Below are 62,124 nucleotides of genomic sequence, written 5' to 3' on the forward strand. Positions count from 1 at the left end.
ATTAATGAAAATGTCATTCTTAGGCAAAAGGATTTATTGACTGTGCCCTTTCTCTTGTATTTTCGATAGCTGTATAATTTTAGTTTTAAATATCGGTGTAAAAATTTGTTTTAAAATATTTTTGGAAAATCGTGTTGGAAATTCCTGGATTTATTCTAATGCGTGACTATATACATAGTAGCTATAAATTCTTCGATTTAACTTCATTAAATATTCCAATAGAAATTAAAAAAAAAAGAATGTTAAAACTGGAGTTACAACAACGTTATGTCGAAAACACTTTTACAAATCCTCATAAGTCAGATGCTTACGACAATTTGTTATTAATATTCAAATTCCTTTTTCTTTTAGGAGTACCATTCCCACAAGACATACAGTTCAAAGTGATAAAATGGACTGAAAAATTGCTTTACTTCTTCTTTAATATTCTAACAGTTTATAATATTGTTTCAACCGTATATAACACCTATACTAAGGGCTTTAAAGGAGCAGCTGGTTTAACAGTTTTTCCTTGCATGTTGTTTGCATCGCTCATGCGGATACATTTCATTCTCAAAGGAAAAGCAATAACTAAAGAATTTCGTTTGATTACGCGAGACTGGAACTTAAAGAGGCCTCTACCACCAGCAGCATGGAAAGGAGGTATAATCATATTATCCTTTATAATTATAGGATATACAATATGTGCTACGACATGTGTTACAATATTGTTATTGCACCATGAAAATGTCGTTGTTCATCAAAAAAGATACATCTTATATGGGTGCTGCTTTAAGCGCTATGACGGTTTTTTGTTTCTTTCTATTTTATTACTATTATGTAATAATTGTATTTTATATATCATTCCTGGATTAAGTGTCATATTATGTTGTTTTATCTATTACAATCTAGGTTGCAGAATGTTAGATTTCGAAGCAAACGTTTCGAAGTTCTGCAAGCAGATGAAAGCAACCACGAAAGAAATGCAAGTATTTGCCTCAGAGCTCAGTAAAATATTTCATTGTATATCTAATGTAGACAAAGTGCTGTCACCTTTGGCTTTATATTTGGTATTTTCATCCACAGCTTACATACTACTTTTGACGAATCTGATTCTTTCAAGGATACCGAGCACACCTATGGACTTCTGTATAGTTATACTCTTTGGATATGTTTTGGTATCCGTCATAGCAGTAGTTATTATCGCATCTCGAATACCTGAATGTTTCCAGAAAATTACAACAATCATTGCATCTAAGGTGGGAGCCCAAGAAAGTATATACTCCTTCGAATCCGATAGATTAAGTTATACAGCTCTTTGCAATATGATGAATTTACTAAAGCGAGATTCCTACATGACAGCAATGGGAATGTTTAAATTTGAGAAAGGCCTAATTATCACCGCAATATGCGGTTTCGTCACCTATGGCACTCTTTTTCTACAGTTCAGTAGCTAATTACAAACGTGAAAAGTGTAGAAAGTCAAGTATAAAGTTAAGTATCGAAATTTTCTTAAGAGATACAAATTCAGATGCAAATTTAATGGATTTCAAATTATTGCTAAACGTTTCATACTTTTTTTTCGAATTGATAGCTCATTGGTTGATTAAATAATTATACCAAATCATGAGACTACTTCCTGCCTAAGATGAGAGGGGTCTTCTTGGAAAAAGTTCTTAAAAAAACTTACTTACGTTTACGCTACATGTGTAATAGGAAAAGCAACAAAACCCTGCGGGATCATTCAGTTTCAATCAGAGGAAATACAAATGGAAAGAACTATCAGGTTTCCTGAATAGATACTACTTCACAAACGGTAAACATTTGGTCAGACGAAGAAATTTTCTCCCAATTTTACACTAACAAAATCTTATTTAAGACTACCTTTTTATTTTCCTATGTTTCAAACATCAGTATACATTTTTAACATTGACTAAGCATGCAGTTTTATTCTTATACTAACAATGATTTTGAAGAAATACTTAAAATTTTTTAATTTTGAAAAAGTTTTTAATTAAAATAGACTTGCCTTAGGTTTTAGAAAAGAAAACGATTTAGATTTAGTAACATTCTTCGAAATACACAGGATTTCACATTAGCACAAACTTAAAGTGGAGCAATTCGCATTTTACTTTCGGACTAGGACACAGAATTTCGAGCTCTTTCTTATTTTATGTTTCACACTACTGTAAAACACAAAATCATTGGCTTAGTTAGCATAACTGTACGACCAATGTTGAAGTCCTGAAGTCCCATCATCTTGTACAATTACCTTTTACATCTATGACTATCGCATCATTTTGTAAGACAATATCTGCAGTACTAATGTACCAAAGGCTTCACATCAAGCGATTATACACCCTAATACCAAATGTCTGTGTTCCATCTGCCCGCCCAACTCAGAGGTGTAAAATTAAACTAGTATCGTCAATATCTCAATTGAACTTTCTCAAACTAGCTCAACGCCCTGCTCGCGGGCAAGTCCATATTCAGAGGGTAAGCGGAATCAGATGAGAAGTGTATAAGGGTCTTGAGAAAACGAGGCACGCAGAATCGGGCCTAGAACATCATGGAACATCGGGATTTAGAGGTGGTAGCATCGTGGTGTGGGCTAGAAATAACGCCCTCAGCTGCATATCTTTAAAGATGGCTGCGCGGTACTGGGAGAAGTCCTACACCCCCACTGTGATATTCTGCGCTGCAGCTGTTAGTTTTGAGTTCCTTCTTATGGTTAAAAATGCCCATTTTCATGAAACCAACATCGTTAACACTTCCTCCAGCTAGTCAAAAAGTTGGAAACTGCCCTGATGGAGGAATGATCATCGCTAGCAACTTCAATAGTTAATCGCCCCATTGAAAATACAGGCAGTCGTTATAAAGTTTGCGTGGAGGTACAGGAGGATTGCAAATTTTATTAACGTAAGTTTTGCTTCTTTGTGTTCATTCTGAATACATTTGCGAAAATTAAATTTTGGTGTTCAGCTTTGTACATGATGCTTATTTTCTTTCTGGAGTAAGTACATCTGCTACCTTCATGTGCAATTTGATGCTAATCAAAGCTTTACTTTCCAATTTTTGTTAATTTTACCGCCACAGGCTTAACTTCTGGAAGTCAATGTATTTATGTTTTACTTTGGTTTACAATTACAGGAATTAAGAATGATGACAGCTACAATCCAAATGTTGCTACCAGTGACTAACTTTAAAATAAGACAGTAAGGAAAGCATCAAAATTAAATTCTAATTGATAAAGTGATTGATAATAATTAAATTCTAAGTGATAAAGTGACATCTCTCAGTCAGGAGTTGAATGGAAACTTCATTTACCGATACAAATATTCGTCGATCTGTACTTTTATTCACATTTTTTATCATAACTGGCAGAAATGCGAAGGCAAACATATTTTCACTGACTATAAACTATTTCCTGTGGATAAAAGAAAAACGCTATATTATTCATGCGATACTTCTTTTTTATAAAAATAGTTGCATTTGCATATTTCTGGATGGAATAAACTTTGAATTGATGCCATATGAGGCAGGGCATTATAAAAACGAAACTGTTAGTTCATACTCAAACTAAAAGCGCTTGGCGGTGAAATGAAGGAAATGTGCAAACAAACAAATGTCCAGAGCTCTGCTGAGCAATTGTCATTTAAAAGCTGCTCAGAATAATTATCAGTGTAACTAAACATTCAAATTATATTAATCTAGATTAATAATCATCACTTTTTATTACTTTTTATAAATATATAAACATGTACCCTAATCATCACTTTTTATTAAATATGTAAAATAAAGCGTGTTTCCTTGTACATAATTTCTAAGCTAACAGTTATCGACAACTGATGTATCACCTTATGAGCAATTGCAAACACTGTTATGATTGCATTGATAATGAAATAAACTTTTGAATACATACTATTAAGTAAAAACAGTGCTTGGTCTGAGAAAGTAGATTTTGTTTGTTTCACATCATTGAAGACTGTCGAATGATTGATTTCATACAACCAGAAAAGTTTCGTATCAGGATAAATAAAATAAAACAACCTTTACACAAAAGAAAACACATTTAGTATACAGATGGAGGGAAATAAAACTTGACTAAAAAATCCGATAGGTATTTTTCAAATGCTAAAATAATTTATGGAAAAGGATGGCTTCCGTGTTTATTACGCACAAAACTTCAAAGAAAATTGCATCAGATGCATTATCGTATATATATTAAAGACCGTATCGTATATATATCCGTATCGTATAAAATCCGTATCGTATAAAATCGTATCGTATAAAATCGTATCGTATATATATTAAAGACATAAAGTAAGAAATTTAGAACTAAATTTTCACAAAGATCAAAAATTGAAATTCATAATTAATACATTTCAAATAATTTTATAAACGCAACAAAGAATTTAATAAATGTTAAAACCAAAACTTTTCAAACAAGCAAAACCCCATTTCAAAACATTAATGAAATTTAAAGAAAAATGAATATAACAGAAGAGGAACTGCAATCAACGTCAATGCCACTGCGTCAGGGAAAAGGAACATTGAAATTTCTCTTCTACAAAAAAAATTGCTTTTCTGTATCCAGAATTAGCCGATGAACCATTTCAATGTATTTTAATTACGAGTATTGTATAATAGTTCTGCCCTTCCCCAAAGCAAGGAAAAAACAATGTAAATTCTAATTAGAATCTGATACCTTTAATAAAGAGAATTCTATTTTATTTATAAAGAATTGTAAAAGAAAGTGAAGTAATAAAATACTTCAGTGAATTTTTTTAAAGAAAATTTCAACGAAGTATTTTATAACAGTAACTTGTTTTACGATACAACTAAGTGTAGGAATGTCTGTTTTTCCCCAAACCATTTCCAGACGCCTTGCTAATGCGAATCTATAATCGAAGCTCTCTTTCCGTATATTGCTTTTAACACCGAAACATCGTCTACAATGATGCCAAGCAAAGAGCTACGTGGAATGCCGGAGACTGGCAAAACTGGGGTCATAGCCTATGATAGCCGGCCCATTGAAATTGTCGTACGGGGAACATTAATGGACCAGCGTTGTGTTGATGACAATCTTCAAATCCACGTTAAACCTTTTCTAAATAGTCTTTGGAAGGAATTTTCCAGCAAGATAATGCTCGTTCACGTACAATTCCAGTTTCTCAAGACTTCTTACCTCACATTCAGACTCTTCGTGACGGGCCCGCTTTCCGGACTTGCCCACTTTAGAGAATATGCGGAACCAGCTTAAGCGCCAGGTGTCGCCGTGTCACTCTGTATATGATTTGGAAAGGGCTATTCAAGATTTGTAGGCCCATCTGTGTCAGAACAACATCAGAAAACGTCTACTCAATTCAAAGATGGACCCTGCTGCAGCATATACTGCAGGAGGAAACGGTACTATGCGCTATTGAAGCTGCACTGTATTTATCCAATTCTGCATACTGTATTCGATTAATTGCCTTTATTTTTAGATCAAATTAATCTCTAATCTGCATCATTATGTATATTAAATATCATTTCAATCCTATTCTCCTTTCTTGATGAGCTATTTTCAATGTTCTTGAGTGTATGAAGAAATAAAGTTTAAATATTATATTTTTGAATCTAAATACATTTAGGATTAAGAAATATATATAAACAAAAGATTTTATAGGAACTTTTTCTCACTTTAATAGCTAATAAGTCTTGAGCACACAACTGACTGATATCTGAAACTGAGAAAATGACTGAGGTCGGATGAATGAAAAAAATACGTCAATGAAGAAATTAAGGGAAACCAAATGGTATAATTAACTAAATGAAACTAAAATATGTATTATATAACAAGACTCCATCATTTCCTTCATAGAAAAAATCTCATGTGTACACCACATGAATTCTTTGTACGGAATATTAAATTATACGCATTTTTGCCCTGCATTTCATTTAAATATATTTCCTAGAATTTCATTATAGATATATTTATTGCGGCAATTATATCAGAAGGTTGTAAATTATTGCGTGTCTTTAAATAAAATAGCATATACTCCAATTTTTGTAAAATCTATTAATATACGCGCTCAAAACATTTCAAGACTTACCCTTTTGATTTTCTTGATGCTGGATGGCTGCTAGGAAAAAAAAAATGTCTTCTTTAACAAATCATTCATAGCGCAGAATAATCCTCAGACATGACTTAACTTTTTTTTTTTTTTTTAGTTTTATATGGACACGATGTTATTTACATTTTTAGTTTAAAAATGATAATCATTTAATCAACAATATTCTATTACAGCCTGTAGTATTGTGTGGCGCCAACTTGTCAGTAACCGTGGTAGTGACTGCTATGAACTGTAAATTTACACAAACACGTAAGAAGGGCTTAAAGCCCTTTTTATTCCACTTTAGAAATAACAGCTGCGTTCACTTGACGCTCACAAACTACGCCGACCCGGCGGTTTAACAAAAACAGAAATGTGAAACTAAAAATTAATGACAGGATGAATAAACAACTAGATCACTACCTACGAGGCTCTGAAATAGTAACTAATCTAACCGCATTCTAAAATACAGCTGAGATTCAGCGAGCTTACTGGTTAAGCAGTTGAAAGATTCAGCGAACTGCCGAGATAGGCACACAGGCCGAAACGCGCGGTTCTTAAATTTCTACCTGGCAACCTTCACGTTAGCGATTCAAGAAGGACAGTTACAAACTCGTTTCCCTTCTATTTAAACTCAACTTACTTCTGCTAAAATTTGAATATACTGCGCGTTCTACTACAATTTACATACTCTGGCATTGGCAATTCTAGGGGAAAGTAAAGGCTTGACAGGAAAGATAGCTTAAACTTAAAATAAATGTTAGTTAAAATAAATATAAACCCTACAAGCCGATTTAAAAAGTTCCCAAAAATCGACTTAAGTTCAAATTCTGAAGAATAATGCTAGTTCTATAGTTCCCATCTGGTTTCTCTCTGTTGCCAAAGCGCACGAATTAATAACTATTTTTTCTTCTCTTCGTTTTCTTTTTCTTTTACCGTAGCAGTTGCCAACATATTTCGCATTCAATTAATTCGTGACAAGGCAAAAGTACATAAAACCTCAAAATATTTTTATTAAAAATTGAAAAGTATAGAAAGTATAAAACAAAAATACAGTTAAAACAATTTAAAGAACAACTTTTACAATTAAAACTAGAGTTTTTAAGCAAAAACAAGCAAGTCGGCCAGATAGCAATAAGGCAGATTTTTCGGTGCACAAAACTAAAAGTTTATGTTTGGTCTCACTCGGCAAAAAGACACTGAAAACCTAGAAACTAACTTAATTTGTTGTGGGTGGTATGCTGAGTCAATATATGGGGTAAATTAATGACCAAAATGGATTAATCATGATTTAATACGCAATAATAAAATAAGACTAAGTTTGTTGTTGTGAATTTTAATTTCTCTAGGTTGGCAACAAACCCACTATTCTGCTAAGTTTCAAATGTAAATAAATATGGCTGTTATAGTAAACAAAACTTAGGCTTAGCTGCACTTAAACAACTTCTAAATTGTTGATAATTCTATAGTTACTGCATGCAGGCTAACTAAATGCATAAAAGCCTTAACCGGAAAATAAGAACAACATAATTCAATCATTTTAAAGCGAAAAACGCGCAATTTACCAACATATAAGAATAAAATAAACTCACCACAGAGTGGGTACACACACACACACACACACACACACCTATGTATATATATATATACTTTTGGTGCAATCGATTGAATCCAAAAGGAGAGGTGCACAACTATATTATATCAGTCTTATATACAAAATTTCAACGTTCTGAGGCTACTCGTTTTTGAGTTATGCAAGATACATACCTACGTACGTACGTACAGACGCCACGGAAAAATCTCTTCCGAATCCATTTTAAATCAGTTTTAGAATTCGTTTGGGGAAAATTAATCTTCTATTCTGTCCTTACGTACAAGTGTGAAGCAAAAACATCGTTAATCGTTCGATAGCGATAAAAATGGATATTTTCGTTGAAATATGGTACCCGGAAATTTTCGTGATTACAATAATTTCTTTCTTTCGTACAAGAAAGTAAAAATGGAATCTTTGGAAAAAAGGGTAGCGAGTGAACAGCTGAAAATGTCAATGATGCTAGTGAAAGAGAATTTTCCAACCAAGTGTCAGCTTGAAGGTAGATTCAGAGTAAAATAATTATACAAAGCAGATGTAATTTTTAATAAGCAGCTGAAAATTAAAAAATATCCCCCTAAAGCCTTTGGAATTTCTGGATAGGAGGTTGCACCAAAAGAAAAGTGACGAAACTTGGATTGCTCCTCAAGAACTTATAGCACCTGTTATAGCTGCTGTTAGGACAGATCAGCAATTCGACAGGTTAAAAGTCTCATCGGTTCCAAGCCTGGCTAAGGGACAGTTAATCTCTATGCAATGCCATAAAAAGCTTCTTTACAAACGGAGTTCAATATAATTTTTTTTGGGGGGGGAGGGGTTTATACTTTATTTTTTATATTTATATATTTTCAATTAGAAATTCATAAGGGAAGCAAAATAACTGTTAACTAAGACAATCTATACAGAAGGAAAGACTATCAGTTTAAATATGAATTGGAGACGAGTTAAAACTTTAGTTCGTACCTCTGGTAAGAAACAAATTATCAATATTTATGATGAAATAAACGTAAACTGAAAATTTGACGCAATGTAGTCAAACTTGCTCAAGGACAGGAAATTTGATCAAATTAAGACTTGCCAGAAGATATCAATGCTTTAAAGAAATAAACAACTTTTCACGCTGGTAACTACACTCTAAATTTAACTTTATTGATGTCTGTAAGTTTAAGGCCGATAATGGAAACTTCTTTCTCAGTAAAGCAGATTATTTCTCTAGGGACATCGACTTAAATAAGAACCTGAATATGATGTCGAATTTGCTCCTGTAACTAAACCTATTATTTTGAATATGCTTCTAATTGTTGTAAGGAAGCCAAAAATACTGTTGCATGCGTACGGACTCGTAATAGATTGAATGCACACAGGTCCGATGATGGGTTAGTAAAATTTATTACTATAAAGTAAAACACTTCAAATTTCTAGAATTTTACACAGAAGTACTCGTACACGTATTCACAGTAACACAGAGTACAATCAGTGTTTACACTTCAAACTACTAAGAAAGTTAGCACAATGCATTGTAAAGCGCAGTAAGAGAAAGATAACCCGGAGATATCTCGGTTCATGCTGAAAAACTCGCAACAACAATAACTGAGAGTCGACGCTCTCTCCGGCCTTATATAGTTTTCAGCCTGCCGCCGAAATATTTCTAAGACTTTCTGCATCTCTAAATTACTGGAAAGCAATATGAGGGTCAAATTACGGTTGCAGCTGATATAGTGATCAATTATATTTATTTAGTTACAATACCTATTACAGTGATACATGGAACAGAAAAAATGTCGTCAAATGGTCGGTTTCATACAGTGCCTCATTACTTTTCAGTAGTTCAATTCCTACAAATAAATAGGAACCTTACAAACTTCGATCAACATTTCCTTGCAATTTTGGTCAAATTCAAGGCACTGTATGAAAGAATGCTGCATTAAATAGCAATAGAAAATTAAATAGCAATAGAAATGCATGTATTATTTTCCAAAAGTACAGGAAATTGTTTTTGTATATTTGATTAAGAAACTAATCACATTTTATAGTGTAAAAATTTAGTAGTTTCGGTGCTTATTAGCCATATCTATTGAGAATGGTAATGGCAGAATATTCTGCAAGGCATGTAAGGATCTTAAGTTTTACTAACGTTTATTTTATTTTAAATCTTTACTATCACTTCTTATTTTCTACTTCCGGCCAGAATTATAAGCGTTAAGGTTTTTATGCAAAGTTTGTCTGGCGAACGCCAAGTATTTAAGTTGTGGCCTTTTGCCAAGCGAGAGAGAGGAAGCAGTGAGTCAAAGCAGGCCGCTTACCTTAGAAGTTACGCAGTTGCTGTTTGCCTTCCAGGCCAGAAGTTTTAATCCTCTTGATAAATTTAAACGTATTGTAGTGTTCACAGTCTCTGTACTACATACGCTTCCTGTTATTATAAGGCCAATCTTCCACGTTCATTATTCTAAAGTTAAATTAGAGTTTAGTTTTATTTTTATACTTTTACGTTAGACCCCAAGTAGCGGGTCAGTGTATTCCGAAGTACGGAAGTTATTGTATATAGAGAAAAATAAAGGGTTTTGTATACCCTTCGTCTGTATCCTGTCTACTTACCACAATTAGTGAACATAGCTTTAGTAAGCTCTCTGTTCCGAGTCAGGTCCTTGTATGTTCCCGAAGAAGGTAAGAAGGAACATTGATCCTGATAGGCAAATCAATATATGCAAATTGAAAACACTCAGGCACGTTACTTAAATGAAAGCATGGCGTCAAATAATTTCTTGATGTTGGGCTTTATACAAAAAGGAGAGTCTAAAACTTCTGTATTACAACTTAAGAGGTATTATTTTTTAAATATAATTAAGCAGCATTTTAAATTAAACTTCTGTTAGTCTAATTAGCTTCACGGCTTGTTATTTTAACCTATACATCTTTAATTAAAGGTTATCACCTATTATTTTCAATTAGCTATAAAAATAACTATAATTCAAATTTAATGAGCTTCAACTTGTGTCACAAACTAAATGAAATCACAATCACAAATCAAATATTTCTGACTTGTTAAATTATAACAATTGAATGTAACTATTTCTCAAAGTCTACTTTAATCTAATATAACACCCAGATCATACAAGTTTCAACTATCACAATAAAGGTCTAAGCTTCAAACCTTTCAATAATTAGAAATATGGCAACGCGAAAATTAAAATGTGTGATGAATTTCGCTGTGGCTGAAGCCAGTAGGAAGCACTTCACTCATAATTTGCAGTTAAGCATGACTTAGTTAAACCTGTTTTTAGAGTATTCGGTTACACTGTTACTTTAAGCTAACTCTTCAAGAGAAATTGTAACTGACAATCAGTCAAGTTTTCGTTCTAGCTGTCTTCAAACTAAACGCAACTTCAACGTTTAAAATAAACCTGCTTATTAACACGCCGATCTGCAAGTTACACAAAGTGAAAGGTTAGCAAGAACTAAATTCCACCAGCTTATGGGTAACCAAAACGCATATTCAAGTTAAGCAAAATACAAAATTAACACGTCTAATCTAAGCCTTGGCTCATCCCTGACTAAATGCTCACGAAGCAGTTGCGGCCATCCGAAACTTAAGGCGGCAAGTTAAATTGCAACAGCAAAAACAACTAACACAAAGTCATGGCTAGCCTGCTCTGTCAAATGCTCTCTCTGTTTCAAAAACCTAGGAATCTGAAGCTTATTTATATTCTTAATTTATATTTTGTATTTTGATGGAAGTTGACAAAAATATAATTTATAATGAAGCCACAATAATCAGACAACTGCTTTAATTAAAATGAAACTTTACAGAAGTACCTAACTTATTATATCACTTTATAACAGTGTTTTTCCTTTCTTGGGTCATTTTTTTCTCGCATTGCGAACATTGTATTGTAGAGACATTAGGTATTTTTTCGAAGCAGAAGAAGTGAGAAATTAGCAACGCCTTCGCCGGGAATCGAACCGCGAACCTCTGGAATACGAGACCAGCGTGCAGACCACCACACCACGAAGGCACGCCAAGAAGATGGGAGAAATACCTTATAGTAAATAATAATTTGTTTATAATGTTCACCCTCTTCAGAGTTCTATTGCCCGGCACTTGCAAATCAGTAAGTTCATCTATCCTGATATAGTCTCTTATCTTCATCGTAACAAAACTATCAATATAACATTGTTATATGCGTTCTTGTTGATTCAGCGTACCTTTTCTCACCAAAGGAACTGGCGTGTGGAATTGGATCGCAGCTTGAATCTCCTTTCATTAGAGAACAACAATATCGGTTCTTTTTTTCCACAGTCCAGTTTCACCGGATCTCTGAGACCACTGGAAATGACTTTAGGTTCTATGAATAACACCATACAAACTGTTTTCATGCGAATAGTTCTGCTTAATTCACACGTTAACCTACAATTTGTCACGCAATCCTTATTTCTGTGATGTAACAGAAGAGACTTTCTGATTGATTGGCCGTGTAGCATCGAATGCTTTTAGCCATAATCGTTAAATATCGTGCTTCCTGTACAAGTATAGAGGGTGAGTGATCTCCTGATGTGCCTATGAAACACAACATATAAGATAGAAAGATAGGAAGAAATTTCACGTTTGTGGATTTATCCTTTAGGTTCACTTACACAAAGTAAAATGTTTGAATTACTGACAAAAGCAGCTCATTTAGCAATGCTAATTATCTTTCCATATATTTTTGAGTTACCAAGCAATTCGTTAACGAAGGAATTGGATACCTGCGTATTCGCTGGCTTTCTACTTCACATAAGCTCTTTCCAAATCGTAAAAAGTAGATTTTTCAGATTCCGATATGATTTTAAAACTTCACAAAATATTGTTCATCCTTATCCATTGTTCATCCATTGTGTATACATACAACATTATTTCATGAATATCGTATAATTAATTTTAATTAACATTAGCCAGTTATTCAAATGTAATAACATAATTGCGTTTAATAAATAAACATTCGCAATTAATTCTATATAAGAGATCGTTTTATTTAACATTAAATATGATAATGAGAATGGCGTTCGCGAAATAGAGCGAAAAACAATGTTATTTTGTATGTAATATGCTGAACTAGTTAGATAAGCTATATCAAATATGTTCTTATAATAATATCATACATTATTGCCTTATTATTTTTTTTATCATGATACCTAAATCTCTTTTCCGCTTTTCTGATATATAGCTCTGCTTGTACATTTAAACCCTCCTAAGAAGATCATAAATTAAACTTTGGGAAACTTTCGTCTCAATTGAGAGTAAAATCGGACAATAGAAACAATACGGAAATAATATAGAGTAAATTATAAAAATAACTTCAAGTTATAATGATCACTGAAATTGTGACTTCATAAAGGAGGCGATATAGTAATTGATTTTATAAAAGTTGGCGAAACCTGTAGTTATTTGCTTGGTTATTTGAATACGGCAAAGCACACGAGTGCCTATCTGCCTAAAGAAAGGGATGCTTTCGAGGAAGACTATCTAAAGGAAACTGGCTTGTATCTAGGTTACACACGGGGCAAACCACGACAGTCATGCAACCGGCACGTTGGCCTAGGCTCGAATCCCGGAAGAACTATTAATATTCAACAGTCTTTAAACGCTCAGCCATTGGTGAAACTTGTCTAAATAGAAAGATTTAAATCAAAATAAATTCCAGATAGTAGGGTGAGAGGATTATTTTTAAATACTAAAGATCAGGCGTTTATTAACTAAGAACGTGTTGAGAATTGCAGAATGCATTTGTCATTTTTGCCACTTGATCGGAGAAAGCATTGGCCAAGAACAGACATTGATATTAAGTGCCCTGTACGGAGACAAATAACATCATACAAAGTGCTAAGCTCACGGGTTTTGACCAGTCAGACTCTGCTAACCACCAAAAGGATAAGGGCTGCCAGAAAATTCTAAAACGTTGAATGCCAGAAACAGCAAATCTCAAATTCGTGGTTTTTCGTGTGTCATTACTCCCGTCATTTGTATGGATCACAAATCGAAAACATTAGCTATTCTTGAACATCATAAAGAATGCATGGAATGCATTTAAGTAATCAAGTGGTTGTATATGTACTTTGCACTTCAAGGCATGTTTAAAACCATATTAGAAGTTAGCTTTCCTTTTAATTGTAGGTATTTCTATCGCAAATGTCCATATTATTTATTACTTTAAAACAAACTATAAATCACAAGATACTGGGAAATCTCTTGTACGGAAAAAACATGTTATTTAAATAAAAGTAAGGGACAATAATCATATACCGAAACACACAACTCATTGGTAAAAAATTAGAAAAATAGTCCTATGAATGTATACATTTTCCTACAAGAAATGCAAGCAAATATTTCATGACCTATATTTTGTACGCGAAACGTAAACTTCTTCCTAAAATATTATAAGTATTTTACATCAGGGCCATCTTAAAGGATGGGTCCGCTGAGCACTTGCCTGGGGACTTCACGAACGCATAAGCTCCATGCTAATCGGTTTATATTACATGTTAATTCATTTCTATCAGTGGCTGCTATAGGAACACAACACACTGATTTGTCTGTGGGCTTATAATACTGTCAGAGACAGCATTGGCTTACATAACAAACTACTGACAAACATTTGTGTATATGCTGTTGCTATTAATATTTTCTTCACAAACATACTTCAAGATTACTGACAAAATCTCATGTACGAGTATTTACATGGTAAGATTTTACTTCAACTGATACTTGAATCTGAGTCCTAAAACCCTACTAGACATCTAGGGAGTTATTGCTATGTCAGAAAATAGTATGACAGATACTTGCAAAGGTTTATTTGTCTGAAAATAGCATAACAGACGTTTTTATTAATCTGAAATTTTAACATAAAAGGCCCGACTTCTGCTACAAATAAATCATTATTTGTGGCAAAGAAAAATTAACCAATAACAAGTACTTAAACGCTGATAATATTAGTCTAAAAATACACAAAATATAAATGAAAATGAAAATAGCTCATCTACCTTTACAGACAAGTAAATTTAAAACGGTCGCCGAAATAATATATTTTAGATGGAGCTGGCAGAAGTCTAACAGAGCTACGCAAGTGAGAGAAACTCTCTCTCATAAATTAAATACTCTTGAAGCTTAAATACACATCCAAAACCTTCAGCTTAAATACACTTGGAGTTAATTTGCACTGTGGTGGAATACGAAAAAGAAATTTAAGCTCAAAATCACAATAACCGGTTAAATGAATATAAATCATATTACGTTTTCCCCACCAGAATTTAAATAATAGCAACAAAAGTCTTTAACAAAACCTACTAAACCGAATTCATATGTTTTTAATATAGACACACTGAACCTCAAAGAAACTTCAAAAATATGTTTTTCGCTTATCAGTCAAATTATCCAAATTTGAAATAAATAGCGTACCAAACTGCGCAAATAAACTGCAGGCTCGTGATATGGGATAATAATTCGAGCATTTAAAATGAAACATTAAAATATCGGAATGCTTGAAGTGAATCTAAAATTGCCACTTTTAAGCTCTATATTCTTTGTTCGGTATATTTTGTTTGCGATTTATAGATAAAAGTTTCATCAAATACTATTAGTAACAGTGCAAAACGTTTAAAAGCCTTATGGAAAGATACATGTATGTACGACCTGACACTATGGAAACGTTATTGTTAAATGGTGAGACGAAATTCAACAATTCAATTAGTGTTCAAATAATTTAATTTAGACCGTTTGGATTTTATTACCGCTATGATGTCTCAGTTTTGATGTCCCAAAATCGTTTTGATGTCCCAAATTCAAAGTGATCTCAAGTTTTGAAACTGTTTCTTTTTCACAAAACGACAAAAACACGAAAGAAGAGAAATTTTTCTATTTCTAAAACTTTTTATGTTCAGCGTTCAGTTTGTTTAGTTTATTTGGATACGATAATGAGCTCGAGGGCTATATCTGCCTAAGAAAATAGATGTCTTCATAGAAACTGACTAGTATTCACGTTACACGTGGGAAAAGCCAACCATGCAGCCAATCTGATCCTCCGGAATTGAACCCGTATAAAACTATCAGTATTTAACGGTTTTAATCATTTAGCCACTGATTTATGTTCAAACAACGGTGATTGTTTATCAAATAAATTAATAAATTCTTTGTGTGTAATAAAGCAATATTTTAATAGAGAATGTAATTATAAAGGAAATACTTTATTTTTGTTCAGTATAATTGAACGATTAAATATAGAACATATATAAATAATATATAAATATAAAAAACAAACCTTAAAGGTTTCATATTTTAAATTACGTCCAAAGTGGCTTTTTTTAATGTTTTGTGTGTTACCTTTATTTATTAAATATCATGTTCTTTGCCCTTAAACCATAAAATTCAATTCAACAGCAATGTCACAAAATAATTTCATAATGAGCATATCTTTAGAATTTCCGATACACAGTTCCGAGAGCTGGAGATAAAAAGATTTTTTCCCTGTAGAGTGTTGCCATTGCTCGCTTATAAACCTTTGAGTTTGTTAATAAAAAATTCGTTAAAGTTTTACAAAATACGAAATCGGTAATAAAACAAATTCCAAATTTCAAATTTGGGCTTTCAGATGCCCATACTCGCAGTAGAATTACGTCATTCAAAATTGGATCGCTCTAGGTACGGTTGTTTTATCACAATGCGAGAAACATACACACATTTATGCAGATTCTTCATTATTTAATTTCTTCAAATATAGTACAGAGCGATAGTATTTGGTGGCAACGATTTGAAAAGTGATACAGCCTATTAAACTTTACAAAACTATTAAACTTTACTCTTCAGGGACAAAGCCCCTTTCGACTAATAATATAACATAATTTTTTGGTTTTTTTATTTCCTGCCTTTATTAAAACACTGGTCACCAACATTGAGTGACTTTTTAAACTATATTATTTTCGAAAATGACCAAAGTTATCAAAACAGACAACAACTCTGACGTGTACAACGTAGAACATAAAGGAAACTATCTTATTGATAGGAAATCTAATAGCTATATTATATTAACTTTAACAATTATATTAACATTTCATTTTATATGAAAAAAGCCAAATGATATTAAAATATGAAACCATTAAAATATTACGGAGAAGCACAATGGCTTTAAGGGAAGTATCTCTTGTTTCTTCCTAAATATACATTAAAGAAATGATAGGCAGCTTATTTTACTTCCAAAGTGAATTTTAATATTGCTAAAAGTCTTTTATAATAAAATTAAGTAATGAGGTTAGTATAACAAATGTTTGAACGAATAACACAGCTATACAGAAACAATGCTATGAAACAGAATGTATACTATTTTAGATACCATAGTAACATATAATCCATCAATCAAGTAACTTTCTCTCGTTTATCAAAGAAAGAAAATGGTCGAGGTTACGTATTAGTAATTGTAGCTCAGAATTCAATGTCATATGCCGTTTTTTAATAATTCATTATTTTGTTTATTACTTTTAACTACTTTATTAATAGCAGAAGTGCTCTAAGGGAACTAGTAATCGCATCAATGACATAAGTTATGCATTAGATAATAACGATTGACTAATGGTTGGTATAAAACTCTGGAAACTTAACTAAAATATCTTCCCAGTTATCAAAAAGGATAATTCCGTTATACAGTAAATATATCTCCAATAGCTATTTTTCAAGCTTACCAATCAAGTAATTTCAGAAGTGAATCTTTAATTATATGCATTAGGATTTTCATAACTATCAGCAACCAAACCTTTTTTCGAAAAATGTTACGCTTGGAATTACAAAGAAATTTTCTTCGAACATCTTACAGATCAAAGGTTTTCAACATTTTATTGCTAATATTTAAGTTCTTATTTCTCCTAGGAGTACCTTTTCCGGAAAACATAAAATTCAAAACTGTGAAATGTTTTGAGAAGTTAACCTATTTCTTATTTAATATTTTCACTTTCTGTTTTATAGTTTTCAGTGGCTACAGTCTTTGCATTACAGGTTTGAAAGACAGAAGAAAAATAAGAACTTTCATAAACGTAGTTTTAGTTTCACTTATACGTTTGTATCTGATTCGTAAAAGTAAAGTAATAACCAAAACATTGCAATCCATCATACACAATTTCATTCACCCTCCCTCATACAGTATGTTTCTGTGGAGAGGCGGTATAATCATGGTCTTCTTTTACCTTACGGGATTATCTGTCTTTGTTTCTATACGTTCAATGGATCAGCCTGATGAACAAATTAACCAGACCATCCACATATTATTTCATTGTTGCTTTCAACTTGAAAAGAAATTTTTGGCCTTTGCCATCATGTTCAGTTACTTTTGCTTAGGAGTAGTAGTTCCAGGCTTAACTGTGGTGCTATGCTGTTTTATGTACTACAATCTTGGATATATTGTACAAGACATTGAGCAACAAGTTCTTTTGCTTTGCACCCATGTGAAAGTAACCGCAAAGGAAATACAACGATGTGCGGAACAGCTTGGTAATGTATTTTCTTTAATAACTGTTACTGATCGAGTATTATCACCGCTGATGTTTTATACGATTTCATACTTCATTTGTTGTATTTTAATTACGTCTGTGCATTTGCGAAGCGACAGTGTAATCATGAATATGTGGGGATGGTTTCTCATCATGTTCCTTCTCGTCTCCTTTGTAGCAATGGTTATGCTGGCTTGCAGAATACCAGAAAGTTTTCAAAGGATTCGAACAATCATAGCTTCTAAGTTTGGAACACAGAAAAATATGTACTTTGTGGCATCTGATAGATTAAGCTATCTGATTCTTTCTGATATGATGAGTTCTCTTACAAAATATTCATACATGACAGCTATGGGAATGATTAAATTTGAAAGAGGCCTTATTATTACGGCGCTGTTTTCTTTGATCACTTACAGTATTTACATTACGGAATTTGAATGAAAACTTACCAAGAATGTTTGAAACAGTTACACGCAAATGAAAGAATGATTCATATCTATGGTTATTATTTGGTTCAAAATACTCCAAATAAACTAATAATTAGATCAATAATGTTTTCGATATGCAAGTATTTTAATGATTGTTAAATATTTCTTGATTTTGAATTCGAATATAAAAATCAGAATCCAAAGTATTTTGCAGCAGAATGTTCTATTGGTGCTATTGCTGTAAGCAAAAGGCCCGTTTGGTTGTTTTTTCAGCATCAAAAATACACATTCTCCATTAAGTCTGTCTTAAGAGATCTTGCTTGAGATCTTGATTTATCGGAAAGTAAGACTGAGATTTTATTTCTAAATTAGCACTTTGAGAGTATAATTTAGAGTGATTCAAAGAGTAATTTCCGGGTACAGTTTAAGTTTTTAGGTATTGTTTAAGAGCTCATTCAAACCAAGTCTAGAAGTTGTTCTGACTCGTAATAGAATCAAATTGAAATCAGCACGAAAAACGCAATAAAGTTCAGTAATGAAGCTCTGTGATGAAAAATATGCTAAATTTTGCTGCTCTGTGTTTTAAGTTTAGTTAATACTTTAGTTTACAAAAGCGCTGCTAGTTAATCTGCAAAATTATAATTGTGTCTAGATGTGTGTTACAAGTTGTACTAGTTGACAAAAAGACTAAATTTTACGTGCAGTGAGAAAATAAATGAGAATACTACGCAAGTAATCTAGCAGTATTAAATTTTGCTCCCAAAAGAAACTCGAAACAGTTGACAGATAATACAACTTCAGACATCGATGTTTTATTAATAAGAGCATGCGCCGCCCATGGCGTTTTTTATCAGTAGTCATAATGCATTTTATTGTGAAGCAAGGCTGGTGGAACACATATGCAAGAGAATTTCGAAATCCCTGTGTTAGTTACCGTTAATAATTTATTTTTATTCTTTTCGTTGAAGAAAGAGTGTGAAAGAAAACTGGAATAGTTAAAAGGCCATAAAATGAGTTAAAGAGCTATAAAATTAAGCATAGACGAGTGGCAACCGAAAGAATGAAAAAAAAATTCTGAGAATATATAGATAATGTTTTCTGTTGTTGAAGTGATCAGTGTATGTGAATGTATCAACTTCCACTACACTTCAGAAATTTTTTATTATTAGAATTATATTAGAATTATATTAGAATTTTTGCCTTGCCTCAAAATACATGGGGCAAGTTCTGACGGGTTTCCTTGCTTATTAAAAACTTTGACATAGAAATTATACTTCAGAATCAATATTTTTCCTTTAATCGATACTTTTATTGGAAAATCATGCAGATTTGGTAATTGTATTAATATAATCGGTCGGCAACAGAGAATTTAGCAAGTATAACAAATTATACATTTGTTGGATTAGTGAATAAAGGGAAAAAATATAAATAGTGAAACAAAGAGCACTCTGGTTCCTGCTAAGAGCTTCCTGCTTACGGGGCTGAAAGATATCACATGATTGTATCTTTTAAAAAAGGATTTGACCCTTTTGAAATGGGACCCACCAGCTGTACACTGGCAGTTCGATTCTTTACATACCACTGACTGGGAGTTTTCAAGAATTTTTTCTATCCCATATCAAATGTGAATACGAGCCAATTGCTCTTAAGGGGACGATGGACTTTAAAAATTAGTTCCTTAAGTTTTCGTGTTTTCAACAAGAAATTTTACACATATACATATTATAACATCAGTTTATAAAATATATGTTCAAAATTTCAATTTATTTTAAATTAAAAATTTTTAAATAAATAATTAATTATTTTAATTAAAGATTTAAGAATAATGCCAGAAAACAGCACGCCATCAGTTCTTCGAATAGTTCTTCAGCTCACGCATACTTTTTGTGATCTGAGTACCTCACACAGAGGTCACATGCAAATAGCCTTTATGTGGTGTTCTCACATCACAAAAAGTACACGTTTGCAGAAAGCAGAATCAATGCACACAAGCTGTGGCCTCTGTGTGTTATGAGGCACCAGCAGTGTATTTGACTGTACACGAAGATTAAATTGTATCAGTACAATGTTCCAGACTGAACTTGCAGCACTTGTTAATTACAGCAACGAAAAAGTAGACGAAATAAAGTTCTAAATTGGTAGCCACTGACGAATTTACGCGGATAATGTACATGTCATACCCGAAGTCGACCACTTGGTTTTTAAATGGAACAGTTGCAAAGTTCCCAACGCTGACACTAACAGGAGATTATACAATTGCCTTTCCAAAAACAGAGATAAATTACGTAATGGTACTTCTGAGCAGATGTAATTCATGACGGAGTACGACTCATACATAAACCACTGATTTCATTTCAGCTTTTGGAACAGTGCGCAGTTCCGTCATTGACCAGAAACAAATTATTGTCATCTCCACATTCCGTCATCTGAAAGCAAAAATGTATGGGCAAATAACATCTCCTGCAGTATATAGACACTCAGACGTATCCAGAACTTCAGTGAAATAGCTCTTGGGATCTGCAATCGATTACATAAATAGACAGCATCCTGCAACAGGTAAGCGCGGCAGCAATATAGAACCGCCAATATAAATGAACCAGCTACTACATTAATTAAAAATTAAAATTAAGAAAATTAAAGAAGAAAAGCCATGCTCTTGAAATGTATACAATGTGCACATTTTTCAAGACAGTGTATATTAGCATATTAGACGTTTTTTCGAGTTCTGTTCGAACAGGTATCTCCATTGTAAATTCATTATAGAACTAATATATATGAACAGCAGATTGGTAAAGTGCATCAGTAACGAATTGATACACTGCATAGATTTATTTTGCTTATATATGTGTAACAGCTTACAGCCAAATATCTATTTTGTCGATTATTTATGAGTACATCAATACGTTTGTAACAGTATCGTATTTCGAAAACTCCAAAAAAGACAGCTTTGTTTTTAAACTAAATGAGCAGCCTTAAGCACTGCAACTCGTAGTTTTTCAATAAGTTTTACTTTTAAAATTATTGCGCACGGTTGAAAAATATCTACGCAATTTAAAGCACTCTATATTCCAAAGAGAAATACGCAAGCCCGCGTTTTGTTAGTTTCATTTGATGATCCAATGAACGTTTAATCTTTCACATTAACAGTTGTTTGCATTATCATGTTTTAACTTAGTTCAGATTATAAAATTTTCATTCTGTAGAGACGTATCTTAATTCAGGGGTTAAAGATAATATTTTGCATCCGTTATTTTAATATATACATATTTATTAATACTTTTGTATCTATTATTTTAACTTGATTAGAAAATATATTAGTTATACAATATATACACATTAGTAACAAGTGGTTAGATCAGTGTGGTGCTTTACTGATGGCTGAATTGTGGAGGGCCAGTCACAAATTTTCTTCCCTAACGGACCAGAGGAAGGAAGCTGGTAGCGCCATCTTTTCTAGCTGGTCGCTATTTAAGAGTTCTCCACGGTATCTATAAGTATAGTATAAGAATACGGTTATATAGTTTTCTTTCTTAAAAGCTTTAAATCTTTGATGTGAAAAGACATTTGATTACTATATATATAAATAGTAACTTGCATTTAAAATAAATTTCTAGGTTAAAAGATACATCTGGCATTTTATGATATATTATTCTTAAAACGCTGCACAGAGGTTCATCCTTTTTGTGTTGCTTTAATTTGAGAGGCAATCATATTGCAAAACGTTTCTTTTAATGCGTGTAATATATCATTTTTGAAAAAATGCAATCAGCTGTATACACTGGTGTGCAAAAATTAAGGACGAGACGGTTTTTTCAATATAACTTTGTACAAAAGCTTTCCAAATCAACACATTTAATACCGTAAGATCCCCAATACGTAGGGACATGAGTAATGTAAGCAACACTTACTAAAAGAGAAATCAGAGGGATAAAAAGAAGCTTTATTGAAAAAGTAGCATGGAGCGCAATGCGACTGAAGGCCGAAACATCCCTGTGATGGGTGTCCAGCAAGAAACATCCGGTCTGTAATAGGGGGTATGATCTCCTCTGACTGCTAGGCAGGTTTCACAGCGTCTGCCCATGCTGAGAATGAGGGTGTCAATGAGTTGTTGAGGCATTGCTGCCCATTCGTCTTGCAGCGCCAATCGAAGCTCCGGAATTGTTACTGGTGAGGTACGAGCTGCCAAGCGTCTGCCTAGAAAATCCCATACATGCTCGATGGGATTGAGATCCGGAGATCGTGTCGGCCAATCCATACGTTCAATATCCTCACTCTCTAAGAGCTGTTCGGCAGCTACTGTGCGATGACATGGTGCATTGTCGTCCATGAAAAGGAACTGCGGACCCATAGCGCCTCTAAAAAGACGCACATATGGGAAGAAGAATCTCGTTACAATAACGGGTCTCGTTGACTGAACCTGCGTCGAAGATCTGTACTGAAGGTCTGTACTGAAGGTCTGTACGACTACCAAGCATGATGCCTCCCCAAACGAGAACACCGCCACCTCCATAGTCCCTTTCAATGATGTTCGAGAGATGATTGCGGCTTCCCCGCTCTCTCCAGATGAGTATGCGATGAGAATCGCTACTCAGACTGAATCTGCTCTCATCTGTAAAGAGTTCTCGTCCTCATTCATTGTCTCTCCAATTCCGGTGTTCCCGGCACCACAGAGAACGCCTTTTCCGATGGGCAAGCGTTAGAGGTACACACCGTACAAGGCGTCGTGCAAACAGACCACCACCCACCACCGTGCAGTCTTCTGGCCATGGTAAAACGCGATATCGGTCGTCTAGTCGCCTGTGTCGTGTGTCTAGCGATTTCTCTCGCTGTCTGCCGCCTGTTTCTTCTGGCCTGTAAGGCAATATACCGGTCATCTGGGGGTGTGGTTCCTCGTGGACGACCATTACTAAACCCCCGGATAGTTGTTCCTGTAGTTTGAAATTGTCTCCAAAGTCGTGAAACGATACTGTGAGCAATTCCGAACTCTGCAGCCACACTGCGGCCTTCCTCCAACTTCCCAATGAATCGACCTCGGGTAAAAGCATCCATATGTCGTCTAACAGACTGATTATTCGCCATTTCTCGCTGAGGCAGCAACTCGGTGTGATTTTAACTGTTATACGGCGTGCTAGAAATACTGATCTTACACCGACAATACTAATCTTACACCGACAAGAAATACTGATCTTACACCGACATGCTTTATACTACTCAGACACTCCCCCCATTACGTCTACCGGCATATCTGCGCATTTGCTATCGTACATCACCTTACTTAATCACCTGATTGGTCTTTCTGTTCGCTCTGCCTCTTCGTTCAGCTGATATGCTAATTTTTCGACATCGTCCTTAATTTTTGCACACCAGTGTATTTGTACAATACTATCGAGAATAGATTGCAAACACTCAAATCGAATTACGAATGAAAAACTGATATATATACACTAATGAAAACAGCATCTCTTTAATCTAACATTTGAAAACAGAATATTTTAGAACATAACTAATATTTAAAATTATTAGAATATCCAACTCTGCTACGAACTTAAAAATTTATTTCCTAGTAATTTCGTTTTCTACTTTATCATATATTTGAAAATATTTGTTACAAAACGCAAAGGTATGGTAATTAAAATATGTTTTAAAATTTAGCCCCACCCACATATAGCCACACCCACACAAAACAAAACAATCAAAACACACACAAAAACCTTTAAAGATGATAATTTAATGATCTTTGAAAACACCCAAGCCGTTATATATGCTATTCAACAAGATGCAGATTTATTTGTCATTCAAAGAGCCATACTGAAAAGATTATACTAACCACTAACTGCAAGATATTCTCTCTCTTAAAGAATTATACTAACCACTAACACCAGAAACGAGCAAGCTCCTCGGGCAGTCATTTCAGCCTCTTTCTGTGATGATGTCAACAGGGAACCCAGATTGGTTCACTGTTAACATCATTATAAAAAGAGATCGTACTACCATCCTTTTGGAATTCAGCACCTTTACGGCAATGATTACTTCCATTTATTCATCACCTACAGACACCATTGCCGATGCCATTAAAGTCCTCAACTCTCTTAACGCAAAGAGATTCTCCTTACCTCATATTATAATAGGCAATTTTAATATGTTGAATCAAAATTCTGATCAGTCATCGTTTTATTCGTCATCCGTACTTGGGGACGCTTTTTTGATTACTTACAGGGTAAAGAAATGATTATTGAATGGTGAAAGAAAGAATCAAAACTGATTTTTGCCGGCAGCTAAATTTATTCCATTCACTAAACTGAATTATGCTTTTCTCTGGTATAAATTTTTCTTTCTTCCTAAACAACCAATGCTTGTAAAATATTATTAGTAGCATCTATATTTATTATCACTGCATTTATTAGCATTCAAATCAGAATCTGACGATATAATTATATTCATAATTATCTTTCTGCAAAGTCTCGGCTATTCCTCACAGCTTTTATTTGAATTTTTATAACTCGTAACAGGTTTCTTTTACACTACTATGTGATTCACTTAACAGAAAACTCTTCCATTTTTCTTTTAGAAATTGAAACACTAAAACAATTTTAACATACAGAAATATAAATATTAATAATTTTTCACCACAGAAAAAATATTTGGAAAAGCACAAATAATTTTCGAATCTCACATGCTTTCTTAGATACTCCGTTATTGAGGTAACTGTAACTGTGGTCTATACCGCCTCCCGTGAAATTAATCACATTCGGGGTCTGGTATCAAACCAGAGACAGCCACTCAAGATGACTTTAAACACACCTGCTGGGCCCAGGGTCCCACATCCCCGAGACACCAACCATTTTTGGCTCCAACCGCTGAACGCTCAACGAACAGCAAACCCGCCACTAAACACGGACCAGTCAAGACCACCGTCCCGGCTGGACCGAGACCACGGTGGGGTGGGCGATGACAACTTGGAGCGATGACTGGCCGTTAATTTGGCTACCTGCCAGCACTACACGGGATGCCCCTCTCCTTAGGCTTTTACATGGAATACCAAGGACAGCAGGGACCAGACTCTCAATGGCCTAGTTTGCTATTTGGCTACCAATACCCTGGTGGAAGGGACTTACACCACCCGGCCCATGAAGAGCAAGTATAAACCTACCCCATGGACCATCGGGAACCGCCAAGTTCATAAATTTCATACCCCCGTGGCCGAGACTGCCTAGGTACAGATCCTAGCCAGTAGCTGCGCAGAGTTCTCTACGTCGATCCCCGGGGGGAATTATTGAGGTAAGATTTTCAACTGAATGAATGTCTCAAAATGCGTTTTTCTAGACGTTCTAAACACTTACTATCAGAAACAATTGGCCCATAGTATAGCAGCGCTCGTGACCTGACGGAGACTTTCTCTCAACCTAGTGTAGCAGTCAATATATATATAATACTAGTAAAATAAATGCGTATAATACTAGTAAAATATGTTGATATGTTTTCACTAAAACAAAGGAACAGAATGTCGCAGACTACATTGCCTGTCGCAACTAAGCAACAACTTTATCAGTCCATTACAAAATGGTTTTTAATTAAAACTCTCCACTCCAAAAGTTCTGGGAGAGATAAGCCGCCACATCAAATTCAACAAGCTCCACACAGTCTTCCTTTTAACGGATTTCAAAAGCGCCTTCGATACGCTCTTGTTGCCTGTCAACAAGCAAATCCTCAAAACAGCTCAATGTCCAAAAGACGTTATTCGTCAATTACTTTAAGGACCGACTTTAAACACAGCCGGCAAACTAGGTATAACGACCAAAGTAATAACAACGAGGCTGCCGCTAGAGCATGCATGCGAAGCCTATACTTTGAAACATCACTTTTAATTATATTTTAACAACCAGCAAGCCAAACAACGTACACCTAATTGCATATGCAGACAACGCGACGTTCATCGTCAAAGGGCGCACTAAGGATGAATTGGAACTAAGGAACACCAATTTCTGTAGTCACTTTACAGCACTGTTTCATAACCTGCAGAGAAATCAATGGCCCTGATAATCCCTAAACCGCATACTAATACACAAAACATCCCATACAAAAGCCGTGCATGAAGCTTGAGGAGAAGAACATCAAGATCGTCCTAGAATTAAAATGCCTGAGTTTTATATCAAACAAAAGACTGGACATGTGTCCTTGACTTATACTACTTGAATAAAATTGAAACCATAGCACGGAAGACTCGTCGATTACAGGACGTGCAAAATCACACATTCTCTGAATTCTCTACACCACTATTACTGAGATCGCCCTTCATGCAGCTGCCATCTGGGCTCCGTCAATGACGGGTCAAAACAAAAACAACTGCTTGTAGTCCAACTCGCATTTACCCTAAACCTGTGCAAGGTATACAGGGCAACAATCACAAACGTCGCTATAGTCCTCGCAGCACTGATTCCACTATATATTCGAGCGGAACAGGAGGTCACCTACAGCTAAGACCATACAGCTAAGACAGGATGCCAGTTTCTATAATGTAATATTCAGCCCAATACTGTATGAATACCCTATTAACCCAATGCTCGCGTATGCAGGGTTTATGGGATTGAGCACCCCTGCCGAGATTCAAAAGCAATCGGCACCATCAACATACACAAGGAGCAGACCTTACCATCTTCCCAGCTGGATCCAAGATCTTCGATGGAGTAGGCGGTGCCTATGTACGGTTAGTTGAAGGGATTTTATTTCGAATTTATTTTCACGCTTAAACAAAAATGTGATTTAACAAATCTGTTAACATTTAACTAAATTATTGATTAAGAAAACGTAGAAGTATATGTCTGTCTGAATTAGACATCATAGTGAAAACAGCAATAAATACAATTTGATAGATGATAGTTCTTTCATAAGAAATGAGCCACAGGAAATTCAAAAATGTTTTAGAAAAATTTAACAATAATTATAGCAATATTTATTTGATTGCTTCTGTGAAGTGATTAAGCAGAGGAAAAGTTCTAGATGGATATTTTTCCTTACGAAAAAAAAAATTATTTTTACAAAGTAATGGTATAGTTTATACCAAAATTAAATGTGTGACAAAGTCTTTTAGCCCTTTTTATGACACAGGAAAACTTAACAATATCAGTCGTAGCTTACCAGAAGAAAATAAAATTATTTCGCAGATGGCATGCAAATTATTTGTTTTTGAAGAGAAACTAAGTATTTATTAGGAGGAAATGCAAAAGCAAATACTGCATAATTTTCTAACCATTACACAAGCTAAACAAACCTTTTGTCTATTTAAACATGTCCAAACAAGCTGTACGACAAGTTCAAATTATTTAAGCTGCCTTAGCCAAAGGATTTGAAAGCAGAATCTGAAAACTTAGAAATTTAAGAATTATCTGTTATTGATAGAAATTCTCCGGCATGCTGAAAGAGCAATTATTACAAATGGAATTAAACAACACTATTTCTTGAATTCCTCAAACTCAAAAACCATATAAATTAAGGAAATAAGTGTGAAGAAGTGTAGTATGTTAAATTTTATTTATTATGTAAAAAATTCATTACTGACAAAAGTGTGAACAAAGGTTTCTCATGTTTTTTGCACTCTGTGAATCAGACTGTTCTAAAATAAAATGTGCTTATATAGTAGTCGTCTTACTGATTCTTACCTTGATGACATGTTAAGCAATTTTAAATTAAGAATTAAAATTACTAGTAATTAATGAAAATTATTATTAAGCAATTATAAATTTGATTTATCTAATACAGTAACATATTTATCCTAATGTCGAAAATCCGCCTAATTTGTAAATAATCGTGCGGTTACCTTAAGCTTTATTTTTAATTTTATAGTTCTAAATTAAAAGGCATTTTGTATTATGTTTAGGGCCTTATAAATAGCAAACATATGTGCTTCAGTATGAAAAAATGTTAAGCACGGAGAATTCAGACGAAAAAGACATAAGCTGAAATCACCATTTGGAAGGATAAAACAAAAGATTAAAGCTCTTTAATTTACAAATTTGCTTTAAATAAACTTAAAAAAACTTTAAAAATAACATGTGATTACTTTTTCAAACGATATTTAAAAAATGATCACTTATTATTCTTTGATGACATTAATATGCCTGCTTTACGGAAACGCAGCAAGAAGCAAACTCAGAGATAGCAAACATAAAATCCCCATCCTATTCGAAAAATTCCCCTTTCAGTGTCAGCACAATATTAAAAATGCACATTCTGCTTTATATACGATAATCCCAAAAAAATAATGAATTATATATAGGGGGTTCTTTATTATATCCTTACACTTTTGATACTGTGATGAATCACTAATTAATCTGAAAGTGTTTGTATCTGATTTTCAGTTTTAATTAAACAAAAAATACAATTAAAAGAATCTAAAGACTTTCAGATTTCATATTACGTCCAAGGGGACATTATTTAACATTTTGTGTATTACCTTTATCATATTTTTCGCACTTAAACCATGAAATTTAATTTAACAACAATGTCACAAAATATTTAAAAAAAGCATATCTTTAGAACTCACAGTCTCGCGCACTGAAGATGAAAATGTTTTTCTCTTCGCCAGTTTTACAAAATATGAAAAGAAGAGTCTGTGTGTGTGTGTGTGAGTGTGCCTTTCGTTTGTGCTGCGCATAAGCCATGAAATTTGGTATATAGGGTTCATCTAGACAAGAGTCAGTGCACCTCCAAGCAATTGTTTCAAAATTCCAATCATATTTTTTCATTTTAAGTTTTTTGATGAAATTGCATCAAATCGATAATTATCTCTCAATATATCAGCAACAATAGCCCGTAGCCATTGTTGCTGATATATCACTGTTGCCATTGTTACTGATATCAGCACTGTTGGCACTCAGAAGAATGAGGGCGATAATTCTGTGCAGTTTTTAAATGTAATGTTTCTCTTGGAAACTGGACCTTTGTCGATAGAAGGCAACGGGAAGTTGATTAATTTATTTATTGGGATAATTAATATTTGTATTAAGAATTATTGCTTACTTCATAGTAATTTATATATGTAATACATTTTTATTGGAATTTGTGCTTTTTTGTTTTTTATTTATTTATCCCTGAAGGACTATTGTTTTCGTTTGAGCCATCCAATTTTGAATGGCGTAATACTACTGCTAATATGGGCATCTGAAAGCCCAAATTTGAAATTTGGAATTTGTTTTATGGACGATTTCTTATTTTTTAAAACTTTAACGAATTTTTGATTAACAATCTCAGCGATTTAAACGCGAGCAATGGTAACACTCTACGGGGAAAAATGTTTTATCTCCAGCGCGTCGAACTGTGTATCGGAAATTCTAAAGATATGCTCATTATGAAATTATTTTGTGACATTGCTGTTGAATTGAATTTTATGGTTTAAGTGCAAAGAACATGATATTTAATAAATAAAGGTAACACACAAAACATTAAAAAAAGCCACTTTGGACGTAATTTAAAATATGAAACCTTTCAGATTTGTTTTTTATATTTATATATTATTTATATATGTTCTATATTTAATCGTTCAATTATACTGAACAAAAATAAAGTATTTCCTTTATAATTACATTCTCTATTAAAATATTGCTTTATTACACACAAAGAATTTATTAATTTATTTGATAAACAATCACCGTTGTTTGAACATAAATCAGTGGCTAAGTGATTAAAACCGTTAAATACTGATAGTTTTATACGGGTTCAATTCCGGAGGATCAGATTGGCTGCATGGTTGGCTTTTCCCACGTGTAACGTGAATACTAGTCAGTTTCTATGAAGACATCTATTTTCTTAGGCAGATATAGCCCTCGAGCTCATTATCGTATCCAAATAAACTAAACAAACTGAACGCTGAACATAAAAAGTTTTAGAAATAGAAAAATTTCTCTTCTTTCATGGGCATCTGAAAGCCCAAATTTGAAATTTGGAATTTGTTTTATTACCGATTTCGTATTTTGTAAAACTTTAACGAATTTTTTATTAACAATCTCAGCGATTTAAACGCGAGCAATGGCAACACTCTACAGGGAAAAAATCTTTTTATCTCCAGCTCTCGGAACTGTGTATAGGAAATTCTAAAGATATGCTCATTATGAAATTATTTCGCGACATTGCTGTTGAACTGAATTTTAAGTGCAAAGAACATGATATTTAATAAATAAAGGTAACACACAAAACGTTAAAAAAGCGCCCCTTTGGACGTAATTTAAAATCTAAAACTTTTCAGATTTTTTAAATTAAATTAATTAATTTCTTTATTTTTGATAAATTTGTTCTGCAGAAGAAAATTTTGTGCCGTTTTTAAATTTAATGTTTGGTGTTCCGTTTAGGCATTTTCCCGGTACATTTAAAAGCCAGACGAAGGCTGGCAGCATAGCGGCTAGTAGATAATAAAACAAATTCCAAATTCCAAATTTGGCTTTCCAGATACCCACATTCGAGTGCAGGACAACGGCATTCAAAATCTGATGCCTCTAGCTACCGTTGTTTTTTCGCAATGCGAGAAAGATACATACACTCATGCAGATTCTTCATTATTTAATTTCTTTAAATATAATGCAGTGTTAATGTATAATATAATGTATAAATATAATGCAGGGCCTTTAAATATAATGCATCTTTAAATATATGTGGTGGCAACAATTTGAAAAGTGATTCAGACTTTTATAGTGAGCAAACTCGAAATGCCGAAAATAAATTAATAGCCCTTCTGGGCAAATTGCCTCTTTGGGTTAATAAAGATTAATTATCATGATTCTGTGACGGCAGTTCAGACAATCTGAAAATCTTTTTAATAAAGGTTTTGTTTAAAATGATGAAAAACAAATTAATTCTTTCTACTGTGAAAAGTTAAGATTAATGAAAACTATCTGTCAAATAACGCTGGTTTCATTATAAGAGTAAACGTTCTAACCACTTTAACGCAAGAAGTATTTTTTTATCTTTCAGTGAAATCCATAAAAAAGAATCTTATATTGGCAAACAAAAGAGGTCTTTATAAATCTATAATTATTCATTCAAGATTCATTCTAATCATTAAATTGGAACATATTAGGCCTTAAATTGAAATCTAAAATATTTTCACTGACATCGTTGAATGTATATGTGCTTCTGATAAATCACGTATTTGAGCTCCGTGTTTTTAATTTCACTCAGTAATTTATATCTTATCTGTCACTAAACTGCAAAAAGTGCTGCAAAAAATTCTTTTATATTTTTTTTTATTTTTAAACTTGGATAATTTTGAAATAAGATATACCTAAAATCAATTGAAATAAGGTTCCTTCTTGACTTTTGATTGAGTTTATTGTTATGTATTTTTATATTAAATACATTATAATCATAATATCTATACATCTGCAAATGAATACAAAGTAACTAAATGTGTAATTTTTTTCCTTCCTTTTTTTTTAAAACTGTTTATACATCTGCTTAAGAAAATACATCTTAACCATGAGGCTAACATAATACATGTATTGGACAATAGATTAAGGTTCGCTGCTTATACCTTTACAAGTTTCCCTCTTGTCGCGTCTAATACCCCAGAAATGTTAAGCTAATCTTGATAAAGCTGTGATAAACATAAACAATTTAATATGATTTTAGAATCATACAGGAAATACATTTTGCATCTAAATTTACTCTAAAATGTATTACTTAATGTGCTTTTTAAAGACGTTATGTAGACTGAAGTGGTTACATTGTTCGTAAAAGTGCCTTCAATTCTATTAAGACTGTTTTGTGGCAATATGAAAAAAAACCCACTCTGAAAAATATTACAAGATACAGAAGAGTCAAAGGACAAAACTTCAATAAATAGTACTAATTCTACAGCAACGTACTTTCCGCAAAACATTATAAATAAGATAGTTTCAGCTTGTTTTCTTGTTTACGCTCCAAGAAAAATCTAAGCAAAAACTATTTTTTAATCGGACATCAATCTGCGAAATATTAGAGAAGTTCTCCTAACATTATAAGAAATGTAGTTTCAAACATAAGCCGCCCAGTCGGTATAGTGGTCAGAGAAGCTGACTGCGATGCCGAAGGGCCAGGGCTCGAATCCCGGAGAAGACATGGTTGTAACTGTCCGTCCCTTCATAGGAAAGGTGATAGTGGCTCATTTATCAGGTGCCTCCATGATTAAGAGACCACCACATCCGGCCTTGTATAGATAGATTAAGGGACTGGGTTGCATTTGTAATTGTTCACAATCTGCCATTGAAAAAAAAAAAAAAAAATCAAAAATAATGCATTTGATACTAGGAGTTTCAAGGTATTATACTGGTATAAAAAATTATTGTGCATGATTTTTTTTACTTCAAAATTATACATCTATAATATAAAACTGAGTATTTACTTTTTTAAAATAATAGTAATTTCTCTGCAACTTTGACTAATAAATAATTATTTTGCAGGAAACTTTACAAAAGCATTTATAATTTTTAGCATGAATTTGCTTATTTCAGGCCATTATCATATGAAACAGAAGGAAAATTAATTCCTCTTTCAAAAGCATTAAATTTTGTAAATGTCATCGAATAAAAAAAAATTTAAGATTTTTCAAAGATAAAACTGAACATTTTCTCCAAAATGTTTCCGCAAAACATTTGTTTAAAGATAAAAATGTCTCTACAGCTAACCAACGTGACTTGAAAAATTAATGTGTAAGTTTTGACATAATAGTTGCGTCACACTGAAGCTTTAAATGATGATAAATTTTTCTTTTGGACCAAAAATAAAATGAATTTACAAAAACAATTGTAAGGAATTTAGCCTTGAATATGGTAATCTCTATCTTTCTCTATATGACATTTTTTTGGGGGGAGGGTATGTATGAAAGGTATAAAAATGCTGAAGTCCGCTTATAGAGCATTATTGAATACAGTTATTTTACCAGTGAGTCGAAACAGATAAAAGGCAATAATGCATGCTTTGGTAAGTTATGTTATTCCTTCCAACTCTGTCTTATCCTTAATGATATTTTATTATAAAGAGATTCGCTTTTGTTAACCATATCTACTGTTCCTTATAGATATGTATCTGACTTAAATTTAAATTCTTTCAAAATTTCTTCTTTACATTTTAAGTAATTAGAAATGGCATATATTTTCATGTTTGTTTTGCGCGGATGACTAACCTGCTTTATCTGAGGTAACTATATCTCGAGTGCTTTTCCATTATTACTTTATGAAAGGAACTTATAAATTTTTAAAACCATTCGTTTTTTAACAAAATAAATTTTGATATTTTTGACCCAGTGAATATAATTCTGTTAGTTCCTGCTAATGGACTCGTTTCTTGATTTGATGCACGTAATGATATTGATGGAATCTAGCTTACTAAAACCAAATTGCCATTGTAATTCAAAATGGCAGATATCGGCAGAACTGTTCATATTATCAAGCATTCGAATTATCGAAGGTATTCAGAGAATAAAACTTTACCATTTGAGATTTAAAAACTTAAAATATTCTTAGGGAACCGAAATTTTAAATTAATAAGAGTTCTGAGTGTGTCAAAAGATAGTTATCTTTATTGCTATATTTTTAATTCTTTTTCTATATAATGAACAAAGTCCTAAAATAATTTCCATTTTACATTAAATGGGTATTATTTGAAAAACATAACTCCTATGAGAAAAAGTGCATAATTTGCTTCTGTGCGAAAACGGTTTTTTGAAAAGAATGACTAATGCCGATAGATTTAAATCTTAGATAATTCATAGTAAAAATCAAAGTTCTTTTCACTAGTAAAGTAAGTCGAATAAGATACAAACAATAGTCTTCGATTTCTTTGCTTTTCAAAATTCAGAATGCAAAAGTATATAATCTTCTTTTGAAAAACATGTATATACATATATATACTCGTATATATATATATATATATATAAATTTCTATAAGATAGAGAATCGCATGAACTTCGGGCACATGCCTACTTAGAAGAATTCAACTGATAGATTACAAGCTTAAAACCTTTTACTTCACTTTCGTCATGGAAATTTTGCAGCTTATTTATTTGGTTTTGCTAATATATCTGTATATTAACGCTAATTTCTGAGCACAATTTTTCAAAAATTTTTCATAATTCAACAACTATCTGAATTTCAATTCTTTATATAAGTAAGAGTTCCCTTGTAACATATTTGTTCCCTTATAAATATAAATAGAGCAATCATTTGTGTAAAATGTTTCTTGTGGAAATGTATCACGTAATTAAAAATATACAAAATCTGTATTCTAAAGCTGAGACTTTTAAAATAGACTATTAATAAAAAAGAAGCGCATTTTGTTCTTGTGAAATTATTATGACACTTATCCTATTAAAATTACTTTTAGTAGAATACATCAGTAAGAAAATCAATTTATTTCTCGAAACAAAACATCTTTAAATGCCTATTCAACTGATAAAAAACTCTTAACTCAACATTGACTTTTAAATTTTCTTACCATTGTTTCTTTGAATGATCGGTTGCACTAAACTAAATCCTTAATTATTCTGAAGTAAAAGAATTAAATATAATATATAAAATTAATATTTGACTTATGAATATCAAATGGCTTTAGTTTCAACTATTTGCCTGATAACTTCATATTTATACGAATAAAGAGAAAGCAGTACATTTAAAGAAGTCTTTCAAAGAAATTTTTCTTCAATGAAACTTTTAAAGGAAATATTTTTCAGAATAATTGTATATGTATGCGTGTAAGATAAAAAACGTGTAAATTAAAATTATAATTTAAACTGACGGTAACCCCTTCATTCTTTCCCTCTATTCTAAAAATCATAATAACTTCTCTGGAGTGTGTCATTTCTAGATAAATCTATGTCGCATGGCTTGCGTAACGCTGATGACGTAGCTAATTAGGAACCTACACTTTGACAATTTAAACCAAACCCTTTCTCTTTACAGCCTTCCATAATGGATAAATGCTTCACGTTCAGTTTGAACTTTTGTGTGCTGCTTGGTCGCTGTTTCGTTGTGCTCGCTTCCTATCGCAATAGTATCAAAAATGTAAATTTTCTTGAATAGGTACGATTGGAGTGCCAAGTGAACTGTGACCATAAATGTTAATGGGTAATAAAAATACAATTAAAATTACTTCGACTGCCAAGTTTCTTAGATGTTACGAACTAAACATATTACCATACTACGCAGATTTCTTCCTTTTTAACATGGATCAAGTATCTACGCTAAACAACATTGCTACGCTTCTACATCTCAGTGTTCTTACATCAGTTCTTCCAAAGTTGTGCTTTGATTACATATATTATATTATATTATAATATATATTACATATATTATATTATTATATATATTACATATATTATATTATTATATACATAATTTATTTTGTATTATCTTTATACTTATATATATTAAAATTAATTAATATTATTAAAACTATATTATTTGATAATCTTATGAAATCACAATTATAATTGTATTTATTCGTTATTATAAAATTACAATTTTATGAGACTTGCCTCTTGAGTTAAAATTTTTTAAAAAGTGTTTTAAAGCTTATAAGGTATATAATTCCTGATTTTAAAATAAAACCAAAGTGTGATCTGGATGCATATTTAAATTTAATATTTGAAAATATTTAAGCTAATCAGTTATGATTGGCCTAAATGAAGTTGTAGCCCTCTAGAAATTAAGCACATAGAAGAAAAACTTTTATTAAAATTAAGGGTTTCAAAATGCAAAGAGAATGAAACAAATTTGCTATGATTATTTTATCATCAGTTAACACCTCGTGGAGATTTAACAGATGTTTTAATATATATATATATCAATATTTTCTATTTTACCAGCATATGAAATTCATGAACTGAATACAATAAACACTTAGGAAGGACTTCTTTCGAGGTATTTAATAAGACAATCTAAGCTTAAAAAACCATGACAACTTACAACCTTCAGCTGAATCATTTACATTCATTACTATGAAGCCATGAAATCCACCAGCGGCCGAGCGGTAAAGTCGCTGAACATTGGTATTTCGGTCCGAGGTTCGAATCCCGCGAACGGGCTGGCTGCATGGGTGTTTTCGTGGTTTTCCACATGTGTAACGTGTATACGAGCCAGTTTCCCTTAGAACGTTCTCCACGAAGGCATCCCTCCCCTTAGGCAGATAGCCCTAGTGTGCTTTGCTATAATTAAATACACCAACACCACACCACTATGAAGCCATGGTGATGAGCTGAATACTGAGAATATCAAACGCTAAAATATGTATGCTTTTTTAAGTTTATTGGTTATATACTAGATGATTCAACAGCCCAAAACGTTTAAAGAAAGTGCGTTTTAGATCGTGAGAATTTTCCTCTAAGGAATTTCAGGGCGCAAACTTTTAAAAATAATGTAATTATATTCGACTGATGGAGCGTTGTTCACAAAATTTCTTATAATAAATGATGAATGCAATAGTTATCTCTACGAAACTGTTCTTTGAAGTAATTGTATATGAAGTGTATATGAAGTAATTGTAATGAAGTTCTTCTTTGAAGTAATTTCTAATGAGATATGTATCGACATTAGAAATATTATTTCTGCAGAAATCAATGATGCGTGTATCGGAAAGGGTCTTTTTGCTTTTTCAGTGATGTTGAATAATCTCTGCATATTGAGGATTTAAGCCATCAACCAAGAATCATTTTTAAGCGTTAAGGTTTTTAAGATTTTAGTTACTATTTATTGCTACCATTCTTCCAAAAGTTCAGAGTAGGAGGAAATGATTTTGCAGAATCTCATTCTGCACGACTGTCGTTAAATTCGTTGCTTACATTTTTTTCCAGATTGTAAATAAGGTTGTTTCGTTGAAATTGAGCTATCCTTCTTACAAATTAAGAATAATGATATTATTCTAAGCATAATATGAGTAATTAATATTTCTAAGCATAATGTGAGTAATTAGTTCAAAATTAGAATTAGCGGGCTCAGCGGCATCTAATGGACATAATCAGAATTTAAAAAATTGCATAATCTAGTTTTCTAGAAAACCTTGAGCTTCATGTAGTTCTTTGTTACGTACTTGTGTAAATGTATACTGTAAATTCACTGACCTAGAAATTAAAAAAAAAAAAAATTGCTGACTTTTGGATATCTCTGTGCAACTTATTTTCTACTTATTTTAAAATACACGAATTAATTGTATGCAATGCATTAAACTGAAGGTAATTGTGAAGAATTCGAGTAAAATCCTTGATGCAAGAAGATCGTATAATTCTCTTATTATGCACATGTAGGTTCTTTGCTTACCCTTTGGCATTGTCTGAGCTGTAACTCAATGAAATCATTTTATATAATAGTTTAATATAATAGTTAATTTAATATAATGGTTTTTTTTCAAAAAATAATGTTTAGTATTGTAAGTTTCATTTTTCGACATTTGTAACTAGAAACCAACGAAGGCTATATCGAAATGTGTTCAGTTACTTATATCTACATCTTTTTCAGCTCCTTTTCTTGTTGGTTTTTGCCTACGCAAGTTGTGTTCTTGCCCAGTGGCCTTATTATTACATTACGCATTCCGTCGAATATCCAACAATTTACGGGCATCACTATGATCTGGATGATGATTTCTACAATTTCTACCACTGGAAGAAATAAAACATTTAATGTAAGTTCTTGTATTCTCTTAATGATTTATGGATTTTGTAAGCTATATGTTACACTCCTTAACGTAAGATAAAATTTCGTGCTTTCTTATGACAACAACATGATTACAGATTACTAATAAATTACTACTTCCATACATTTAATTCACTTAAAAATAAATAGCTGACACATTTTCAGCGTCTATTTCAAAACGTGGTTTTTTATCCCAGCGAAAGTCATGTGAATTATAATTTATTGACACAGTTACCTAACACAGAAAGTATAATTCCTACTATTATATACGCAATACCTTTAACAATAATTTTAGGTATTTCCATTATTGATAAGAAATTTCATTGTTTAGCATTTGTTCCACTAAAAATATATATAATGCTCAGGATTTTGCCAAAATTATAGCATGTTTCAAGACGTTAATTAATGCAGAGAGGATAAGGCTACGAAACACTGATATTTCGATTAGAGCTCTATTCTCAGAAGTTAAATCGACTAATTACATGAGATTTTTGGGATTTTTCCTTTATACGTAATACAAACATGGAATAATTTTCCAGAAAATTTTACATGGAGTATCCTTCTCCGATATTATACCATAGCAGCGGTCTACGTGGAAAGAGAAGGCCATTACAGTTTAAAATATGGCGGCGCTTTCTGACCGATGTTGTCATCGGAAAGTCGTCTAAGACAGGATAACTTTAAATTTTCGTTAGAAATGTAATTTTCTTCTTCTCTGGCACATGTAATTAAAATACACTGATAGTAAAGATGCTTTATAAATTGCTTTTATTTTTATAATTATTAAGACATTTCAATTAACTTTTCTCATAAATACAGTCAAAAGTCGTTAATCCAGACTAGTCGGGACTTCGATTCCGGATTATCGATTTTTCCGGATTATAGATCATCAGTTTAAATCTGGTAAAATGGGATGCAGAAATTATAAAATTAAAAATATGAAACCTTAATTTACGAAATAAAGAACAATTATGATCTAAAGGTTATCAAAATTTACAGATAAAAGCTTAATATTTATTTGTTTACTTTATTAAACATTTCTTTCAATGTAAGTTGTTTAAGTTGCTTCGTTTTTTATGTTATAATACATTCTCTTTAATTCTATAAACAGACATAATTTCTTGTTCAGTTACAAAGTTCCGCTGTTCAAGTCCTATAATTGCTGTGTCGAGAATACAGACTAATTTGTCAATCGAAATTTTTTCGTTTTCAATAACCTCTAATACTTTCTTCGCTATCGGAAGCGAGAGGCATTTGATTTAAATCATATCAAAGACGAGATGAAATACTACATGGAGTAAGCAATCATAAGCCAAATAAAATAAAAACATCTGCCCTTAAGATAAGGATAGTGCTGACAGATCAACTTCCAATTCATTGCACGCCACTGCCGCGTTAAAGATAAACAAACGTTAAAGTTTAAATAAACAAAGGATATGCTTTTATCCATTTTTTGCAGCAATTCCACTTTTTGTTTAATGGACTCCGAAAGATACTTTCGCTTTGTATATCCTTTACTTGTTAGCAAATATATATCGGAAATTCTATTTGACATAATCGAAAGTTCAAGCTTACTTTTATAAAATTGCTCTAACAGTCTACAAAAAATAATAATCCGGATCCAATTCGAAGATTAAGGAATAACGCAATCTGCAACATTAACGGAAATAGATAATTAGATAATTTTAGCTTAGCTTATCCCGTCCGTTATACATTAAACGCGCATTCGTAAACGTATTTTGCGCACGCGCACATGCAAATTCGCAGCGGTAAAGGTCTTACGCGCATGCGTCAACGCGACGCATGCGCAGAAAGTTTGTAGCTTTGAGGTCCGGATTATGGGTGTCCGAATTAACGACTTTTGACTGTATAATTGCATAAGAACGCATTAGGGAGCAACGATAATTTTGTAATAATTTAAACACTGACCGAAACTTGCCCCTGTCATGAAAAATTAGTGATTGATTCTATGTAAGAATCATTCTAGACTAATATTTTACCTATATTCAAGTTAATTTATTTTTCTTTAACAACGAAACCTACTATAACCATCAACTTTTACATCTCCAACATATGCCTATGACAGACTATTTAAATTAATTACTAAATGCCCTTAAGAGTACTTTACATGCGAAAGTTACCTAAATCTAATACTAAAAAATGTAAATTCTAACATTTATATTATAAAGAGGTAATAACCTAACAAATAATGCACATGATTATAATATTTAAGAAAGTTGAATTATGTAATGCTTTGAATTACTGATACCAAAAGAAGTGTAGTAAAACTGCAATTTGCAATTGATAGAAAAATACTTGATGTTTTTTAAATATTGTATAATTAAAAATTCGATAATAATGGATAACAAGTTTTACCAGACGTTTTCTTAATATGAACCTCTTTCTATTACACGTAAATGAATATTCTGATAATTGAGTTTCTACATTTTAGAATAGTGATAGATTACTACTCGTATAATTACTTCACGCACGTTTTAACTCAATAACCTTGTTTTTCAGATTCACAGAAAAGCCTTAAGTAATATATAGAATAACTTGCCTTAAAACCTGCTCTTCGTTAAAAAATTTCCTAACCGTTTCTTTCATTTATAATTTCCTCGTTATCCCAAACATATGTCAAATTAAGCAGCGAAAATAAAAGTATGCTTAAATTTAATAAAAAATAATAAACTCAAGCATTCGTATTTATAGTGTTCTTTAACATCATCACATTCTATCATCTCTGGAATAATGGCATCTCTGGAATAATACTCTCTGGAATAATGGCAGATCACTTCATTCAAAGAATACATAATCTAAAATCAAAAACATTTCTTTGCGTACTGCACAAAAAATCTTTGACTAAAATACGCTGTTGCCATGTACATTAAATTCTGCTCTTCGTTATCATGGAATGAAACTTTTCATTTATCATGAATGCTTTTGCTGTCAAATATATATATATATATATAAATTAAGTAATGAAAACACATTTTAATAACAATAAACCTAAATTCAAACATTCATATTTATAATACGATTCTGATGTAACTAAAAAATTCATATGACAATAATTTTTTAAAAGAACAAACTATGTAGAATTTGGACTTACAAATACTATGAGAAAAATATAAAACTATGGGTTACAATTAATATCTTAAAAATAAGTAATGCTTTTTAAATTTTTTAGTTCTTGCTCATTTGAAGCAGAAAATTTGCTATCTGCTAAAACTTTTGAATAATTATTTAAACGAATATTTAAAAATGTGTTCAATATTTTCATAACAATAGTAATGCAATCACCACTGCAAGATTGGAAGATTTCATTAATAAATTTTCCATTATTAATTACATACATTTTAAAATGTGAAATAAGAACTAATACTGATCTTAGGTTTTTTTTAAAATGCTCTTCATATTTGTTTCATATAAATACTCTAAAAATTACAGTAACTATAGATTATAATATTAAGTATTAGTCTGAATGACTTTTTAAGACATTTGCCGTATCTAAATATTTGTACATGGCTTTATTTTCTGCTGTTTGAGATAATGAAAGATTGTCATAAACATTCCTTCAATCAACTTAAGTTAGACAAACTAGATAATTTTTCTTGCAGATTACACACAAAAATTTCAATCAATGTACATAACAATCAATTATGCATATTAAAGCTTGCTATTCATTAATTGATACATTTAAAACAACATATCTTTGAATATCGTCAAACACAGAAGGATCTCATATTACTAAATTAGCTGCACATGATATTTCATCAAAAAAGTATTTAATTGGCACATTCTCCAACATGTCTGAATGTGGTGTTAGTATAATTTTCACTAGAGGTTTTTTTCATAGTCTTTTTAACATCGGTTGTTTTGTTGGAATTCGGAAAACCGTGCTACCTATACCAGTGCAGAAATCTTCTCATACAATCATATCTTTGGAAATTGCCTTTTTCAAATAACATTTGTTTTTGAAGAAGAAAAATTCGCTGGGGGAAAACTTTCAGTACCACAACTGCTTTTATTGAGTCATTCTTTGGAAATTTGTATAACTTGCGTAATTGTCTGTTATAACAAAATTAGAAATACACTTTGGTGTATTTCTAATTTTGTTAATTTTGTTTTGGTGTTTATTATGTTATATTAATAAAATTATCATTAAACAAGAACGTTAGCACACACTTCGTGTTTAGCTATAAGACTGATCGTTCAAAAACGATGAACGGAAAAGATGCTTCATTTCTAAGCTGTTTGACGTGTGTCATGATCTTCTCCCTTTGCGAAGACCAATACGTAACTGTTTCCTTCTGTGTATAATCAAATAATACAATCCACCACTGTAGAAAATTAAGGACTTCTGTGATCCATAACGTTTCAGTCAAAACAACTCTGCCAGATCTTCATCTAAAGGGTAATTTAGAGGAATGATAAGTGAAAAAATAGAGGATTTATAGAATATTTATTCAAATATATTCTATTAAAGAAGTGAATGTCAAGCGCTAAAATTTTTATAATGAGGATCTTTAATTTGTGTGCAAGTCCAAGCCGCAAGCTGCAGCTTTACTCTTGTGTATTACTTCAAAACAGACACTTAAAATCTTTTCGATCCTTCTCCATTTGCAATCAAAATACGTCTAGCCATCACAGCACTTATCTTCTCCATCTCATCTGAGACTGTGATTCAAGTTTACCTTCATAAGTGCGCTTTTCATAAAGTTAAACATGCTAGATGAAAAATTAAGTATGGAAAACCAACAAGCGTCTGCCGCAGCTGTTGTTACCGTGGTTAGAAGGCAAGCCTTGAACGAACTCCTGAAAATGCCTTTATATTGTAGCAAGTTCTGAAAATTACCCTGAAATGCCTATTCTAATGTAACAAACTGTGCCATATTCCCAGGACAGTCCAGTCACTGGTGATTGATTTTGGCTGATGTTTGCTTTTGTTGGAAAACAGGCAAGAATGATTGATCCCCATTTTAGGGAAGGAAGGAAAGTTTCTAAGATTTCGTATCTCATGAAACACGTCATCCTCTATAATTTTTGTAAATATTTTTCCTTTTTCCGTAATTTTGAGTTACCTGTGTGCCATATACTATTTAAAAAACGAAGGACTGCAACAAGATCTTACCAAAATATGAAATAAACCGACGCAATTCTAGGCAGCCGACTACCTTTTACCTGCAAATGGAATTACGTATGTTTCGCGTGTGCGTAGAAACATAGCTGGTTTAGCTTAAAGCGGGTACATTATAGAAGTTCCAAGCTTGTGTGGAGGCGCGTTATCTCTAAAGGCGCACGAAAACGTCTGTTCCTCAAGCACAACTTCAAACATTTGCATGCAAAATTTTAGTGTAGCAAGTAATATCTACTGCATTTAAAAAATAAAGCAAAAAATAATAAACTATTTCAGTTGCGATTTACTGAAATGTTTAATTTGTTTAATAATGTTGTTAAATTTGTTTAATAAAAAAACAGTCTTCACAGAACAAGTCGTACTTTACCTTTTGCTCGATATAGACGATTTTTAACCGCCTAATTTTGTTTTACACGTCATCATTGATATTCCAACCTTTTCCCTTCAGTCTTCTACTCGAGTTAATTTATCAAAATTGCAACACTTAACTATGACGAAATTCTGAGAATCATCTACAATGCAAGAAAGTCACATTATTTTTCAAATAAAAAGTATTTTGCCTACAAATGCCGCTTTTATGGGCAACCACGAAATGAAGTTTTATTTTGAAAATAGTATTTGATAGCTATGCAACATTTATATCTGTCGCAGCAAAAAGGTAATTCGTAAAGGAACATGGTTTGAATCATCGAAACCGAATTTTCTTAACGTTTCTGAGGTCCATTTATGGCTGGAAATGATATTAAAAATCTTTGTCCTTTCTCTTTAGTTGAGGTAACGAAAAAGATTTTTTTTCTGTTTCTGCAAGTGTATGTTACAAATGCTGTTTTGAGGCTTAAAATAAATGTTTTTGTTTTAGAGTATAAAGCATTTGTTTCTTTTTTAGCCCCATACGGCTATTGGTCTCGAAGTACTCTTGCGTTATTTCACTTTTCATTCGAATTTGTTGCCGTTCGGAAAGCCATAAGATATTATCATTTGATATTTAATCTGTTATTAATTAACAAGTTAAAATATTTAAAAGCAAAAGAAGCAGTTCTTAAGAATATTATTTTTTTACTTTTTAATCTAAATGATTTAAATAAAAATGCATTTATTTCGTTAAATGTCTAATTAAAAATATTAAATTTTTTTTAATAAAATTACATTAGATATTTATTCACTTTAAAAAATGCAGAAGTTGTATAACATTCCTATATTAGTCTAGATGCATATTAATATAACTAGAAAGCCCGGCGGTCATATGAAATGACCGCTGTTCTAGATATTATAAATTGATGATTATAAATTGATTATAAACAGATGATTGCTAATTCAAACAAATGTTCACGTCCCCCCCCCCGACACGCTCAGTTTGCGTTCAGCTGAAAATTCAGTTTAAAATACAATGTCGGAATAATGTCGGGTAAAATTTTAAACTCTTTACGCGAGAGGATGTTTAGCATAGGAGTTTGGGTAAACCTACCTGATGAGATGTACTACGCACAACTCGTTAGTTGGTTTCGTCTCCTTTAATTTTTCAACGTTTTCAAGTTTCTAGGTAATTCATATGTAAATATAGTTAAATGCATAATAAGCAACAATTGTATGAATTAAAAATATTTAAATGTTCTTAAATGCCATGATAATTTAATTAAAACTATGATAACTGCATGTATGCTATCAGTGTGTTTGGACTATTTGAATGCCGTTGCAACTTCACCCCCATTGTCTAGCACAGTTGCGCAAGCAACCAATAAACTATCGGCGACAAACAGACACTTAAGCCGCATATAATAACGTTATCCTATAAAATGTTTCGTTATTCCACTTTGAGATTTCTATCGATAATCTCTACTGATAAGCCGTATTAAACTTTAAAAGAGATTCTTTGGGCGATCGTTAAAATCCGAAATCTTTCAGAGTTTGTTTTCTTTTTATATTCTAACTTAAGTACCATAAGATTGTTTATGTTATATTTTTCGAATATTGTTTGCATTTTCCACATTGATGATATTCCATATTGATCGTTTCATTGAGGATGGCATGATGCACCGTCACCAAAACAAAACAAAACAAAAAAAAAAAAAAAAAAAAATGCTTTGGCGACATTTATGTTCAGATAACGAAAAAGTACCAAAAAGATTAACTTTAACATACTGAACACACGCATTTTGCACTCCGCTGCTATGAGGTAAAAATTAAAATACTACTAGTTCTTATAGCTCTCTATTTTTTTCATCCCAGAAAATTCTTCTTAGCCCATAAACACACGTACGCATTTGTGAAACGCTTGTAAATGAGAAGAGTAATTATTTGCCCTAATTTAAATGTTTTAAAACATTTCACTTAAATTTAAATTAATGAGTAGTTTTGTACCAATTGGTATATTCGTATCACTTTTATAGCATTTTATTTATTTATTGTGATTTTTATATGGATTCTTTCAGAAAATTTTTATTGCCCAGAATTATACATATATTTAAGCATATATAGTAACTTAATTGCCCCCAGACATTTTGTAAAATTCTGCAATAAGTCTGTTATACTTTGTTCCAAAAATAGTGAGAGGCAAAATTGCTTACGTGTCTATAAATCACTCAAGTAAATTAGAGATAAAAACAGATTAGGAAGTGTCCATGGAATACTTTTCGTTTACACCATCTGTTAAATAAACTTAAAAGTTACATTGATAAAAGATGGAACTGAATAATGTATTCACCAGTTTATTATCAATTCTTTTTGACTGGCGTAGTTCCTACCCCTTCGCGTGTTGTGACGAGTTAAACTGGACTTGACAATGTGAATCATCTGATATGCCTCTCCCATTACAACAACTTAAAACAACTTTGTATTAGAACACCTGTTTGAATAATTAATACGTGAGAAACGATACGAGATCTAGTTATGATAATCTTGTAAAGGAAAGCAAACTTTAACTATCGAGTTATTATTCCATCTCTGTCAGTTTGAAATAATAAATAATTTGATGTCAGTATCAATTTGAGTAGCTTTTCCCCACGCAGTTAAACTGCAGATGACGAGATATTACCCGTCTGTCTCCTTTCATAACGAATGATCGGTTTTAAGTAATGATTTTAATTCTCAAGTACACAATGCATAATTTCTTTTACATTCTCATCTCATTACTACTTTCCCTTTTTCATTAAAATTGCCTCTATATGTTCCTTTAAGCTTGTTTGAAATCTTAAGCGAGCTTTGAAATCTGTAGTCTCTTTTGAAATACTTAGATCTGTATTTTTAATTGAATGACTGTAGTTTGTTCTAAAATAAGCACAATATTTTTTTCGTTTCAAGATTTCTCTCATCGTTCTCTGTTCTTTCTGCTTGCAGTTATTATTTTATTACTACTGTTGTTACATTTTGGAATGTATCATCGTAAAGATAACTTACGAAATTTTCTTCAGATTAAAATCTGTATCATCAGTTATGTTACCGCAGACCAGGGTGCTAAGAAATTTCCTTATGAAACAAACGCTGATATTTAATGATTTTTATTAATTTTTAATAAAAGTCAAAAGATCCATACCGAAGTATATAACCTGTCACGTTTGAAACATTTATTATCTAATAAAGTGCTGTAAATGATTAGATTATGAATATATTATAATTAAATTTATTATTAGCTATTCAACTAAACATATCCCTTAAAGGTATAATTTCTTCAGAAATTCTTTTACAATTTTTTTAATTGCTAATTATTTTTAAATAACAATTATAATTTAAAAGGTAAATGTATGGAGCATCGAATGGTAATACTTTGAGAATTCGATAATTTCCAGGCCATACGTAAAGGGATACATAAAGTTTTTGTTTTATGCAACATAGTAGCAACATATGATAGAGCAAGAAGTAATACTAGATGAAATTTGTAGAATAACGTGACAAAAACTACGATATTGACTTTGTCGTAAAACTGGGAAATTCTCTTCTTTGTCATTAAGGTTATAACCATCAATTGAATCTTAACTTACTCAGTTAGATAGAATGATTGGAATATTCAGTTTTTTTTAAATTTATTCTAAAACTTCTTCCTATAAATTAACGGCATAAAATTCATAATAATAAATATGGTTTTCAAGGCTTTAAAATGGCGATAAACAACTTTCCTTAATTGCTTTGAAATCAATATCAACCTTTTGATCGTTATACCATTATCTAAATGACAACTTTTGTCAGCTTAAACTAATATACAAAATACGATATTAAGACTTACGAAAGGCACCTATAATTGAAAAGCAAGATGCTGAGTTTATATCGCTATTGTATAGTATTTATTATCAAATTTAATAAGTCCTAAAGTAAATATTCATATTCAAAGAATTTATGCTTTGTGTTAAACTAAAAATTAAACATTTCTATAACTAAAGAAATCAAATTAGGGAAAAAACTTTCACTTTTTTATTTTCACATGACGTTGATGGGATTTTAGTAGATAAATTCCTTGTGTTTGAAAATATTAACTACAGTTGTGTACTTATTCGATATTAAAAATTATCGTTTGTATTATATATCAATGATGTTTGTTTGTATGATCGCATCGTACGGCGTTTTAGAGATGTCTGTTATGTTACCTCTAGTGCTGTATGTTCAGCTCACAGTACTTATGCCTAAAATACCTTATGCGTAGGTTAATGATACTGTTAGTGTAAGTGTCTATATTATATGTTCATCCTGCAGTATCCATGCCTGAAATGTTTCATGTTTAGATACCAAATATCTACAAAGAGCAAATACTATTCCTTTGTATGTCTTAGCAACATTATGCAACTAGCCTTTGTTTGGCATTATATGCTTTTAAAATTTCTAAATGAACTCTCGATGCGGTGCACTTGGAGCACGAGGAACTGTTTAACCTAGATACTTGGGGGCTCCAGGCAATACCCGAACAATCTATAAAAATTCATTTCTGTAAATTTCTGAGTTTGTCAATCAAAATTCATTTAATTCGTTCAAAATATAAAATAAGTGAAAATTAAATTCGAAATTCAAAATTCGGGCTGTTAGTGCATACGTTCGGTCGAACGACTGCATGTCTGGAAACTTTGGTGACACTAAGTGCCATTTTTCCGCAGTGCGAGTAATATTCATACATGGATATACATTCTTCATCATTTAATAATAAAGATGAACACAGTTTTCAAGCTTTGATTAAAAGACAAATTACTCTCCTTGAAAACAGGATATAGGTTTTCAGAAAATTTGTATGCGGAATATAGAATCAACAGAAATTGCACGTTGACAAGTTTATTTTTTGCCCGTACATCACTCTGCATTTTAAGCAGTTTCCTTTACTTTTGCATTTGTCTCAAATTATTTATTTGCTTGTTTTACTTCAACTGGAACTCATTTAAAATGTGAGATATCATCAAGCATACATTTGTGCACGCTGAGTGATTCATTTCTGAAATTAAAAAGAAGAACGACAGATCAAGGAAACGAAATCTTCTCCAAACAATTACGTAATTTTGGAAAATAAATCACAGAATTTTCAATATAATTTGAAATTAAGTCAATTATCTATCTACATTAATGTTCTAAGTGTTTTCATAAAAATCATTAAAAATGTATTTGCTCTTTGAATTTCGGAAAAAAATTTGAAACAACACTCAAAAATTCCTTTACATCAAATTACCATGGGCAGAGAAATATTAAGGCTGTATGATTAGATTAGACTGCCTAAAGAAACAAAAACAATAAAATGCTTAAAAATGAGAAAAAAACTAGAAGATTTTGATGGTTTAATATACTTTTCATATGAACATTTATTTTAATATATATATAATTTGGTGTGAAATACGTAATATATGGCATAAGATACGCAATATACGGTGTGAAAAATATCATTTATATATTATATAATGCTTCAATATTCACGAAATTTGTCTATTGGATATATGGTAAATTAAAAATGCATTTTAAACTGCCTCAATTAGACTACATTAGTCTGCATATTTCTGAAAATAAAATAAGGATTTAGACTTATGACATGTGCGTTTATTGTTTTTAGATCTTTAACTTATTAAGCAATAACATATTGATCAAATTTAAAAGAAAATTTATGATCTTTCAAATTATTAACTATTCAGAGTCATTTTTAACGATGGTAATCAAAACCTTTGACATGATCCGGTATATCCCAATTTAATTTTAGTTTAATAATCTGTCTAGGTTAACTGCTTCCTCATGAACAGATCACGTTTCAGGAAAGCAAATCTTATTAAAACTTCTATGTTCTTTTTCATTTATATTCTGGTTGCACTCAACGAATAATCGTATATATTCCTTATTATAATCGTGAGAATTTTATGTTCTCACATTCTTTCAACACCACAATAATCATCGAATCACCATATGTATTTAATATTATACTAATCAAACACAGTTTAATCTAGCAAGATTCTGAATCTCTGTCCTAAATTATCTTTTCATCATCAGTTATTTTTTGTGGCATTATTTTAGAGCTAACATTAAAAATCATTTTAATAAAAGGAAGTTAAATATCCAACGATTGCATTTAAATATGCTTCTAGCAAAATTTACCATAGTCAGACAGCTTTTGCTATATAATAATTTTTGAGTATAGCTGTGGCATTGCTGAAACTTGATGGTACTAAGCAATCAGCCAATTTGTAGGCTGATTTTTCTGCAGTAAATTCATATCAGTAACTATCATATTACAACCATTGATTTACATAAATTCCTCTGAATACCATTCTTTTACTTTTCGCCTTCCCAAGTAATTTTTAAATGTTTCAAAATTAATATTTAATATTTAAGATACAATTCTTCGCTCATTTTACTTAACTGCCTTTTTATCATATTTTAAACTGAAACCATGTATAGTAACTTTAAAAGGAAATGCGAAAATTTAAGGGAAAATTTAAAAATTAGTAACGATTTAATTTTTTTCTTTTCGTTTTTATTTAAACATTGTTTACTGTGTGTTAATATTACTTTTAGGGACTATTATATGAATGTGTCGGAAGGTAATTTGTAGTTTGTATATTAATATTATTATAAAACTGAAGTATTCATAAAATGGATTAATATGATAATTAATGTTCATATATTACATCTTATTTTAAATAAAAAATACCTTTTACTTTACATACACAGTGTACAAATCTTCAGCTAGAGTAATTATTCTTATTAAAATCTAATTATTTTATCCATTGTAAATGTTTTTGTTCACTAATGTCACATCATTTTAATTTGAATGAAATATTAAATAATATTAAAAATAATTATATGATCTGATTTGGTATTTTCTTATTCCTTACAGATTAAAAAAAGACAGTGAAGATTGATGGTCAAGGATACAGAATGCAGAAATTTATCTTACCGCTTTGTTTTAACCGTTAAAGAAATGTTCTTGAATGTTTAGTTCTTCTTCTGTTGATTTACTGTACTTTTTAATTCAAATTTAACAATAAAAAGCAATAGAAAGTTCATTCTAATGTTTTTAGTCTTTTATTTTTGCTACTTTTGCTTTTCGAAAGAACAGTGCAAGGAATTTATGCCATTCTTTAAATACGAATATATAGATAATAAACAAATATGTTCTTAAAATAAAAACACGCATAAATAAAATAAGGAATACATTAGAAATAGCACAAGAGATGAAAGAGAGTTGATTCGCGTTTATTTATAAAATCAGACAAAACTGAACCTTCTTGCATTGGCTAGCAGAGTTTTCATTAAATAATTTTAAAATTGACCTGTCAATGAATCAGTGAAAATGAATATATTTTTATTAAAATTAATCCTAATCTGATTTGAATTCTGTTCAAAATTTGATATCTTAATGTTATAATATCTAAGTAAAAACTAAAGGTTTATGAGCATTTCAGCATTGTGTGAATTGTGTTACTTTCTTCGTTGAAATTAATATCAGCTTCAGTGAACATGCAACAGATCATTTTTGTTAAGACACAATAACACGCCGAATAAATACTAATTCAGAAGTCAAACAACAAAAATCATCGTTATATTTACAAAATTTTCACAGGACTAGTTTCGATGGTTTTACCAAACCACCATCCTCAGCTGCAAAATTTGCGGTTTTGCAGCTGAGGATGGTGGTTCGGTAAAACCATCGCAACTAGTCCTGTGAAAATTTTGTAAATATAATGCCGATTTTTGTTGTTTGACTTCTGAATTAGATCATTTTTGTGTTCTTAAAAGCGAGCAAATGGAATTGAACACGGATAGCTGTAAATCTTCTTTCATTAAGAATGGCGCATATCCCAATTTCAGGAATCATGTCCGAAACGAGTTCAGTTGTTGATTTCCTGGATCGCGGATTAATAGAAATCTTAGAAGCCTTGTAAATCTTAGAGGCAATCAGATGGGTCGCAAGAATTCTTAATCTCAGCCTGCTACATTTCTTCCTCTGAGCTTTTGTTAAAAAAAGAGTTTTATAATGACAAACTGACAGTCTTAACAACTCAATGAAAAAATAAATGATTGCTAAAAGTATTAGGTAACGTTTACCAGTTAATGAAGACACAAATATGGTTATATTGTATTTCACGTCTTTTTTCATCAATAACATGAGACAATGTATGTGTTTTTGACTATATTAGTAGTATTTACGATGTTACTACTTGAGACAAAACGCACTTTTCTTTCGGGTTACGGTTTAATAAATGAAGTTTTATGTATTTAGTAATTCTGTTTGATTTTAAAAATTTCCTGTCTTCCATCCGGTTTAATGTCGTTTTCCTCTAAGCTTAAAATGTTTGGTGTATTTTAATTACTCGAAAATTTTCCCCTGTACGATCATATTGGTTCGCTCTGCTTCAAAATACCAATATTTAATAGTTAGATTTAAGAAAACTGAAGGAATTTGTCTTAGCTAATAAATTTTGCTGAAGTAATTGGGGAGGGGGTAGTAAGGTAACCTTAGTTTAACGTGTGAATTTAATTTTATATAAAATTGAATTATTTAATTAAATTAAAATTTAATTCAGTCGCTTTATGGTTAAATAAATTGCAGTGATATTTTATTCATAATAAGAAATTAAAGTAATTAACAGATTTTCATTTTTAACACAAATTTAACTTACATTAACAAATTAACATTTAACTTACATTAACAAATTAACATTTAACTTACATTAACAAATTAACATTTAACTTACATTAACAAATTAACATTTAACTTACATTAACAAATTTACTTAATTGTCAAAATTAAGACATTACATAATTAAGGGATTCTTAACACTTGATGCTTTGTTTATATGCATGCATTCAAAAAGATATCACTTCTTGTAAAATCTACGACGGTTATGTCTCAGAAAGCTGAAATTGCAGAATATAAGAAATAACAGTAGGCAATAAAACATGGATAACTAGTATTAAAGATAATAAAGGGAAAATTAATCTTTCAATAATTAAATTGGAACCTGAAGTACCATAGTGAATTTTCAATTATCATTTATTTCTAAATTAGTACATACTTTAACTTTCGAACAATAATAAAATGGTGTAAGTTCTTTGCTAGGCTAACCGGAGATGATCATTTCGTATCGTATATTTTATCAACTGCATTAATAATATAAATATTTACAACAATTATCAACTAGATATAAACAGTAACTAATCAACTACAGTAACTAATTAGTATTAACAAGTTACGTTGTCTTTCATTAAAAACAATTTATCATCGTCAGCACTACGGAACACATGAACATGAGACAGCAGAGTATCATTAATGTATCGTTGGCCAGTCATAGTGCCAGCTGTAACCACATGTAGGGACCTGAGGCCATTGATCGTAGTGCTGACCCATGCAATGATAATGCATTCAGTATGTTCATGTCTTCTGTAATCTAATGATAATGCTTCAAAGGGTCATAGCGTACTCAACATATGAGTACACACGTTATGTATATATGCTACCGTATCCATGCTTTTGCATACACGTTGTAACATGGCAATGTATTATCCAGTGTCTAACTTTAATTAGCTTTATTTAGCCACTGTATGAAGTACCAAATTTGTATGTATGTTTATATATTAGTATATTAGCACAATGAACACGTATGGTTATCTAGATAAAGGTGGACGTGGCGCTATACCGATTAACCGTATTGGTAGAGGGGTGGTGCCCACGTCCTCCGTCGCATGTCGCATATATAGGTTCTTTCCAAGAAATTTTCTAGACAATAAGCAGTAGAACTCTGAAGCCACATCAGTTGGAGTCTATAATCCGACAACAAACTGAAGCTACTCTCATCTAAGAATAGTATACAAACCCAGTTCTATTGAGTTCAATTACGATGCTCGCTTGCAATGGTACTATAATGCAATTACGATACCATTGGAAACGGCCAATATATTGCTGTCTGGACAATGGAATGCACACAACAGAATGACGGGAATATAGTCCTCCTTGATGCAAATGCCAGGCTACCGTTTTGGGGGAAGATTTTCTTGCTATTAGCAGCAGGTAACTGATTTGCTACTTCAACAGCTGTGCTGCGCCGGTTCTTTTTGTCTCTACTACAGAAGTTGCCGTGTGTGTCACGTACTGAGCCACGCTTGGATAGCGCTCCGTCGTTTTGATCTACAGCAGCGGCAATAATCGTTCTACGAACGCAAAAGTAGTTGTCACGTAATAGCGTATACCCTCAGGAGTACCTGGATATCAATTTTATGCGTATACGACTATTAGTTCGTTAACTGTGGATTTTACAAATTTTGAACATTAATCAGCGTTCCTTGACGCCATTTTCGACGTGAATTCCATCTTCCCAACTGCATTAGGAAGCCATCTGAAGTCGCAGCAGTCCAATACTGGTATCATTGGAAAGAGGATTACTTCAGCTTTCTATTAATAATCTCAATCGGCAAACTGGATGATGAATTAATTATAATTAATTTACTAATATAAGGTAGCGAATTTTCGCTCAGCAAGCACTTTTCGACCGTTGGAGCAACCGTTGAAGGAAATCGTTCCGCCCCTCCCCCCCGCGAGCTGCAGGAAGTTCGCGAAGGTCATTCACAACGGCGAATTTTTATCAAGTGGGTCATTTTATTCAACGTAGTAATTAAAGAACAACTCGACGCACCAATCTGGGACCAACGCCATTACTCATACTTCACCTTCGCGGACAGAAGTTTCCAAATTTGGTGTCATTCCGATAATTAGATCCGGAGATACATTTTTTAGCAGAATTCAGTGCAGTGTAGTGTTTACATAGTGCAAGTGTGTGTGTCAAAGTTAGAAATAAGTAGCAGAATTCAGTGCAGTGCAGTATTTACATAGTGCAAGTGTGTGTGTCAAAGTTAGAATAAATAACAGAATTCAGTGCAGTGCAGTGTTTACATAGTGCAAGTATGTGTGTCAAAGTTCGAAATAAGTAGCAGAATTCAGTGCAGTGCAGTGTTTACATAGTGCAAGTGTGTGTATCAAAGTTAGAATTAAATAACAGAAATCAGTGCAGTGCAGTTTTTACATAGTGCAAGTGTGTGTGTCAAAGTTAGAAATAAATAGCAGAATTCAGTGCAGTGCAGTGTTTACATAGTGCAAGTGTGTGTGTCAAAGTTAGAATTAAATAGCAGAATTCAGTGCAGTGCAGTGTTTATATAGTGCAAGTGTGTGTGTCAAAGATAGAAATAAATAGCAGAATTCAGTGCAGTGTTTACATAGTGCAAGTGTGTGTGTCAAAGTTAGAAATAAATAGCAGAATTCAGTGCAGTGCAGTGTTTACATAGTGCAAGTGTGTGTGTCAAAGTTAGAAATAAATAGCAGAATTCAGTGCAGTGCAGTGTTTATATAGTGCAAGTGTGTGTGTCAAAGTTAGAAATACATTTACCGTGGATAACAATTATTAGATTTCAACTAATTAATATCAGATGAAGAACAGAGAAGTCTGTCTGCCAAGATACCCAGAGAGGCACAATCGTGCAATAGTGCTAAAAGTGTGTTAAAGTGTGTCAAGTGTTATAAGTTCACCAAGTGTGACGCAAGTGCCATCTCGAAGTGCTAAGTGCTAGTCTTTTGGTGTTCAGCGCATAATTGCTCAGTGCTGTGTTCCACTCTGACATGACACGTCCGACAACTTTATCAGATAAAGCAGGAACTACCTCACAAGATAACTTGCATACGGAGGCCTTATTGACGTCTGAGCTTACACGCGAAGAGCGAATTGCAGCTCTAGCAAGGGACATCAGTCTAATTGCCGACACTTATCGAGGAGGCAAACACGTTCTTTCCCAAGTCTTAAGGAACAGGCTCAAGGATTCACTGAAAGTGCTAAAAGGGTTGGCACTCGAAGGGCCAGATTACAGTCCAAAACCGCCAACACACGAGGCAGGCACAAACACATCTACCCTCGTCTGTTGCGGCTTAGCGCACTTCCAACATAACGCAGGACCAAGTGATTCAGCAGCACCAAGCCCTTTCACTGACGTAGAAACAGCTGTAATTCCCCAGGTTCCCATCCCAAGATCATTTGCGGAGGCAGCAAAGCTGATTCAGAAGCCCAGCCAGTCTAGAAAACCCAGAACCCATACTCTGCTGATCTATCCGGCCCAAGACGCCAAAGGAACAGGCAAAGATCTAAAAGCCACCTTGAATGAAAAATTCCCCCTTGCTACCTTAGGAGTTAGAGTTAATGCAATAAGGAAAATCCAAAAAGGAGGACTGGCAGTAGATTGCCCCACAAAAGAAGACCTCTCTAAACTTGCCAATACATTGGGCAGTGAAGAAGGTCAAAAACTTGTACAGACGAAACTCCCGGAAAAAAGGCATCCTAGGGTTGCAATTCACGCTGTACCGCCAGAAGTACAGAGGGAGGAGGTCGAAAGGACTCTAGCTTCAGAATTTGCTCTTACAAAGTCCACAGCAAAGGTTCTGTACAGACTAAAAGAAGGACGAAATGGAACAAAGTGGATTATCCAATGCGAACCTGCGGCATACGACAAGCTTACGCAACTCAAAAAGATCAGCTTCGGATGGAGAGTCTACAGAATCTCAGAATATTTTAATACGCGACGGTGCTATAGATGTCAGGCATTCGGACACCTACAAAGTGAATGTAAATTCCAGCAACATTGCGCCTTTTGCTCAGGAAGTCACAGCGTTAAGGAATGCAGAGCCAGCAGACCAACCTGCATCAACTGTGCCGATTTTAATTTCAGAACACGTGGTAAAATCAATACCGCGCATGCAGCATACACAGCCTCATGCCCGACATACGCACGATATATTGAACGGCAACAACGCAGCACAGCGTACTAACAGCCAACTAATAGCAACAAGTAATAATCAACCGATACCCACAGAATCAAATAACCCTACGACAGCACAGATAATCCGCTGCACACAAATAAACCTGCAAAGAGCAGAAGTTGCTACAGCACAGGCGATACAACATGCAACGGAGCATTCTGTAGACTTCCTGATGATCCAGGAGCCGTACTGCCAGGAAGGACGCATTGCAGGTTTCCCTATAGCATGGCAGGTCTTCCAGTCAAAAGCAAGGAACCAAGATCAAGCACCAAGAGCGGGTCTAATATGTTGTAACCCAGCCTGGAATCCGCTGCTAATTAAACAGGACAGAGACTTTGTTGCCGTTTTAATTGTGCTCAAAAATGCACAACTGATTCTTATATCTGCGTACTCCTCTCCAACAGACTCCATCGACAATTTCGTACCAAACGCAACGTACGTCCGATCTAAATGCCATTCAACGCCACAAGTCTATGGGGGTGATCTTAATGCGCATCATGTAAACTGGGGATACCAAGATATCACTCCCAAGGGACAAGCGCTAGAGGACTACTTAACAGCAAACGACCTACATTTGGTCAATACCAGCGGCGCACCCCCTACCTTTGATAATACGTACTGCAAAGGTTGGCCAGATGTCACCCTGGCAACAGGAACGGCTCTATCGCAAGTACAGGACTGGAAAGTTAGCGACGAACTAAGCTGCTCGGATCACCGTTACATAACCTTCACAATCAACTGTGACACCAACATCTGTATTTTAAAGCGCTTTAAGTTACCAAAAGCCAAAATCCGTCCTCTGACAGCAGCCTTCTCTACTTTATTAACAGCAGAACAGGAGACACTAGAAGCCTACAACGGCAAAGACGAGATGGAAGAATTTACAGAACATCTTCTGGATAATATTAAGACCATCTGCTCAAATTTGCTTCCAACGCGAGCTGCCAAGAAACGGCACAGCATTTCATGGTGGAGTAAAGAACTCAGGCAACAGCGTCAGAAATGTCGTGCTCTAAGGCGCAGAATAAGAACAGCAACCGACGAGGACACAAAAATGCACTACCTTTCAATTTTCCGTAAGGAAAGGGCATCATACAAAAAGAACATCCTCGCAGCAAAGATAACAAGTTGGAGAACTTTTTGCACGCAGAATAACAATCCATACAGCGTCCTCCATAAATTGTCGACTAATAAAATCTACCAACCATCACAGATCTTCGCCCACCCCTCTCTTACAACAGACATTGCAGGAGCCACAGCTGCCACCTACTTAGACGCACTGTTCCCGAATGACGATCCAACACAGGACACAACAGAGCAAAGGGAGATACGTGCAGACTCAACACCTCCAGCAACTCCAGCCGACGAGCCCTTCAGTGACTCAGAAATCAGACAGATCTACCGCCATCTCCCTCTCAAAAAGGCACCGGGACCCGATGGCATTGATTATAACATCTTTAGAATAGCCTACAAGGCAAGACCATCCTTCTTTACTAAATTCTTCAATCAGCTCTTGCACCATCGAGTTTTCCCTCGCGTCTTTAAAGAGGGACAAGTCGTCCTCTTCTTAAAAAAGAATAAAGATGCAGAAAATCCGCGCTCCTTCAGGCCAATATGCCTTCTATCCTCCCTAGGGAAGATATATGAGAAGTTAATAGTCAATAGACTCAGATTTCACCTTCATCGCAGCCGCTATCTCAGTAATAGACAATTCGGCTTTAGAGTTGGACAATCCACCACTCATGCTCTGCACGCTATCTTGGAGAAAATACAAAGGAATAGATCAGGCAACCTGCACACCGCCTTCATCTCGCTGGACCTCCAGAGTGCCTTTGATACACTCTGGTGGCCAGCAATCAAGCAGGCACTCAGGAAAGCGCAATGCCCCATCAATCTCTACAGCGTCCTCTGCCACTACCTGCAGGACAGAAGTCTACTAATAACTCATAACAACGGAGTTACTACTAAACACCAAGAAAGGGGCTGTCCGCAAGGCTCGTGTGCAGGACCGATTCTTTGGACGATTACTTTCAACGCCATCCTGGAGGCCACATGGCCAAGACATACGTCCATCGTCGCCTACGCTGACGATGCCGCACTGTTAGTACAAGGAAGAACCCGCGACGAGCTTGAGAAGAATGGCACCGAGTCTTGTGCACTCTTTGCAGAACTCTGCGGCAAACTTAAACTTCAACTATCTGCTGAAAAGTCCTGTGCCCTGATCATACCGAAGCAAAGAGCCAACATGAGACGCAAACCATGCATCAAGTTAATGCAGAGGAACATTAAAATCAATAACACCTTAAAGTACCTTGGCCTTCTGTGGGACAACAAATTAACATGGATCCCCCACCTCCAAAGTATTAAACAGCGAACTTCCGAAATAGCAAGAAAAGCCCGCCTATTTCAGGGGCGAAACTGGGGTCAAAATCCCCACATACAGAAAATTCTTTATCTCACACTCTCAGAGAAAATAGCCCTTTACGCTTCAGCAATATGGGCCAATCCGATGAGTGGTAGAAAAGTCAAACAGCTGGGAATTATACAACGACCTTACGCCTTACTCTTGTGTAAGGCCTACAGAACAACGGCCACTAGTGCAGCAGTGGTATTATCTGGTCTAATGCCACTGCACATACGCGCAGAAACTGAAGCTGCTTACGCTACTGTTATCCATTTAAAGAAGGAAGCTACCTTCTGCGGAAACACTTATAGTCCAGTTCAGTATGAGCATCCAAAGAATACCCTGGAGACGCACCCTGCGCACAAGGGAAGAAATATAAGGATTCACGTCAGCAGAAGTGGCGAGCAAATTACAATACAGGATCCACGGTACCCAATACAGTACTATACAGATGGATCCAAGCTCGACGAGGGTACAGGTAGTGCCTTCGTCCTGTACTACGGAGAATGCAAGGAAATCGAGTGGAAGGGGCATCTTCAACCAATAAACAGTACATTCCAGGCTGAAGTCATAGCCATTACCACTGCGATTCAGCATGCAATTGACAGCGGGATCACCGATGCAATGCTGTTTACAGATAGCATGTCAACGCTATTCGCCCTAGTCAACCATAACCACACCTCCCCATTGGTAGCGGACCTCCAGAATATTCTACAATCACATCCTCAACTAATTGTAAATTTAATATGGACTAAGGCACACGTTAACAACGAGGGTAACGAGACAGCTGACCAACTGGCAAAGGAGGCAGCAAGCAACATAGCTGCACAGATGGTAACTATTCCAGCGCCACCCTCGTATCTCAAGAGAACTCTTAAGGAAAAAGGTCTGCAGAAGTGGCAAGCTGAATGGGAGACCTGTGATACGGGTCGCAGAACCAATTTATTTCTGCCTAGAGTGAAAATGGAACGCCAATACTCCATACCTCCCATCACTAATTACATCTCGGGGCACGGGCCCTTTCCCACCTATTTTGAGCGATTTGGTATCTCTCATACAGGCTTGTGCGTCTGTGGGTCGCTCGGAACTCCAGACCATTACATTTTTGAATGCCCGCTCACGGAGGATAATCACCTCCACTTGCCAGCAGACAACCAAATAGCCTTCAAACGATTCATCGTTAATAACAAAGGCACAGTGAATACCATCTGCAGAATAATCAGCCAGATAACCACCCTGGGGCAAGACCTATGCCAACCCCACTAATTCAGGGTCTTAAGTGAATGTAAGTACTCCTCTGCATCTAAGGAAATACAGTATCTTCCTTCTGCTAAGCGCATGTACCTTCTTTATTAATAGTATTTATGTGTCATGTCATGTATGTGTTATGTTAATATTTTTTTTTAAATGTGTAACCAGTATGTTATGTAACGTATACCTTGCAAACCTAAATCTGTAATACAATATAAATAGCCAATGTATCTCTCATCTGCCCCTGTATGGCAATGTAATAAATCTTTTAAGATCTCAATAAACCTCCGGTAGATAGGGGAGGGCGCGGGACATATGCCTGTTTACCTCTGTTAAACACCAGGCGTCCCCGTCCTCTGTCACCTGTCACCTGTCTATACTACAATCTACCTATCTTCTGCAGGCGTCATACTGCCAGCTCGACCTCCCTCGTGATGTTTGCTACACGTTCCATTTGCTTGAAATTATTTCCAAAGCCTTAAAACAACAACACTGTGGCTGACGTCGAACTCCCTAGAACCATCTTTTATTTTTGGCCCTTCTTCAATCTTGCCAATGATACGGGTGAATGTGAAATCATCTAAATGCTGTCGGGAAGACATACCTAAAATTTCAAGTTTGTCAATTGATTCTTTCCCGTTAAATTTTGATTTTGAAAGACAAAGGTGAATACCCGTCAAATCCTTTATCTCTTTTATCGGAGCATCAAGTGACGAACAACTTTTGGAATCTAAAATTTGCATACGCAAAACACGTCTTACTGAATTCCGCAGTTATCCTAATTTCCAAATTTACCTTCCTGTGGTTGCTATTGCTGCTGCTGTCGTCATTTCTTAGCCCGGTGTATTAAGATATATCCAGTTTCTTTAAATTGTTCAGTTTAACGTATTGATAAAGAAGTAAGTTTAAAATATGAAAGACGCTCTCAAAGTTTGTGCCAGAGAGGATGGCTGCAATTTCAGAACCAACTGTTTACTAGATGGGTTAGTTGAGTAATGCATTGTATCACAGCATTGTATGAAATGAAACATAAAAAAACCTTTTCACTCTCTTCATATCAGTTTCTTAAGTGTCTCATTATTATAATACACAACAATGAATAACAACAATGAATAGCATATATGACTGCTTTTTTCTTTCGAAAGGCAAAAACTTTTATGGGTTTTTGTTTTCTTTTTCACTTTTTGTTATCCGTACAGTAGCATTGAAAATAAAATGAAATGAGGCAAAACTTTTGCATTTTAATGGACGTCTACCTCTTTAAATGTGTGTTCCTATTATTTGATAACTAACTATCCAAATGAAATCAAAATTAATTTCATTTCCTTATTAATAAAAAGCAATGAAATTTTTCTGAAATACCGAGCAGTGTAATTTTTAGTGTTATTTTTGAGAGTTTAGATTTGTGAGAATATTCTCATGAATACACTCACTGCCAGTGAACCAACAGTCATTTTTAACTCCCATTGTATGTTTTCAAATAGAGATATTTTATTTATTTTTTTAAATGAAACATTGGAATTGATTTCTTGAATTTTTTAATTTCGTATAATATGCGTCTAATAGTAAAATGAAATATTATGCGTTAAACGTAAAGCTACTTTAATGAAATTTATATTTAGAATTTACATGTGGAACTTTCTTTAAAAAAGCTAAGATACTTTTAAATTTAAAATTAAATGACAGTTTTAGTAGTAAAAATGAAAGCGAATATCCAAGTTGACCTCTTTGTTAGTCTTAAATTTCCACTATCTTTTGCTTTATGTTTATGAACTTTATTTGTCGAAGGAGGGATTTTCCAGTCGGTGACTGAGTAAACAAAACGTGAAGTTGGAAACTAG

At 33.3% G+C, this 62,124-nt stretch overlaps 1 long non-coding RNA gene across 1 annotated transcript; it reads left to right on the top strand.

Annotated features, from left to right (window-relative positions):
* The first annotated feature begins 33,404 nt into the window (after positions 1 to 33,404).
* Positions 33,405 to 50,836, top strand: LOC118197260 (uncharacterized). Its single transcript, XR_004759555.2, has 3 exons — positions 33,405 to 33,542; positions 38,069 to 38,231; positions 50,668 to 50,836. It is a non-coding gene; the product is annotated as an uncharacterized LOC118197260 (long non-coding RNA).
* The last annotated feature ends 11,288 nt before the right edge of the window (positions 50,837 to 62,124 follow it).

Source organism: Stegodyphus dumicola, chromosome 8 (genome assembly GCF_044657685.1).
Source record: "Stegodyphus dumicola isolate Sdum_Otavi_A_Nest chromosome 8, ASM4465768v1".
Taxonomy (NCBI): domain Eukaryota; kingdom Metazoa; phylum Arthropoda; class Arachnida; order Araneae; family Eresidae; genus Stegodyphus; species Stegodyphus dumicola.